The sequence below is a fragment of the Passer montanus genome, unplaced genomic scaffold, assembly GCF_014805655.1.
Source record: "Passer montanus isolate IOZ18808 unplaced genomic scaffold, ASM1480565v1 scaffold43, whole genome shotgun sequence".
In the NCBI taxonomy this organism is placed as follows: domain Eukaryota; kingdom Metazoa; phylum Chordata; class Aves; order Passeriformes; family Passeridae; genus Passer; species Passer montanus.
In genome coordinates this window covers 2,661,290-2,732,144 of record NW_024369151.1, presented here as the reverse complement: position 1 = coordinate 2,732,144, position 70,855 = coordinate 2,661,290, and the positions used below count along the sequence as shown (strand labels likewise).

Below are 70,855 nucleotides of genomic sequence, written 5' to 3'. Positions count from 1 at the left end.
ATATTTCTTTAATTTCTGGTTTTGGAAGGAAATTTGGCAGCTGAGTTCAGACCTGAGTGGCAGCTCTGGGGCTCTCAAGGACCAAAGGCCCTCGGTGTGTGTGTGACAGGCACAGCCAGGAGCAGAGCCCAGAGCTCTGTCACGGAGCCCAGGAGGGGATGTCACCCAGCTGCCACTTGTCACAGCAGCACAGGCTGGGCCAGTCCTCTGGCTGCTGTTTACAGGGCACTGAACTGGCAGGAGAGAGTTAAAATTAGCTACAGGGACTTCAGGGAGTGGCTGCTGAGAAATAAATGATGCAAATTCTGCTAACTCTGGCTTGCTGACAGAGGTGTGTGACATCACCTTGCCTAATTCCATAAGCACTTAAATCTTCGGGGGTTACAGAGGAATCAAAACCTGTTTATTGCCTGCCTTTACTTCTTTACCTTGTATAGGGGTTTTGCCCTGCTCCTGTGCCTGCTCACAGTCAGCCCCCAACCAGAGGTGAAGCCACCCCCATGGCAGTGGAATGTCACCAGGGATGGCTGGGAGCAGGACAAGCCTCAGGAGCCCCACTTGAGGGGCTTTCCACGTCTGGGTAGCAGCACCTTCCATGCTGACAGAGCCACTTTCAGCTCGTGGTTTCAGTGCCCTTTGCTGGTGCTCCTCTCTGACCCATCTCAGAGGTGGGGAAACTGAGGCAGCCAGCAGAAAGAACTTTCCCCAGCACGGTCACACCCTCTTGGACCTGTCTGGCAGCAGCCCATGTGTCCCCATGTCCCTGAGCCCTTGGCTTCCTCCTGGCTGGACATGGTGTTGCTGTGTTTTGATGCTCTGAGAGAACATCAGGGGTTCATTTTGCATCTCAGGATGAAATTATGAGGGCTCAGTGAAACTGCAGCTTCTCTGAGACGTGTTTCCCAGTCCCCTTTTGGCTCCGTGGGGAAAAGCTGCATGGAGCTCCTAGAAACAGCCAGGCTCTTTTCCTTGGGGCTGCACCCTCTGGATGCCCATCCTACCATAAAAAGGGTCCAAAAGACAAAAATAAGTGATCTCCTGATATCTTCTTGAGGGTTCCCCCTGAGACCCCTGCCTTACCCAGCAGATTTCCCTGAAGCAGATCTGCAGTGTCTGTGTCTCACAGCACACAGTGAGACCAGTGTGTTCTCCTTGGTCCTCAGCTCCAAATGCAGCTTTTTCTTTCCTCCTCCTCGCAGCATTTTTAAGCTCATCTAATCCCATTGATTGCAGAGGGATTTCCTCTGATTTACACCATGACTCGTGCAAAGCCAATTAGGCCATGTGAGCACGTCCATCGATCAGTCCTACAGGTAATTTCAGCCTCTCTTGGCTTGAGCTGAAATGTTTCAGATAAAAGAATTAACTTGAGAAATAAAAGTAGAAAACAGTTATAAGCTGCTTCAGCAGAGTGAGGACCAGACCTGTCTCTCTAAACAAATTTTTTTCCATAATTTCCCTTCTGACTAATGCAGCTGATGTCACCGAATTTAAACGCAGGCACGCGAAACTTGCTGACAGCAGTAAATGTTAAATACAGCTCTGGAAATGCACAGTGCAGCCATGTCAGAGAGGGGAGATCTGTAGAGAATCCATGGACACCCTGAGCAGCTCAGGCCCAGCCAGGTCAGGGCAGCTCTGGGCACTTTCTGGGCAGGCTCAGCACTGGGCTTGGCGCAGCTTGCAGGGCTGCAGCCTCCAGGGCTGTTGGTGCAGCAGGGGATTTTCAGCCTTTGGAGGGTAAACCCCCTAAATGCCACTGAGTTTCTGTAAATAATCTCCCCCTTCCTGCAGACACAGGAGTGTGAGTGGGCTCGGGGTGCTGACTGTGTTACCTGACTTATCACCACAGCTGAAATAAGGGCCAGAAGGGTTTTCGCCCATCCTAAGCCATATCTCCACATCTCTGCAGTGCCTGTGCCCTCACTAAAACACCAGATTGACATGACTAACACCAGGAAAGCAGGTTTTGGTTTTTCTTTGGGGATTTCCAGAATGGTGAAGGGACTTAGGTACATAACTTACTCATTCTTGGAGAGCAGTGAGCTTCTGCTCACAACAAAAGTCTTTAAACTACTGAAATCAGATAAATATTGCAAATTTTTTTCAAGATATCCACAGTTTCTGTCTCCAGTGGAGAGTGCAAAGGGTGCAATACACATCACACCAACCCCCTCCAGACAGGGGAACTTGGGTGTGGGACCAGCTTCTCCCTGATTTGTCCATCCTTGTTATCAGAACTCCCTCAGAAATCAGGTCATGTAGATGCAGCAAGGGTCTGGAGCTTTGAATCTCTTATCATTACCCCAGTTTCAGGAATCTTATGAAATTTAAGATCCTTATCCCACTCTGCATATAAATAGAGCTCTTGTTAGAATCATTGAAGTTGGACACTCTCTCACACCTTTAGATCTTTCTTTCATTGTGACTCTCAAAAGTGCCCCTAGGGATTGAGGTGAGGCCCCACCAGCACAGAGCAGAGTGGGACATGTGAGGATCATGACACACAACATCTGATGTCAGGCTTTAGTAGGGCTTAGTTTTGTGCATTAACTGGCCCTTCAGAGACCCTTGTAGGGTTGGAGACGTGATATCAGTTTTATAAACTGAGTCACAGGAAAACTTCAGAGTTTTGTGTACCCTGGGAGAGGGAGTATAACTTGAAAAAGCTTTACTGAAACATCTTCCTGCTTTATTCTTGGTGTTCAGCTGTGGAATGGAACACCAAAAATTCCCATTTTGCCATCTGAGCTCCTGTGCACTTCCACAGCCACAGATGGGCCAGGAGATATAATGGAGAGCAAATGCAAGGAGAAATAACCATTCACCTGTCAGGCTGCAGCACTGGGATATGCACTGTTTTCCTGGATGGACACACCTTGTCTGTGTGTTCATCCACCTGTGGACCTAGGGGAAAATTCTGTGTCATGCAGAATAAAGACAGAATAATCACAGAATCATTGACTGAATTGTAGAATGGTTTGGGTTTGAAAAGACCTTAAATGTCATTTCATCCCACCCTGTGCCATGGGCAGGACACCTTCCACTGTCCCAGGCTGCTCCAAGCCCCATCCAGCCTTGCCTTGGACACTGCCAGGAATGGATAATCAGTGCCATTAACTGAACAACCAGTATGGTGAGAGGAGGAAGACTTACAGAGAGGAGATGGAAGGCAGGAATATGGACAGAAAGGAGATGAACTGCAAAGGGGAGAAGTGGGGAGCAGGGTCTGGGATGCAGGATCTGGATCACAGGGACGCGGTGCCGGGATGCAGGGGATGGGGACCGGGATGCAGGGATGGCATAGTGGGATGTGGGGATGAGACACCGGGATGCGGTGCCGGGATGCGGGGATGGACTCGGCTCCTCGGAGCGCTGCCGCCTCCTGCAGTGCCGGGCACGGCCGTGGGATGGAGCCGTCCCCGCGGCCGTGGGATGGAGCAATTCCTGTGGCCGTGGGATGGAGCACTCCGCGAGGCAGTGGGAGGGAACAATACCTGCATCCCGTGAGATGGAACCATCCCAGCGTGGGATGGAGCAGTTCCCGCATCCCGTGGGAGGGAGCAGATCCCGCGGCCGTGGGATGGAGCAGTTCCCGTATCCCGTGGGATGGAGCAGTCCCCATGGGATGGAGCAGTTCCCTAGGGATGAAACATTTCTCGAGTCCCGAGGGATGGAGCAGTTCCCGTGGGATGGAGCCGTCCCTCCGCGGGACAGTGCCGGCGCTTCCCCGTCCCGGCGCTTTGGATTTGGGGCATTCCCGGGGCTCGGCTCCTGCCCTGGGCTCGGAACCGCGGGGGGAGCGGGGCCGGCTCGGCCCCTCCAGCAGCAGCTTTCGGATCCCTGGTGTCCAGAGCAGCTGTGGCTGCCCCTGGATCCCTGGCAGTGCCCAAGGCCAGGCTGGACAGGGCTGGGAGCAGCCTGGGACAGTGGAAGGTGTCCCTCCCACAGCATGAGCTTTAAGGTCCCTTCCAACCCCAACCACTCTAGGATTATATGAACAACCTAAAGGCCTGGTGAAATCCACATTTTAACTGTGAGGGAACAGAGCAATATTCCAAAAGCACCCAAAGAACCATTTTCAGAACGATGTCCCACTTAAATATTTAAAAGCTTTCTGTAATTGCACCACGAAAACAACTTGGTTAAATTAAGCATACCTGCACATAATTTCTGTTTCATAGAATCAGAGAATCCCAAACTGGTTTGAGTTGGAAGGGACCTTCAAGCTTATCTCATTCCACCCCTGCCATGGCAGGGACACCTCCCACTGTCCCAGGCTGCTCCCAGCCCTGTCCAGCCTGGCCTTGGGCACTGCCAGGGATCCAGGGGCAGCCACAGCTGCTCTGGGCACCCTGTGCCAGGGCCTGCCCACCCTCACTGTAATTCCTCCTTGTATGTATTCCAAATGCACCCTCTTTTAATTTAAAACCATCACTCTTATTTTTAAGAAGCGGGATAAGGAATTTAATTTTTCATGGCTGAGAGCTGCAATCTGTCAGAGCTTTAGGTTGTTATAGATTTACCAGTTGAGTGACACTGCTCTGAATTCCCTGGGCAGATCAAATATTCCCAGCCAAGGAGTAAGAACCATGCTGGAAGTGGGGTACCAAGTGTTGGCTGCATTTTGCAGTACCAAAAAATTTAAAAAATAAAGTTCAGGAGTAATGAGTTAATCTATTGTTTTCTTCAGGTAACACCTTGGAAGACTATTTGAGGATTTTACAGAGAGTCCCAGGCAAGAGAGCTGTTGCCTACATGAGAGGTCAGTGGGGAGGAAAAGGGTTGGGAAAGGGAAATTTCAGAGCTGTCTGAAAAGCTGCTGCTGTCACTCACACTGGGTTGAGTGGCAAATAGCCTTTTTGTCCAAATGGGCATTTTATAGGAAAAAAAATTTCTTAGCTGTCCTGAAATGTGACGGCAAATCCCTATCTGATACTAGAAACTTTGTTTTTAACTTGATAAACACAAAAGGAAATAAAGATTTACCTTCTGCAGCTGCACAGAGGAATGTACACCTCCATGAGCTATACAATCTCCATGAATATGGAGAGTAGATGAATGTACATCTCTGTGAATTACCTTCAAATGCCAAGTGGGAAAATAATGAACACTCCTGCATTTCACTGTCCCGGGTTTCCTGAGGGCTGAGTAAATCCTTGGAATTTTTAGTGACCCACCTTCATGTGCGAGCTCCCAGCTGTCTTTCCAGGAGTTTTCCTGGGGTTTCCTGCAGGAAACCACTGAGCAGACGTCACCTTTTAGCAGGAAACACTGCTTGAAGTGTCCTAAGGCTGGAGGGAGCCCAGTGGAGCTTGGAGCTAACAGCCCTTTGCTTTCCCTGCAGTGTCCAGCACAGTGAACAGTTCCAGGCTGAGCCTGGTGGAGAAGGAGTCCTGTGAGGCCATCAAGTGCCAGAGCCAGGAGCTGGTGATCAGGGAACAAGGCCTCTACTTGATCTTCTGCAACTTGAACTTTCACTTTCCCAACTGCTCCAAGAGCCCCATCGACCTCAAGATTGAGCTCCTGGTGAACGACAGGGTGGACAGGCAGACGTTGTCCACGTTGTGTGCGTCGGAAACGTGCCAAGACAAGACTTTTAAGACCTTGCTCCATCTGCACTTGACACACCTGAAGGAGAATGACAGAATATCAGTAACACTGAACCATCCTGAATTCCTGAATGACATTTCTCTTCCCAATGAAAATGTTCTCGGGGTCTTGAGGTACAGCAATGAAACAGCAGCTCCCTGACCCCCCACTGCTGCCCAAACCCCTTCTCTGAACACCAGCAGCCTGCTTTTACTAGGCACCACCTTGGTTTAAATTTCACACCTCACCTCATCCCTAGGGTGAACAAGGAACTTTGTGAGTGTCCCAGAAAAAAACACTGCAAAAGCCAGAGCTACCGGGTTCCCTGGCCTGGCTCCAGGTGGGATTGTTGGACTATCCAGCACATAGCCCACCCAGTATTCCTCAAAATAATCTGTGCAAACACAGACTAAAACCCAGCCAGATCATGGCAAGAATCCACAATACAGAGAATTTTAGGGTCATAAACTGCTGGCACAGTGTCTGTGTTCAGACATGGGGAAATATGTTTAACTCTATTTTATGGAGTAGTGTATTAACCCAGTCTTTCCAAAAACCCAACAGTCAAAGCTTGTAGTCAAAGTTTTTCTTTACCATGGGCACTCAATGACAGCTCCGGAGTAGATTCATTGTACAACAGCAAAAATGATGAAATTATTGACTCTCGGGCTGGTAGCTGAAACTCTGGGGCAGGACATAGGAGATTTGGGATTTACAGGATATTTCTGTGCTGCATTCTGCTATGGACTTTATGTTGTTTCTTTCAAGTGTCTTCCTTGTCACTATTTATCCATCTTTTCTATTTAAATATAAAGCTCTTTGGGACAGACTTTGTCTAAGCAGAGTGCTCAGCCTCTGTTTTCCCCTGAGGTTCTCAGATCTTTTCACATTAAACATTAAAACAGCAATGGAGTTTCCAATCTGGCAAATAGCAAAGTCCATTAGGATGCATTTTCCTTGAGTGCTGCCCTGCCAGTTTGGCAGTCCCTGTGTGACACAGACCACGCTGGGCTGGGAATCTTCCTCCAACAGCAGCACTTCCTGGAAAGCCAGGACTTCCCCAAAGTCCACACTTTCCCAAACAGTTTCAGACTGGCCCTCAGCTGAGAGCTGAGATGTTTGAGCAGGCCAGAGGATGGGTGATATTTGAGCTTCTTTGGATGCCTGGAAAGTTCAAAGAATTCAGGATAAAAGAAGAATCTCAGGCCCTCTTATTCCATGAATTGCAGTAACCCAGACATTTACTTGCAATTTCATCCTTACAGTGTGGGGAGACAAGGGACCAAAATGTTCCCAGATCTGGTCCCAGTTCAGTCCTTCCCCTTTCCCTTCATCTCTGGGAATCCAGAAAGGCCTATTCTCACCATTATTGGAGTTTTTCTCCTTGCACAACTGACATTTTTCTCTGACTGCAGCTTGGCAAACTCTCTGCAGCAAACATTTAGTCATATATTAAGTTTCTGGCTGCAGAAACCTGGTGGTTTATCATCCAAGCTCAGTGGATGCTGGTGACTGATGTAGCTCAGTCTGTGTGAGCACACTCCAAATATTCCTCAGAGCAGTAATTTGTTTCTTGTTTTACATCACCAGAAACTGATGGTGCATATCAATGAGGTTTTGTCTCATCCACCAGGTGACTTCAAATTACACCAGACACTTTCTAAAGGTCAGGAACAACTGATATGATTCACTGCTAGAGATAGCCACTTTCTGTTTTGATGAATGTTGATGCAAACAAAAATTCCTTTTGCTGTTAATGACTCAGGAAAAAAAAAAAAGAAAACTAAATCAAAAAGAAGAAAAAACAAAAAACATGGATTTAGTTTTCTCTTTTTTCTTTTTCTCTTAGCAAAGAGAAATTTATTTTTATAAGAGTCAGCTGACCCTTCCTATGACTTTGGAACCTCCTCTGGGATCTCCTCACCCCTCTGGGCCCTATAAATCCCCCATGTCTCTGAACAGGGTTTTTATCTTCTATTTGCCTCCTCTTTGATCCACACAACCAGTTTCCAGAGAAGTTAAAGCAAGCCTGGCAGAGATGGATCATAGCTCCTGAATATAGAAGCAGTCAGTGAATGAAAATATGCATCTCCTCACACATCCCACCAGCCCTCCTCTCCCTCGAGGCTTTGAACTGAAGGAGAAAGGGCATTCTTTTAAAAATAAAGCAGCTCTCCCTGCACAGGGTGATTTTATTCTATTATTTTGCCAGATGGAGAAAATCCTGACAAAGCAATGCTAAGCTGCTCAGCCCCAGGCATTTTAATACCTTTGGATAAAGAAATCTGGCCTCTACCCCATTGCCTCTGAGAAATAAGAATAAATTATAGCCAGAAAGAAAGACCATTAATAGTGGACAATTTCCCCATCAGTTACAAAAATGTTAAATAGCTTTAACTGAAGCAAGGCCCTGAGGCAGGCACACTCCAAGCCACTTCATTCTTTCATCCCTTTTCCTTCATTTATTTTTTCTCCTAAGTTTTTGAAGTGGGTCATTTTGACAACAAACCAGTATTTTAAAAAAAAACCTAGGCTGGTCCTTCCCACAAGGATATGTCTGTCCCGCAGCACCAGCAGCAATTCCCTGTGGGGAACAGCCCCGTTTGCAGCTGGAGGTTCCATCCCCTGAGGAGCCACTCCTTGCTCTGGTTCCCCAGCACAGGGCCCAGCCCAGGAGAGGGGAGCAATCCTACATGCACTGAAGTTGGTGCCCTTTGGGGCTACCTAAAAACAGAGGCCAGGCAAAATTAAGGCAATAAAAAGCAGGTATATTTATTGAAGGGCCTTCAGGTACATTTCAGGCAGGCAAAGCCCCCCAGGGCCTACACCCAAAATGAACGATGGGTTTCACACTTTTATAAGTTTGGTCCATTTGCATATTGGAGGTTAATCTGCCAATTACAGCTTCAGCTAATGAAGTAATTTATCCCAAGTTTGCTCCCCCCACCTCACTTTTGTTTCCATCTCTGGGGCCTGAGGCAGTGAGGTGTCCTTGATTGCCAGGCCTGGAGAGGAATTGTTGTGTCTGCCCAAAATGGGGAAGCAGCAGCTCCCACTGTGTGTGGAGTGTGGAGTTATCCACTAAAGAACTGCTTTTTAAAATATATGAAAAATATAAAAGCTAAAATCCTAAGGCATCAAAGTCATGGAAAAATTGTGCAAATTCCTCCCCTGGCCCTCAGATGGGGCAAATGTGGGTTCTTCTGTGCCTGTGTGTGACTGCCAGCTCCACCAGACACAGGGAGCAGCAACAATCCCACAGCTCTGCTCTGTCAAGGGGTTTGGGCCCTCCCCAATCACTGAGAAAGCTGCACTCTTAATCTGATATCTGCTTGGCCATGGGGCATCTATAGGATTTATCCATAATCTTGGTTGATAGAGAAAAAGAATTCCTATTATTGGCTTAATTCTGTCTGTTGTTAATTGCTGTAGAAATCTTTAACAGGGATTTCAATAGCAGTCAAGCTGATGTAACACATTTCCATCCCAGCTCACCCGGGGGCAGCAAACCAAAATCTGATCAGGTTTAAGATCAGAGATCACAGAGCTGGATCTGAGCTCTGCTGGAGCCGTGGAGACTTTGAAACCACGAGAGCAATCAGATTTCACAAGGCTCGGTGACACCTCCCATGAAATTGGCCCCCACCCAAACTCCTCAAAGCTCAGCTGTGAAAATTAAGCCATGGCTTATGTGACACAGATTCGTTATCCACAAGGGACTTTCACATTCACTTCTGGGTTTGTTTCAGTTTTTGTTCAGCACAAGCAGAAAACATCAGAGTCGCTTAGAGAGAAATCCCTTCCTGTGCCAAGGGCCAACCAGGGGCTGTTGGCAACCTAAAAATGCACAGCAATCCCTATTTAAATATCCCACCAGGATCAATAGGGCTCTGACCTTCTGTGCAGCCACTGCCTGACTTTGCATTGCTCTGAGCCACACAGATGCCTTGGGAGAACAAACAGCACTGTGCAAAATTCCTGGCTAATTGCTCATGCTCTTAAATAATTATTATTAGTAGTAGTATTATTATTCATAATGTTACTAGATAGAAAAGTTCAAAGCAGCTCCACTGTTTTCAAGCACCCTGTCCTAAGGATAAAATAAGAAAGGGACTACTCAACACAAATAACCAACCCAGAAAGCAAAATAAATAAGAAACTTTTATATTTGGGACCTTACAATGGGTCTTTAGAAAGTGGAAGTGATACAACTTGTGTTTGGTGCAAACAGCAAGAGAAAACCTCAGAGCAAAGGCAGCTTCTGGAGGGAGAATGACTGAAAGAAATGCAAATTCTGATGAGCAACACTTGGGGCAGCAGGAGCTGCACATAGTGACCTCAAAACCTCCTCCAGCCCCAGCTTTTAATGGTTTAAATTTGCTGAGTTTCAATGAATGTGAGGACACAGGGTCTTGGAAGAGCACATTCTGCAATCAGACCTGGAACCCCCCACCCCAGCACCCGTGGTTTAAATTCCCAGTTTTTCTTTTCTCTGCTGATCCCAGGAGCTTGAATGTTTGGGCTGGAGAAGGGTGGATCCCCAAGGACAGCATGGTACCATCTGAAATTCAGCCTCCAGGAGAAATTCAGGTGCTTCCAAGAAGTGCGAAGGTTTTGAAACCCCAGAGCTGGACATTTCCATGGGGGCAGAGCCTTCTCCATGCTCAGCATTCCCTGGGATTGCAGCAGCCTCCATTGCTCTGGTGTAAGTCAGGGATGCTGCACCCCAGCACTGAAGCCATCAGCTGCCATTTCCTGCAGTCCTGACATTCCATTTCCCTTCATGTCAACAGCTTCTAAATTTAGGCTCCTAAATCCTTCTTAAAGCCAATGTGAAACAGGAAGCTCCAGGTGAGTCAGAGCACCCAAAATAGCTGCCTAGAAAAGCCAGGCTTAGCTGCTGAGTGAGTCTTTACTCTGTCCAGCCACCTCACACTCAACAGCCTCATGCAGTTTCAGATAAAGTAAAGATTATTTAATATGTGGATTGATAATTTATGACCACTTATCAGGGGTAATTTATGGACTGAGGCCTCCAAGCAGAAGACATTTCTGAGGTAAAACACAATGACAAGTGAGCAAGTTGGTAGATTTACGGCCACACAAGAATAAGATTTACCTGTTTAGGTCATTTTTATTCCACTTATTCCTTGGTCTTGTCCAGACCTGACAAGAAAAGCCACATTTTGGAATTAAGCACCATTTCAGAACTGAAGCTACTTTTCTCATGTAAAACAGTGTAGTAAATATATGACAATTTTTTCATTCTTTCAGTTTTCAAATTCTTAATTTCCTTGGGTTTTTGTTATTCTGCTTCTCCCTCTCTTTGCTTCTGTTTTTGTGTCTCTATATTTGTATGAAAATGGATGGAAAAGGAAATCAAACATAAGGTAAAGGGGGAAAAGGAAGGAAAGCAGAGTGTGAGGAATTGGGAAAAAATACCCCAGTGGTTTGAACAGTTAAATAAGCTTTAAGAAGCTCTGACTCCGAGGATTTGAGAGAATGTGGCTCCAAAGCCAGGCTGGACAGGGCTTGGAACAACCTGGGATAGTGGGAGGTGTCCCTGCCAATGGAATGGGGGGAAGATGAGCTTTAAGGTCCCTTCCAGCCCAAACCAGTCTGGGGTCCTTTGATTCCAATATTCACATCACTCACAATTTGACACCAGCAATTTCTACATTTTATTCTATAGAGGAAAAAGAAGTTTTATGGTGAAAAATGCTAATTTTATGCAATTTTAAAACACTTTATATGGATGTAACTCCAGGGGCTTCAACCAAGTTTCTCAACATGGACAGTGGTGGGAGAGCAGGACTTTTGCCTCTGGCAGGCAGAATTATGAGCAGTATTGCAGAGCCTTGATATTTAAAGGGTTTTTTTCATGTGTAAACCCAACTGTGTTGTGAGTATTCACTGGGGGCTTTAGCAATGACACCTATGAAATGAAAAAACAATTTTCCCACATAAAATGAAATTGTGTTGTGCTAATTATTGCAGTTTAAATATTGGGGGCACAGATGTTTTCCTGAATAAACACACCTGGTTCAGAGCATGGTGGTGAGAGTGCCTTTAACCAGCTTCAGAAAAATCACAGAGCAGCTTTTAGGGTGGAGCCAGGCACAGGCTGGTCCTGCAGGCCAATAAACACAAATATTCCTTATGGGAAAGGAATTCCTGGTGCTGGAGCACAAAGCCCTTTGGACAACTGCTTCGGCTGAGGGCTGCAGGGGGGTACTGCCCTTCTCCCATAAAGCTGGGAAAGAATCACAGAATCCCATAGTGGTTTTGGTTGGAAGGGGCCTTCAAGCTCATCTCATTCTCCCCATTCCATGGGCAGGGACACCTCCCACTGTCCCAGGTTGCTCCAAGCCCTGTCCAACCTGGCCTTGAGAATTCCAGGGATGGGGCAGCCACAGCTGCTCTGGGCACCCTGTGCCAGGGCCTGCCCACCTCATGGGGAAGAATTTCTTCCTAACATCCAACCTAAATTTCCTGTCAGCCATTAAAGCTTAAAGCCATTCCCCTGTCCTGTCACCACATGCTCAGGTTGAACTTGATGATCTCAGAGGTCTTTTCCAACTTAATTGGCTCTGTCATTCCCTGTGGTTTTCTGATTCATTTCAGAGCTGCAGAGACATTTGCAGGATCTCCCAGTGCATGGCAGGTTTTTGGCTTTCTCTCACAAGGGTGAAATGTCCGTGTGAAGTTTTATACAGACATTGGACAACTAACTGCAATGTGCACATGGAGCAGAGCTGATCCCAGGGAGAGACCCCGTGAGCGCTCGTGCATTTTGGGACCATTTTGGTTCATCTTGGGTGCAGCCCTGGCTGGGCTCTTGTGCTGCCCAAGGTGGATCCATTGAGGCCTTTTAACAAATCCCTGCTTTATTCTTTAGCTCTGTCCAGTCTCTGTTCTAGGGCAGCCTGCACAAGGCATCACAAGAGTGCTCACTCTGCCTCACTGATTTTCCAGCTCTGCCTCACTGTCTTGGTGCCATCAGGCTCTTACTCCTCCCTTAAAAACAAGGGAATCCCTGGAAAATATGTGCTAGGCCTTTTCTTTGGTATTTCCTCTCACCACAGAGAAAAGCAGGAAGTGCAAAGTGTTGGCCAGTTCTTCCTCTTTCCGTTTCCTCGAGACCTTTTCTCTCCTACGCTGATTGTTCTATGTTCCAGATTTAAACAGCTTACCTGGTTGCTAGTCCAAGTTTTGGAATTCAGGCCTGGAAAGGGCCCGTGCTTGTGCTCTGACGCAAAGGAACACTTCAGTGCAGACCTCGCTACCAGCAGGTGTTTAATAGCAACCAAGAGGCTCTGAAAACACTCAACCACTTCAGCTCTGGAGTGGTTTTAAGCAGGAACAGTCACAGCGCAGGAGTTCAGGTGCTGCAGCAGCTCGGGGTCACGGCATTGTATCAACAGTTGAGTAAGATACCTTTGTTTAGTGCCAGTGTTTTTAATGAGTCACTTGGTCTTTCCCTCCAGCTTTGATCATGGAATCACTGAACTTTTTGGGTTGGAAAAGACCTTAAAGGTCATCTAATTCCACTGCATTCCGTGGAAAGGTATTGCTGTGCCGGGAAGGCCCTGATGAAGGAGGAATGATGAGGAGGACTCCACTGATATCAGAAGGCTAATTAATGACTTTATTATACTCTACTGTATACATTTCATCTAAACTGAATATGCCAAGCGCTCACTCTGCACACAACTATCCTCATCCCGTGACTCTCAGCAGACAGTCCTGACACACACTCACTCTTGGCCCTGAGAGGCCAAGGGAACAAAACATCCTCACTCTGGGTAAACAATCTCCATATTGCATTCTACTCTGGCACAACACAGGCACAGCAAGTGAGATAAGAATTGTGGTTTTCCATTCTCTGAGGTTCAGAGAATGTGAATCTCAGAAATCCTTGGGAAGAATTGTGCCTTGCTTTTCTCTGTGAAGAGAAATGTGGCAACAGAAAGAGACACCTTCCACTATCCCAGGCTGCTCCAATCTGGCCTGGAACACTTCCAGGGATGGGGCAGCCACAGCTGCTCTGGGCACCCTGTACTGACCTTTCACTACAAAACACATTGGGGGGTGTTTTAAGGTCCAAATAACTTTAATTTAAAGGGTGTAAAGCTCACTAAGGTAAATTTAAAAGGTCTAAGACTCACTAAGCAACAAGGACTTCAGTGTGCATTTTGTTTAGGTGTTACATAAATTTACTCAAAGGATAACAGGACAGGAGAAAAAAATTCTTAAGCTGACTTGTGTCAAAAAAAAATTAAAAAAAAACTGAAAAGAAAACTACAGTAACTATTCAGAAGAAAACACAACAAACCTGACTCATTCCATAAGTCTCTTATGTTAAATTCCATTAAGATTAGACAAAATAACTTCCTTCTTGTAAAAGATAAAGAAAGTAGAAAATAACTAATTACCTGTCCCATGAGGTACATGCCATGTACAATTCCAAATATTTAATTTTTTTTTTTAATTTCCAGTCAGAGATTTGCTTTCATGAAGGAAGGAAGGATGTGATTTAAGGAAGGAGATTCATTAGGATGTTACTGTCAGCAGCAGCACTGCCAGCTGAAGGCTGAGCCTATGGGAATAAATCACAGACTCCATTTTCTTCATGATGGAAAAATCCCACTCTTTATTCACATAACTCCTTTTTATACAGTTTTACAGACCTCGTGTGGGACTCCCATTGGTCAGGAGATTTCTTGCCAATTACTTTATTGGTCAGTAACAAGTTGTTATTCTGTATTAATTGGTCACTCAAACTCTCGGTGTGTACGTGCAGGAAAAGTTGTTTGCACAGATAGTTTCATTTTTTTATCTAACGGTGGAAAAGCAGTTTATACAGGTGCAAGTTGTTTTTTTACCCAGGAATAGATTATTATGCTAATGAACTGCTCACACAATAATTGCTTTCACACGGGAACTTGCACAGTTTCAGCTTGACTTAGAAGAAGTGACAGGGCAGCCAGAGCAGGCCTGACTTTATATGGCTTTTCTTTGTAATTTTTCTACCTTACTGCAATATGAGCCATTAACATTGAAGTAAAGCTAGTTTAAACACTGCAGGGGAAAACAAAACCTGCTGGTCATGAGTCAAAACCAGGAGTACCTAGCAGGTAAAAGGGCAAGGCCTGTCCCATGCCCCATCCCATCCCACCAGGAGATCCCCTGAGATGTCTCAGCTCTTCTGGACATGATTTATCAAAAGAGATCACATTAAAATCTCACCACTCCAGCCTCCTGAGGTGCAACAAGCACAGATTAATTTATAATTAAATATAAAATTTAAACAAATAATTAATTTGTTCACCAATATGAAGCAGAGAATTACTCCTCTGGGTTGTTTTGAATTAATCACCTTTCAGTCAGGGTGAGCCACCACAGCTTGGCTTTCCTCACCATGTCCCCCAAACAGAAATGACTCATGGCCCTCACTCAGGGTGACAGCACTGATTTTGTTCAGTTTTGCAAGTTTTCCATCCAAAAAAAACAAGTGCAAATGCATAAATCCAGGGATCTGTAAGCAAACCACCCAGAGAGGAAGCTAATGGATAAAAGAGAAAACAATGAAACTCACAGTGAAAAGCAGCCCAGTCACAGAGTCCCCTGCATAACTGGGAGATAACTCAGCTAATCTGTTTCATATATCTTAAAGGGTTCCTAGAAACTGTCTATTTTTACCATTCTTCCCAAATCCTATCAAAATGAGGCAAAATGAGTGCGTTGAACAGCAGTCACTGCAACACGTAATCCAGGAAAAAAATCCACTCCCATCCCTTAGCAGGAATCCCAGCTCCTAACAGGAAGGAAATTTTTCCCCTGATGATTTTTCCAAGTTTATAGGCTGCAGTTGGTTTACATTCCAGGGCTGTAAAATAGTCTGAGCCTACTCAGAGAAAATAACCTGATTTTCCCCTGTTTAATGGGGACCTGTATTACTGAATACGTAAACTCTTATTCCTGATTTTTTTTCCAGGAAGATCAGAGTCCAGAGGGGAAAAAAGAGGTTTGTTTCTCCACTCTTCACTAGCAATTGCCACTAGAGAATGAAAATGAAGTTTATGTAGAAAACAAAAGGAAGTATCACAGAGAAGAAACTGAACCCAAAAGTTTTGTTTGTTTGTTTTTCCCAAAGCTTTCAGGGCTCACCCCATGAGGAAAACCAATGTCTCAGAAAGTGCAAACCATGGACTTTTCCACCAAGCCATGATATTTTCTCACTTTTTCTGGAAAGCACCAGTTTCACTGGAGCTGGTGTCAACAGGGGTTGCTAAGAGCACTGCTGGGATTTCTCATCAAAACCACAGAAAAACCAAGGCATTAACATAAAATATCCAGGGCATCTGGCTCTTCATAGAGCCAGGAGGGGCTGCAGAGCTTTACACCAGGCCCAGCCCTGCTCAAATTCCTGATAACACAGGGGTGGAGCTGGGGTTAAGAAGATCCTGGTGGGGTGTCCTTCTCCTTGACTGCAGCATTGGTGCTTCCTTGCTAAGAACAGATTTTTAAAAGTCCCAAATATGCTAAGGAGGAGCCTCAGTGCTGAAAACTGAATCTGAGAGCTGCTGCTGGGGATGGTCCAGTAAAACTCCTCTACTGGAAGGGTTGGTGGTCCAAAAATGCCTGATTTCCCCTGGGGAACCAGAATGCCTTATCTCTGTGTTGGAGATCTAATAAATGAGTGTCAATTATTTGTTCTGGGGGTTTGAGAGAGCTCAGAATTTACAGTCCATAGTTGTTGGAGCCTTCTGAAAATGTCCCTTACTCCCCAGAGGAGGTTGTGCCATCCTTCCATATTGTTCCAAACACACCCTTGGAGCAGCACCTGGAACAGCACTGGGCAGCCAAGTGATGCCTCATGTTTTAGCATTTCTATTTTTCAGGTCAGGAAGTGCAAAGTGTTGGCCAGTTCTTCCTCTTTCCATTTCCTCGAGTTCTTCTCTCTCCTACGCTGATTTTCTGTGTTCCAGCTGCACTCTGTGACCTTCCCTCCGGCACCTTGGGGAGGGTCACGTCACTGGGAGGTGTCCTGCAAACTCAGTCAGACACAAACTCTGGAGTGGAAGGGCACTGGGACACCACTGCCTGCTTCCTCTTCTCACAAGAAACTCTGTGGGAGTTGGAGAAAGAAGAAGATTGTTTTGCAAGTTGCAGAGAATTATCTGTCATCTTGCCAGAGCTCGGAGTGGATTTTGCCTGGGGTTTTCCAAGGAGTCTGAAAGCGTGAACATACAGCTTGCTTAGAAACCCACTGAGATTTGGACAGCAGACACTTGAAATGACAGCATTTCTGATCATTCCCAGCTCTGCCACAGCCCAGCATGGCTGTGCCCACAGCAGCCTGAGGACAGAATTTGTCTCAGGTGTTGGCATGGGGCAGTCCCAGTGTGGGACGCTGGTGGCTTGGCTGTGACAAACCCCACACCAGCACGAGGCTGGGACCATCCAGGAATGATCCTGAGAGCAGTGGTGCTGCTCCAGGGCACACAGAGAGGCTGGCCTGGTTCACCTGCAGGCAGGTGCTCTCCTGGCCCCCATGAGGGTCACTTTTCCCTCACACACCTTATCAATCTCCCACCATGTCCTGCTGCCTGCTCCTGCCATTCCAGTCCCTGCACTGACAGCACGGGGCAGCAAAGGGACAGCAAAGGGACAGAAAAGGGACAGTAAAGGTGGGCTCAGGATCTTTTGCAAGCTCTGGCAAGTCAAGGACAATGACTCTGAGACTCATTCTAGCCCTGCTGGAGGTGTATCCCTGCTCTCACCACCTTCCAAAGGCACTTGCACCAAATGATCCAAGAAAATATCTGCCCATATTCTGTCTGAGGTTTGCTTCCTGATCCACAATAAAACACACCTGAAACACACACATAACACTATTCCAACTCCCCATCATAAATGAGTGCTCAAAAGCTGGGGATTAATGTTCTCAGAGAAGCTGCAAACACTGGCAGGTGCATTTGTAGAAAGCCCAGAAGCTTTCACAGATGACTTTTCACTATTGCATATGGATGAATTATCCCTATGGGACACAGCCCTGGGACAAAGGGATCCAAGGCAGCTCCCTGAGTGCTCCTGATCAGCATCCAAATGCCATGGAAGCACAATCAATTCAGCATGGAAGCATAGACTCAAATTAATTTGGAGGTATTTCAACTCTACATCACATATTGGGTTATGTACTTCAAGCACAGAGGTGCCTTCCAAAGAAAAAGTTTAATTCTGCTACGCTCTTTAGTTTTCTGAAAGTGAAACTTCAGTGCATTCCTCTGTTCAAAATGTTGCTGCTTAATCATGATTTCTGATTTTCAGAATATTTCAGTTTACTTGAAATAATTTGTTCTTAACATGTGGAGTATTAGAGTTTAGGACTCATATTGAGATAGAAGGAATGGTCAAAAATAAGTAAGTTTATGGTGGAAAATAATTGTCTCATATAATGGGAAGTCCAATCCTTTTATAATGATTTTCTAGAAAATACTAAGAAAAATTAATCACAGGTCATAAGCAATCATAGCCTCTTCTCAACTTCCCTTGGAAGTGCTGGATGCTGGATTTCACTTTGGAGATTATATTTAGGCACTTATTCATCTGCATTGCTCTCATTACTTTCATTTTTAGGATGAAAATGGACAAGTTCCCCTCCTTTCACTACTCCCAGATATGGAGCAGAGTTGCCCAGAAGAACCATTCTGAGTTCCACGCTCCCTCAGCCTCCCCGATCTGTGCCCTGGCAAGGAGCTGCCACATTCCCTGTGGAGCCATCCCAACCCAGCCCCCATCCAGGCTGGCAGAGCAGCATTCCCAGCCCATCCCGGGCTGAGGCACAAACCCAGCACGTTTTGTTTGGAGCAAAATTCATGGAGTCATACAGGCTGATTTTCATAAAGCCAGGCCTAGGCGGCCCATGGCCATGGTGAGCCAGGGAAAACCCCTGGAACTGCACTTTTCCCTTCCTTCTTTCCCTGTGAATTCTCTTTCCCAGAGAATTCTTTTGGGACCTCTGGCACTTCTCCTGCTGTTGTGGCTCAAGGAAAGAGCTTTTAGCACTCTGCCCCTTTCCCACCAGCAGGAGCAGAGTGACAAATAAAGGTGCAAGGTTAAGAGGCAAATCTTTATCTAACCAAAGACATCCTGCAGATTTCTGAATAAATGAGCAAAACCCACATGCTCTGATTCATCCAGCAACTCATTTTGGTTGGGAATGGGAGGAAATCACTCAAGGCAGAGCAAAGAGCAGTGATTTGACAGATCTTTTGTCAAGCATTGAGGCAGTCAGCACCTATCACATTTCAACAGCAAGGCTTTGCTGGCAACTTTCTCAGCATGCAGGAGAGGCCACGATGAATCTGAGCAGAATATGGGATCATCTCAGCCATGGAAAGAGGCCCACACACGAGTCTTGTGCAAGTGGAAGATGTGGTTGATCACAGGCAATGCAAACATATGATGTTACCAGATACTCTCCTGCTAAAAGCAAAAGTGACCTGAGATTGAGTGCTGTAGACAGGAGCCAGCAAGTGCTGTTCAGGCTGATAATTAGTTGATTAAATGTGTTCACTGCTAGGCTTTATCCTGGAACAGCACAGACAGTGATCCCATCTTTGCCACTTTCTCCTGAAACTGTGCAAGGAGCTCTATTAAGGACGGGGGGAGGAGAGTGAGAAGTGCCAGGGCGAAAACCACAAGCCCAGGAGCTAAACCAATTTGCCTCCTGTTTTTCATGCTCCCCTTTCACGCCTGGCCTCTTGCTGAGGATCAAACAAAACAAGTTACATAAGCTGCTGAGGGCACAGTGACGTCCTTGCGGGCTGCTCCCGCTCATCCCCAGCTCACATGTGTTCAGACATGCCCGTGAGCTACAGCATCCAACTTCTGCTCCTTCCACCGCAGCCACAGTGCCCTGAAACTGCCTCTCCCCTACTTAAAGAGCCTTAAATATTAAATGGACATCAATTTCACTTTAATCAAAGGCACAATAACCAACTGCCCATCGGTCACTGTTTTACGTTATTATTTTCATTAACGTCAGTGCAAGACCTCAAGGGCCTATTACATTTCCCATCCTAATTTCTTTCATTTGTGCCTAACTCTGCACTGTGCATGTTAAGGAGCCCTGCACATGTTTTCTGCTGCTCTTGGCCTTCTTCTGAAGCACACAGCTAAGGGGTTCTTTAACCAGGAAAATGACACGTAACCAGGCTTACCAGACATTGCAAAATCAGTGGGATCTTGCTAGGGATCTGAATGGCTCCAGGACTTGGGCCAATCCAGTAAACAATTAGCCTGCTCTTGGCAGGAAGACTGGTTTTTGGGAGAAAAACTTTTAGAAAAGAAAAGCTGAACAGAGTTAAATAAATTACTCATCACAGGCCTTGACTACAGCTTGGAATGTTCTCCCATTGCAGAAAAGGAGACAGGGAAAAGCAAAATGATATTTCAGTTCTGGAGACTTGGTTTTTCTGCTTTGTATGACGCCAGTGCCTTGCTGAGCTTCCAAAAACTGGTCAGCCTTTTCCACACTTCCTTTGCTGTTGACTTGTGGGCAACCACAGACCTGGAAGTGCTGTGGGAAGGACTGGGCTTCCCCTGCCCCAGAAAATATCCCTCTCCTACAACTCCTCTGTGCCCTCAATAACAAACCATTCCCACACACTTCCTGGGATTCCTCCAGGTCCTCCCTCTCCTTCCTGGGCTGCCAGCCATCTGTAGCACCTGGCCTCCCATGGCAGGAAGTCCAGTGGCCACTACAGAGCCAGGTGAAGCTTCCTGCCCTCCTGGACCTGCACATGCCCAGGGAAGGCTGAGTGTGCTCCACACCTGCTCAGGATCCACGAGGTGAACATGTCCTCTGACCCAGAGGAGGCAAAAAGGAGAGTGAGGTCCCCTCTGCCATGCCAGAAGCTCTGCCCCACACACATCCCCAAAGGCACAGAAACCTTGGCTGTGTCCTGGCCATGTTCCCTGCCAGGGAAGGTCTGCCAGGCAGCTGTACAGGCAGGGCTCCACAAACCCCTGGCCCTGCTGACTCACAGCAGTTTCTTTAGTCTTCCTTCTGCTTTTTCCACCTCTCCTCGTGGTCATTGCAGTCATCATCTCACAATTAGGAAAATAAAACAATGACGTAGATAGAAATCCGCAGTGCTGCCAGCCCTGCTGGCCAGTGTTGCCTCATCCTAATCCCTGCCCCTCTCAGGGGCACGTGGCCATCTCTCCCTTTGCAGGGAGCAATTGTTACCTCCAAAGGCATCCAAGCATTTCCCCAGAAAAATCTCAGAAAAAGCGACTTCTCTGCTATGTAAACTTTTGTGCAGTGAAAACTGAACCCATCCCAAACCAGAGTTTTGTGTTGGAAAAGTGTCTTGCCAGTGACTCTCCCAGTTAAGCAAAGCTGGAGGAAGTTAGCTCAGGAAATAGCAGGAATTTGGCTGCATAATCAATGGTTGTTTCACTTTGCACAATATCTGAGACATGAGGAACTTGACACTTCAAGGGTGCTATTTATATGATTATTAATAACATCATCAGCTTTAATTAATCAAAGTCTTTGGCTGAAAGAGTTACATGTGTATATAAATATGTATTTTGGCTGGACCAGATTCTGGGGATCTGTAGCCTGGCCTCCTGCTCAAAGTAAGACTGGCACTGGCACAAGATCAGTTTGGTCATGGCTTTCTCTGGCCAAGCCTTGACATCTCACCAGGGAAGGGTTTCAGACACTTCTCTGAGGGCCTGTTCCTGAGCTCTATCACCCTCTGAGTGAAAAAGGTTATCCCAGCTTCTATCATCCATCTCCTAAAAGGCAGTGGTGGCACCCTGGGTGCATTAGCTGGCACTGCCAGGATGTTTTGGCTCCCTTTTGCCCAAAAAAAACCAAAAAAACCCCAAAGCTGCCTCAGCATGTCACAGGTTGTGCTGGACAGCACCCTGAGCATCTCTAGGAAGCGGAGAGGCTTGTGCTGATCTCTGCTCCCTGGGAATGGTGCAAAGCTGCATCAGGGCAGGTTTCAACTCCACACTGGAAATAATTTCTTCACAGGGAGTGTGGTCAAAGGCTGGAGCAGAATTCCTGGAAAGAAATGGCCTGGCTGTGTTTAAGAGGCTTTTGGACAATGCCCTTCAGAATCTGCTTTAACATTGGACCAGCCCTGCAGGGGTCTGGCAGTTGGATGAGACAATCCTTGTAGGTATTTTCCAACTGAGACTATTCTATTCTATTCTATTCTATTCTATTCTATTCTATTCTATTCTATTCTATTCTATTCTATTCTATTCTATCCCATCCCATCCCATCCCATCCCATCCCATCCCATCCTATCCCAGTCTCCTGATCCAGAAATGGACATTACATTCCCAACACAGTCTCACTTTCACCAGCTGGAAAGCCCTAACTTTGCCCCTTGGTTTTCTAGCCTCTCTTCTCCTGAATTTTAACAAGATAAAAAGAAAACACCTGGTTTTGCCATCACTTTGGTGCAATGAGGCCTGCCCCAAATCTTTACCAAAAGCTATATAACTCCTTCCACCAATTTCACTGGATTGGGAAGAAGCAGTCCCAGTTTTCCCAGCACTGCCACAAACCCAACAGCACTGCCAGCTGCACACAGAGCACGCAGAGCTGGAATTCCTCCTCCCTGGATTTTGGTGTTTTCCCCTCCCTGGGCCAAAACGAGCAGTGTCACCCAGCCACAATTCTGGTGACTCTCACTGCATTCCTTTCCAGCACAAGTACTTGGAGGGAAAAAAAAAAATAGTTTGTTTTCAATCCCTTTTTCCTCTGTCAGGTCCGGGTTTCCCTGGAGCTGTCCCGCCCACGCCGTTCCTCGGTGCCTCCCTCGTCAAGGAGCTGCAGAGCAGTTTCTCTGCATGGGGGTGGCCTTCTCAGCCACCCCCATTCGCAGTGCAGGAGAGGAAACACTTGGCAGAGGGTGTGTTGAGGCAAGCAATGGGATTTTCAGCCCCTGTGGTCACATGCGTGGGATCCAGAACTTTACTTTTTTTTTTTTTCTTTTTTTTCCATCAGCATCTTTATGTAAATCACGTTCAGAGATAGAAGCAGGTATTTTTCACTGGAAATGTGAATAATAGTGTGAGAATATCAAGCTTTGCAATATTTCTGGAACTTTTCTCTCATCCTTGGGAATTTTCCCATCATGGCTGAAGAGCTTCTTGAATTAAACAGGGCTGATCTGCTTGACCAGCAAAGTGAGAAAAATCAATCTTGTCTTTCAACCAAAAAAAAAAATTGAAAATTTTCTTAAATATTTTCCAACTTAATCCTCTGATCTGTTTTAATCATGGACCACATCCTCACCAGGGGCCACATGGACTCTTTGCAGGCTGTGCTCGTCAGCTTTGCACCCAGAACATTCCTCCCAGGAAATGTGCAATGGGTGGCTGTCACAAAGTGTCTTTCCTGTAAAGTGTTCAAAGTGACCACAGGAAGGTTTGTGATGCACAAAAGCTTCTGATTCATGATTTTCCACCTCTCACATGTGCAGGATGGTGGGGAAAGAGAGTTGGTGGGAACTTGGAGGAGATGTGATGCTGCCATGAAGCACCACAAAAAAAGCCTCAAATGGCCTCCAAGCTGTAGTGACCAGATTTGTTGGCATTTGTTGCAACACAAGACAGTGACTACAGTGACTAAGAGATACTGAAAATCCTGGGCTTCCTTAGGAGCTGCCAGCTGGGAAAGAAGAGAGACAACCCCAACAGAAGCAGAAAATAACAGTTTGTTCTGTTAATCACAGTCAGACAGAATGGCTTGGATTGGAAAAGACTTTAAAGATTATCAAGTTCCACTCCCAGGCTGCTCCAAGCCCTGTCCAGCCTGGCCTTGGGCACTGCCAGGGATCCAGGGGCAGCCACAGCTGCTCTGGGCACCCTGTGCCAGGGCCTGCCCACCCTCACAGGGAACAATTCCTTTCTAATCTCCAGTCTAAACCCACTCTCAGAGTGAAGCCATTCCCTCTTGTCCTGGCACTCCAGGCCCTTGGAAATTGTCTCTCTCCATCTTGTTGGCTCCTCCATGCTCTGCAAGGCCACACTGAGGTCACCCCAAAGCTTCTCCTCTCCAATCCCAGCTGTGCCAGCCTCTCCTCCCAGCAGAGCTGCTCCATCCTCTGATCCCCCTGGTGCCTCCTCTGGATCTCTGCAGCAGCTCCAGCTCCTCCCTGTGCTGGGCCAGGGCTGGGGCAGCTCTGCAGGTGGGGTCTCACCTGAGCACTGTCAGACCACACAACACCAGTGGCTCCCAGCAGACACAGGCACAGCTCTGTGTGGCTCTGAGGGCAGAGCTGGGCTCAGGAGTTTGTCCCCAGCTCCTCTGGAGGAGCCTTTGTGCTCCTGTAGCTTGTCAAGGAGAACTTGACATGGTACAGGGGAAGTATCAAAAGGTAAAACAATCCATCAACCCAGCTGGGTGAAATCTAACGTGTGTCAGGCCTAAGCCTGACCTCAGACCCAAATGTTGGTGTTTCTGCATTTAGTCACTCCCAAAAAAAAAAGTGAGGAAGGTCAGCTGAGAAGTGATGAGGATCAGAGGAGTCAGAGAACCTCCAGTGAACTCCTGGAAACCTCAAGCTACATTTGTCTAGGAGCTAATAATAGGAACTGTGACAAACACAGACTGAGATCCTTGGAGTAACACCACAGCAATGTAGACATGACTGTGCTGTTGGGTTCATCTCACAAACACACTGATTGCACCATTTTATCGTGAAACAGCTCCAAATTCTGCTTATTCTCCTTCTAATTTTTAGCACATCCTTTTTCCAAGTGAAAAAAATAGATAAATAAAGACTCAGTGGAGGGAAATATTGCAACAGTTTTTTTCCAACCAGTGAAATCAGAATATGAACAGCTCTAGACATGTGCTTGTCCATATTCTGTGAAAAAAACTGTTTGGATTGCTGAAAAATTCCACTTTTCTCACTGCAACTGTCTCATGGTGTGACAGCCACAGGTTTGGTCTTGCCACTGCTAACCAGAGATGATACTTGAAATTTCCTTTCTCTGGGCCATGTTCAGATGTTTCACTTCATTTTCTTTCAGTACAGAATGAAAAGCTGAAAATAATTCCCTGAATGTAATCCAGGGATTATTTGATTTGTCTAATATTGAACCTCAGTAGAGTCATTATGGTTTGGGTTTTTTTAATTTTTACCAAAATGGAGAAAAGAGGGATTATTTTGAAATTAAGTCAAACTAAGTTGAAACAGGACAATCAAATATCACTGAGATGAAAACTGTTGATGTTTCCTCTTGACAGCATCATTCCTCCAAGTTTTCACTTCATTCAAGCTAATTTTCTTTCCAGAGGAAAAATATTTTTATCAGAAAGATTCTCTTAACTCTGACACGGCTCAGTGTGAGGTGCCAAGGGGTGGATGAACCATGGGATTGAGGTTTTGCATCTCACCCTCTCTGCACATCAAGTTCTGCTGCTCTTCTTCTCAGACATTATTTTAAACAGCAGAGCTTTTGTGTTATGCAATCTGGGAAGATTTTGAAAGTATTTTCATACTAGATCTGCAATCTTAAAGAGCAGAGACTGATCTAAACACTGATATTACAGGTGAAACTATTATTAGCATTTAAGAAATATCTGCCATTGAAGAAATTTACTTAATAATAATAACAACAATAACAATACCAGTAGTAATATTAGGAATAGCAATATTAATAATAACAATTTCTCATTAAATCAAGTGCTTCACAAAGTTTGGGCTCAATGAGCTTGGAAGTCCATTCCAATATCAATGGTTATGTGAAATAAGCAGCACAGAATTCCAGCCTGCATTTTCCTGTTGTAAATTCAAAGCCCAGAGAAGAAGAGAACTGGCCAGTGCAGAACACACAAAGCCTTTTTCAGGCACAATTTTAAGGTGTTGATCAGTTCTGTATTCTTTTTGTCCGCTCACAGACATTTTATATAGGAGGTCTCAAAAAAGCCCTGTAATCTTCTTTTAGCCAAACACTTCATGTGTTTGTGCCTTCTGCTTCCTGCATTCCCCACACCCTGGGTAATCCTCACTGGGCTTTCCTGTGTTTCCTTCATTTGGACATGCTGCTACAGAGGTACCAGAGACAAACAAACTTCTAACCTGAAAGGGAGGGGAAATTAGGTTCAATGTGCAGAAGGAATTGTTCCCTGGGAGGGTGGGCAGGCCCTGGCACAGGGTGCCCAGAGCAGCTGTGGCTGCCCCTGGATCCCTGGCAGTGCCCAAGGCCAGGCTGGACAGGGCTTGGAGCAGCCTCAGATAGTGGGAGGTGTCCCTGCCCATGGCTGGGGTGGGATGGGGTGAGATTTAAGGTCCCTTCCAACTAAAACCACTCTGAGATTCTGTGACAGCTCCTTCATTTATTACTGTCTCTCATTCACTAGTGTCTCGTGTGTCTCCCATGGAATGTCAATAAAAATCCCTTGGTGCCAAGCACTGCAAAGCCCCGACACCCCCAGAGCTCTCCAGCCATTCCCACAGACAGTGATCCCCTGGATGACCAGAGCCCAGCACGGAGGGCACCAGGACACCCCCAGATCACAAGCCAGCACTGTCTGGCTGGGGACCCAGGGCCACCCCAGGGTGGCAGGGCTGTGTGTGCCCCAGCCTGGCTGCACAGCCATCCCCTGACACTGGAGCCACAGGTAGCTCCTGGCACATCACCACGGGCCGTGCGTGCCAGGGATTGTGCAAGGGGTGCTGGTGATTTCCAGGAGATTTCCCTGCCAGGAGAGCAGCCACCACACCGAGAGCTGCTCACCCTGCTCGTGTTTGCTGCCTGCTGGCAGCTGCCAGGCACGGCTGCAGCCGTGACCAAGGGCTGGCACTGATGGCTTGGCACACACAGGAAGGACTCTGCAGGGTGGGGACGTGCAGGGAGTGGAGGCACAGCAGAGGTGCTGCAGCCTCCTGGATCAAACCCAGTTTGAGAAAGGCATGGTGGAAAATAAAAAAAATATTCTAGATCTAGATAAAAGAGCCTTCTCTTCTCTTCTCTTCTCTTCTCTTCTCTTCTCTTCTCTTCTCTTCTCTTCTCTCCTCTCCTCTCCTCTCCTCTTCCTTTTCATTCTGTACTGAAGGCAAACAAAGTGAAACATCTGAACATCGCCCAGAGAAAGTAAATTTCAAGTATCATCTCTAGTTAGCAGTGGTAAGATCAAACCTGTGGCTGTCATACTGTGAGACAGTTCCAGTGAGAAAAGAACAATTTTTTGGTAATACAATTCTCTTCCAATCTTCTCGGAAGATTAAATTGTGTTTAATTAAATTGTATTGGATTAAAATTAAATTGTGCTTAATTTCCATTAAACACAACATTACTGATAGCACATGACCCCAAATGCCCTTACATTCCTCATTCCAAACACCAGTCCTAGGTGATTCAGTGAGGCTGATTTTCCCCATGGATGCCCAAGACTTGAGGTAGCACCCTCAAAATCCAGAGGGCTCAGGGGTGAGACATCCCACTGGGAATTTGGAAGAATATTCATCGTCGTAAAAATGTGTTATTGGAATGACCCAGAGAACAAGAGGGGAGAGGAACTTGAGAACATGAAGGAAATTGTGTCTCCACAAAATGATGGGAAAACAAACCAGAGGAGTCTCTAAATTACGTGGGGAGGCAGGAACAGTTTCATGATTTGAACTTCTTTTCCTCCCATGAGGTGGGGAAGGCTGCTCTGCTGAAGGCTCAGCAGAACAGGCTAAAGGAAGCACAGGGGCATCTTTCATCCAGTGTCTGCTCCAAATGAACACACAGAGATGAATCATTTGTCTTTATTTATCAAGACTGTTTTGTTGAAAGCTGCAGAAGTCACTGTGATGATCCTCCTGTGGTTTTTCTACAGCTTCATGTTCTCAAGACCATTGCTTATTCAAGGAAATGAGATGTTTTAGGATGCTTTCCCTTCTTGCTATTCATCACAGTTTCAGATAATACGCAAAGTTCCTGGGAATGACATGGCAGCCTGCATAGCATTTCTGCAAATGGCAGAGTTTTATTACTCAGCACAGACAGATGTTAAAGCTTTCCACAATAACTCATCTTCCAGCAGCAGGAGAGGAGAGTTTAATCAATACTAATTACAAAGAAACAGGCACTAGTCCTTCAGCTGTAGCTGATACCATCTTGTACCTGACAAAGAGATGAGAACACAGTACAAAATTATTCCGCAGATTTAGAAATCATGCTGTTCTTGTTTGATCCACCTATGACAGCAGCAGGGAGGGAGAACAGGGTGTGATTTGTGTCCCTTCTTTCATTGTTCAGTGAGTCTTACACCACAAAGCCTTTCCCAGTACTCCAAATTGGTCCCCTAAGCTGTGTTGCTCAGACTCCCCAGGTGTTTCTGAACGTCCTGCTCCACATCCTTCACCTTGGTAGTAATGACACTGCAAGACAGAAGAGAAGTGGATGAGGAAAAGAGGCTCAAATCCATCTGCATTTTGTTTCATTTACTATGGCAGCATTCCAGCACTTCCCTCCAGCCCTCCCTGTCCCCTTCCCACCTGTAGAGCTGGGTGTAACAGGGAATGGATTGGCATTAGGAATTCACTGAGTGCCTGGGGGAGCAGCACAGCTTTGGGGCTGGAGTGGCTCTGTGGGGCCACATCACTGCCATAATCTGCCCAGAACTGGAAGTGTTGCTGTGTGAGCTACAGGACAGGTGTGTGTAGCAAGGGGGAATTAGGTAAGGAACATCCAGTATTTCTGTAGTGTTATTTCCCCAGAATATCCTCAGGATATTTGGTCTAATGGAGTTATTATCTCCCCAGCCTAAATTCTCGTGTTCCTTCTGTTCTTAGACTACCAAGACCAGATTTTTACTGATCAGTGTAAAACCAGAAGTGATTTGCCTTAAATAATTGAATGGGGAAGAGTACAAGGGAACAACCTTTCTCCACAAGAGACCTCCAGTTATCCATGAGATTCCTGCATCCCCTGTTCTAAAAGATTCAAAAATATGAACATTCTTCCCATTGTCAGTGGCAGTGTGTTAATTTATAGGGTTCAAATCCCACCAGATCAGCTGATAGAACATTCCGGAGGCAGAACAGTTTGCCAGGCATTATGTCCTGACAGCTGTGTGTAAGTAACAATTAGTTTAGATGGCATTACAGAAACAAGCTGATGTTTAACCTGGGAAATGACAAGCACTTGCAGATAAAACTTGCAGGTGTAATTAGGTATAGGATTAGGTATAATTTTGTGATAAAGCACAGACTGAGCCATTAAGCTGAGCATCTGCTTTTCAGCATTTTCCCCATGTAACATCTTTCACTTCAACCACTGTCCTTTTATTGGGCTATACCAGAGAGGCTGCAAGAGGGGACAAAATACAAAGCTTTTAGAGAATTTTGCTTTTCAATTAATTCTTTGATTCCAGTTAAAAAGAAAGGAAAAAAAATAAATAAAATTTTACTGCTTGATTTATCAGTAAGTTATCCTATAACTTCTGTTCTGCCTACTGCAGCCCAGAGTTCAGCTCCACAAAAGTCATGAGCATTAATCAGCAGCAATCAGCCTTATCATGTAGTCAAAATATATTTGGATGGAGGCAGAGTCACATCCTGTGTCAACAGATCCACGAGCTACTGCTGTACTCTAGCAATACTCCATTATTTCACCCACCGGAAATCTCAGCCTGGATGCTCGGTGCAAAACATTTCTGCTCTTCCCCAGAGTTTCCTGACTCACTGGCTTTGCCCAAATAGCAGAGCTGAGGGCTGTTACATCACTTTTCCAGGCTTGTGGACATGCTGGAGAACATGACGTCTCTATTTCCTCGTTTGCATGTCCACGCTGGCACACCCCTGCCATGTCCTGCAGTGTGGTCATGGGCTGGGTGAGGGCTCACCCACAAAGCCAGTGCGTAATGCTCAGGGCTGGCTCCTCATCCCACAGCTGAGACTGTGCCAGGAGATCCCACGGGAAAAGATGAAGGAGCACAGCCCTGTTGAAAAGTTTCAGGAATTGACTAATTAACTTCCTCGGTGTGTGAGAAAGGCCCAATTAAGAAGCAGCAAACTCCTGACCTCAGAAGGCAGCCAGGAAGAGGAGCCTGCACAGACTCCTACCCAGATCCTGCATCCCAGGCCGGGCTGTCCCAACAAGTCTCCTTCCTCCCCCACTCAGGATGTCACTGCCCCCATGGAGCTGACAGAGCAATAATGCCTGACAGGATTGCCTCACAGCCACACCTGCCAGCTCCTCTCAGCACCATCCTCACGTGGCTTCAAACCTGCAAATCCATCCTAATTCCACCATGGCTTTTATCAAATCATGGTGGTATCAGAGCAGACTTCACCCAGGTGCATTCAAGCTGCTGCCAGCACCTTCCTTGGATGTGACAGTCCCATTTTCCCTCCTCAGCCCCTCTAAGTGTAAAACCAGTTCCAAACCTCCAGCAGGTCCTTCTGCACAGGCTGACCACGACATTTGGCCATCATTTCTTCCCCGGACCTGCTCTTCTCATGCTGCTCTCTCATCCTGCAGCCACATCCACCCCCAAAGCCAGGTGTGTTCCTAGTTCAAGCCTGTCTCCTGCCTGTCATAGTTGAGATGGTCACAATACAAAGCAACACTCCACTTTCAGAAGGCTTCAAACGGGTTTTATTATAGCATGCATGCTTTTTATATATTCTTACAAACTCATCAGTTTACACTTTACTCATTGGTCACAGAAACAAAGTGCTCATTGGAACAGGCAGTTGCAGGTTTCTCTTATTTCTCCTTCTTTCTTTCTTGGTTTCTGTGTCAATGACGTTGGTAGAAAATTCTTTCAGGGGTGATCGTGGATCCTCTTATCAAACTTCTCTCTGGCTCACAGAAGTAAAACCTCTTCCACACCTTCCCACTTTGACCACGCTCCTCCAGGGATTGGAACCTCCCTGAGAAGCTCGTGGCAGCAGCTGGGTCATGGAGCCCCTCTACACAATGACCTGGGGGTCAGGCACTTCCCTGGAGAGGTTCCATCTTATTGCTACCCATTTTTGTGGTCTGCACTGATGTTTGGTGCAGTTATTTTCTCCCTGGTCAGTGTTTTGTGGGATGAAACTCTGCAAGTGCATCTCTCTGTTGTCCCAGGTCAGTAGTTAGGCATTGTAAGACAAAGGCACATTCTTATATATTCACTTGATTAACTCTTCCAACCAATCCCAGTTCTTGAAACAGCTCTAATTATGAGCCCCAAATCAAAATCAAATTATGAATTCTAAAGAAATTCCTTTGGAAGACATGAATGCAAGCACATTTTGTCCTGGTAGGAGACTTCCTGCATCTCAAATGTCACCTCAAATAACCAGGAGGAGCCTCCCAGCTTTTCTCCTGTCCAAATGGTGCACCTCAGGAATGCACTGGATTTTCCTTTGGGGAAGCTACAGTTTTCTTCAACTTCTTTTGGGCATCAGCTCAAGAAAAATAGGCCTGATCTGCCCAAGAAAATCAGTTGTCAGGAATGGTTCCTGTAATAGCTGCATTTCATAGAGCCATAGACTTCTTTGGGTTGGAAGGGACCTTGAAGATAATCCAGTTCTATTCCCCTGCCATGGGCAGGGACAGCTTCCACCATCCCAGGGTGCTCCAAGCCCCATCCAACCTGGGCTTGGACACTTCCAGTGATCCAGGGGCAGCCACAGCTTCTCTGGACAATAATGTCCCAGGTGTTGAGATCATTTTGCCCCAGTACTTCACAGGGAGAAGCCACACAGACAATGTAACTGCTGCCTAGAGCTAATGAGGTTCTTCTGTACTTCTGTATAACTGAGAGGGTTCTGCACTTCTGTACAGCTTCCACAGGTGTTTTTATCATCCCTGAATCTATTCCGTATGAAAAACCACAAAGCTTGAGGGAAGTGAAGGCTGGAACCTGTGCCTCTTCATTCACACATGTCACTTCTGCATTCAAAGGCATCAAAACACATTGTGTGCCTGACAATAATTTCCTCTGCCCCTTTGCAATTTCCGTGCCCTCATCTTTCATGCCAGCAGACTGTGGTTTTCACAACCCAGGAGGTTGTGGTTTTCTTTGCTCACCATGAGTAGAATTTGCCCACTCAACTCATGAGATTTCACAGAATGTTGACAGTGTCTCTTTTATAATTGCATGGGCTATGTTCTGGGCTGAACCAGCCTCCCAAATCCCAGTGAACATAATCAGACATTGTCTGACACACACATTGCAACTTCCAGGGATGAAACTCAAAGTCAGCACTTTGTGGATGGATGGATGGATGGATGGATGGATGGATGGATGGATGGATGGATGGAAAAAGCCTTAATGCTGCCTGACACCTGCATTCAAGTCATACACCAGGTCATAGAGGCTCAATTTAAAGCTGGTTTAGCTAAAGAGAAACATAATCCTTCATAATGTAAATATATAGTGAAAAGCCTGCAAATATATATGCACATACCTGGCAAAAGGCTGGCCCTGAGAGGTCTCTGTCCCTCCAGAGCTGAGCATCTCCTGCAAGCCTGGAAACATTTCCAGTTACCCACTGGTCTCCAGGAAAAGGAGGGGGGAGAGACAGAAAGTCTTGAAACACAAAGACATTTATTGTGCTTTGTTGTCCACCCAACAATCTGGTGTTTCCCATCTCTGCAAAGATTTGGGCTCCACTTCCATGAAAGATTTGCTTTCATTAACAAATGAGGATACTTTGTGCAGGAGGAGGATCAATAAACAATAAGCCATTATCCCACTGCAAGGTGAAATTTAGGAGCTCTACCCTGGCTGGGATTAGTGCATGTTTCTTGTCAGGGTCACAATAGCAAAGTGCGGTTGTTTATCTGTACTTCACGTTCCACAAAAAAGTACCTGTGATGGGTTTATAATCTCAGTGTCAACAGAAGTAAAATCCCCCTGAAATAATGAAAAGACCCAAAATGACACAGTTGCATCCAGAGCTGCTGAGAGAGAGAGGCTGAAACAATAAGATCAGCCTGAGAAAAATTTCATTAACAAACCATGTCTTTCCCAGCCTGCTTTGTTTCTGATTTGCTTCTGAGATCTAGAAATTCCAGACTAGTCTTGGAGTACTTTCCTGTGGCATTTCCACCTGGATCACTGAAATTCTTGTGATACATTCCATTTCTGAGAACAGCGGTTTGAAGCTCAGCTCCTGAAGAACTGTACATTCAGCAGGCTGACTCTCCAGCCTCTGCTAAGTGCATTTATTTCTTAATCCCTCATTTCAGTATGAGTTTTGTGTGGGCAAGTAGCTTCTTCAGAACTGCAGCCAACAGAAAGGGTGTGTTGGAGGGAGGGGAAGGGCGATACAAGCGAGGAGTCTCCCACGCCGGGCGCACGGGACGGCGGCCACAGCCCAGAGGGGATGCTCTGCCCCATCCCACTGGGAAACCCAAGGGATCAGGTTTCTGCAGAGGACATGAAGTGGGCTGAAAGGCTTTGAGCAGGAAATGTGTAATTATTACACAGAGAAGGGCCTGGAGGAGAAGCTGGTTCAGCTGGAGCAGAGTGAGGGCAGAGCTCCCCGGGGCTGCAGCCCCGCCCGTGGGACAGCTCCCATCTCTGCTCTGGGACAGGGACAGGAGCCAGGGCACGGCTGGGGCTGGGCCAGGGCAGCTCAGGCTGGAGCTCAGGGCAAGGCTCTTCCCCCAGAGGGTGCTGGCACTGCCCAGGCTCCCCAGGGAATGGGCACGGCCCCGAGGCTGCCAGAGCTCCAGGAGCCTTTGGACAGCGCTGCCAGGGATGCCCAGGGTGGGGTTGGTGGGGTGTCCAGGGGCTGGACATGGTGATCCTGGTGGGTTCCTTCCAGCTCAGGATATTCCATGATTGTCATTTAAAGTCCTGACACATGGTGATCCTGGTGGGTCCCTTCCAGCTCAGGATATTCCATGACTGTCATTTAAAGTCCTGATCAAGAGGGCAGAAGGCTGAGCGTGGCCACCCCATCCTCTGTGGGCACAGGCTGCCCCCACTCCACACTTCAGCCTCCAGACCCAGCAGAAACCATCCATCTCCTCCCACTGGAGCCATGACAAGCTGCCAATATCAGGGAGCAATTTCCAGAAATGTCTCAGCACTGCCTGTTGTCTGCTACCTGCAGCTGGACATCTCCAACAGGGGCTTTTCCACAGGTCCCAAATCTTCCCAGCTCCAGTGCAGCTGTGGATACACTGGGAAAACCAAAACATTGCCTAGGCTTCCAGAAATCCCATGTTCAAGAACTTTCCTGAGACACACAAATCCTGAGTATTTCCTCCCCCACAAAGAGCTCTTCTATAAACATTTCCAGTATGTGCTTGAAGCTGTGAAAATTTGCAGCATCCCACAAAACACTACAGAAAGGAATTCTACAGCTTTAATGGGGAGGGGGAATACTGGGGGGTGTTACCCATAGGTAAGGCTTTATAAAGCCTTACCTATTGGTAGCAGGGGGGTTTTACCCACTCTCTTGCTGGTTTAAATTTTTATTAAGTACTAGAACCCATCCTAGCATTAATTCCATAAATCCTGGCAATAATTTCATTTATTTAATGCATTATTTTTATGAAGAAATTCTTAACTATGAGGGTGATGCCTCAGCTTTTAGCTTTTCTATTTTTCAGATTCTGTGCTGCTTTAGTGTGTGGGTCTGGGCTTCATATCAGGGGATGGTGAGCTCTCTGCACAGGGCAGGGAGACAAAACAATTCCTGCTCTAGCTGGGGACCAAGGACAAATGATCCAAATCTCAGGCCCAAGAGCACAAACAATGTGGGCTGAAGAGAGAAAAACAAGCAGGATGGGACTGCATGGGCTAAAGCTGGAACTGGCCAATGAACTTCAATCTGCAAATGGAGCAGAGCTGATCCCAGGGAGAGACCCCGGGAGCGCTCGTGCATTTTGGGACCATTTTGGTTCATCTTGGGTGCAGCCCTGGCTGGGCTCTTGTGCTGCCCAAGGTGGATCCATGGAGGCTTTTAATCAATCCCTTCTTTATTCTTTAACTCTGTTCAGTCTCTGTTCTAGGGCAGCCTGCACAAGGCATCACTGGAATGGGCTCCTAGAAAAGCTGAGGATGTCCCATCACAGGGAGTGTGGGACGGGTCTTGGAGCAATCTGAGATTGTCGAAGTTGTCCCTGGCCATGGCGGGGGGAGGAATTTGATGATATGTTAGGTCCCTCAAACAAAACGAGTCTGGAATTCTTTGATTGGATTAATTTAATTGTTTCATGTGATGGTGGCCATAAACACCTGGCAGTGAAGGCTGATCATAAAATTTCTGTGTGAGTTCCTCTCATGTTCACTCAGTGTGAACCAAGCCGTAACATCAGCTGTAAAATCCTGGTCTGCTCAGGGCTGGGCATCCTGCCCAGAACCAGAGAGAGCAGGAGGACACTGTGTTTCTTCCTGTGCAGTTATTAATTACAATCAAATAATTGCAATTAACTGAATTATTAATTGCATTCTCCCCACTCAAACAAGGGCTTTCTTGGTGTCACCACTCCCACAAACAACTTTTGTAGACATATCAGGACATCACAAGATTCACGAGAGGTCACATGCTTCTCCTGGGTGAGCTGTTGGGAAGGAGAGCTCTGAAATTTATTCCGGTGGAGGTCACTGGCTCTGTCTTTGTTTATTTACCTGATAGGAAATGATCCATAAAGCCTCTGACAAAGCAAGCCATAAAGATATTACAGAAGGGCACAAAAGGGTGCCTTACGTGACAGAAGAAGTATTCTAGGGATGGCTGAAAGAGGACTAAACCCGTGATATTGCTCATTTCAAGGGAAAAACATGGCCAGATCAGTGCCAGGAAATCACTGGCACATTGGAAGTCATTAATCACACCCAGATGTGAAAACCAAAGTTCGCTGTCTTCTCACATGCACAGAAGGACGGCGAGGTACTGATGAAATTTGTGCTGATTTCTCTTTCCTGACTCTGTCCTTGGCCAGACCTGGAGTGGGGCCAGGTGTGATCAGAGTGACTGATGCAGTGGGAGCCTTCCTTTTCACCACAGACAGTTAAGAGTTCCCCAGAGCACAAGCATTCAGAGTCTGGATTTCACAGTACGTGCGCTTCGTCAGAGGGCTCTGTTTTAGCAGAGTCATTCCCTCCGTGCCTCCAGAGCCACCTCTCTGCTTCCTGAGACAAGCCTGACATGTCAACCTTTTCCTTTGTGAGTGGGTTTTTTAACACACCGGACAAAGGCTGCAGCTAAATCAGAAACACAGTGGAAAAGCTTCGGATCTGACACAAACCTTCCATAATGAACTTGAGAACGTCAATAAATCTCCATTTCATCACACAAACATTCCTTTCTCATTGAACTGGGAGGAACCATCTGGGGTTTGCTTCTGAATTTTGGCCTCCTGTGAAAAGGTTCCTGCAGGATTTGGTGATGCCCTGTGGTTTTGGGGAGCAGGAACAGAGCAATGGCACCCTGGTTTGATGTCCTGTGGTTTTGGGGAGCAGGAGCACAGGAATGGCACTCTGGATCAATGTTCTGTGGTTTTGGGGAGCAGGAGCACAGGAATGGCACTCTGGATCAATGTTCTGTGGTTTTGGGGAGCAGGAGCACAGGAATGGCACTCTGGATCAATGTTCTGTGGTTTTGGGGAGCAGGAGCACAGGAATGGCACTCTGGATCAATGTTCTGTGGTTTTGGGGAGCAGGAGCACAGGAATGGCACTCTGGATCAATGTTCTGTGGTTTTGGGGAGCAGGAACAGAAGAATGGCGCCCTGGCCATGCTCAGCTCAGGCTCCTTTGCCCAGCTGGCACATTGCTGTTCCACTTGGCACTCCAGCCATGCCTGGGGGTGTTTTGGCAGACTTGGTGCCTATGGGAGCAGCAGGCTTTTTCTGGAGGCGCATGGGGCATCCCTTCAGGGAAAGAACACAGTTCCCTCCCCCTACGTTTTAGCAGCATTCACTTCACGTGGCAGCAGCAGCCTAAAACTTGAAGGTCTGTGCTAAAAGGGAAACAAAGCTTTTGCAGACTGAGCTCAAGAGCTGAAGTGTTTCAGAGCACTGCAGGCTGTGACCATGAGCTCAGACTATGTCACCACTTCTCTGCTCAGAAAATTCAGAGTCTGGAGCCAGCAAGCTGCAAGATCCCAGCAAGCTCGGGAAGCAGCTCTGGGCTGCATCACTCCCAAAGAAGGGAAAGGGAAAGTCCAGCTGTGCCCAGCTGTGACGTGTGCAAGGAAAGCAGTGAAGTCCTTCCTCCACGCCATAAAATCCCTTCTACGGAATCACCAGTCACTGCATTGTACAACCAGATTTTCTGCCCCTGCCTTTGTCACGTAGAACCACGTCTCCTTTGTGCTGTTCTGTGTCTCCTCAGCAACCCCTCCATGTCCACACAACAGCAGTCATCTGTGGTTTGCTGTGATGGACACCCAGGCACGTAGAGCAGGGAGGTTGGGGCAAAGTCAAGGCTCCGCCTTGTTTGCTGGGGACAACCAGGAGGGGAACAGAGCCCTGGCCCATGGAGGGAGCACTTACAGAGCCAACTTCCCGGCGTGAGCTGGAATGGATGGGGAAATGTCCAACCAAGCTGTGCCTGACAGCACAAAACTCCCTTGCAAAGCTCCAGCAAAAGCGGTGTCCAGTGCACCACTCCAAACACTGGAATTCCAGGCTGACCATGTCATTCTCTCTTCCCACAGCACAGGCGAGGGGACAGTCAGGAGTGACCCTGCAAGGCTGTCCTGGAGTCCCTGGAATGGCTCAACTGCCATCCCACAGCCCCTGCCTCCTCCGCAGCCACGGGCTGGAGCAGCATCCCTTTGGGCCATGACATTCCTGCCAGCTCTGCCACCCCGGCAGCGCCCAGCCCAGCCCGGGGCTCACTCGGCTGCGTGGGAGGGAAGAGTGGTGGCAGGAGGAGCTGTGCAGCAGCTCGGAGCTGGGAGGTCACAGGAGGGACAGACGGTGAGGTGGGGAACTTTCCTACACTTCCCACACCTCCCACTCCTTCCCGTCTTCTGTGGATGGCATAAGATGGCACATGGGGTGACATCCCGTAGCCAGAGGTGTTTGGGGAGCTGGTCCCCATCTCCTGCCTGCTGGCAAACCCAGTTTGACGGGCTGATGTTTCCACACAGCAGCAGGGTTTGCCCTACTTCTGCTCGCTGGGGGTCAGGAGTTGTGCAAGGGCACGGAGTCACCTGGAAAGCCCCTCAGGACACAGCCCCTCACCTGCCCATGAGAGAACCCACAAGGAAACCCTTCCACAGACATCCCAAGAGCTGATCCTGCCCAGAGGAGCCCTCCCATCCCTCTGCCTCCCCTCCAGTCCTGCTGCACCTCTGAGACAGAAAGCCTCTGGTGGGAGACTCTGGTGCTCCAACCAAGCAGGAAGGAGTCCAGGGTGACTCGGTGATGCTCGTATCTCCATTTCTCTGTTTAGCCCAAAATTAAGGTTTGCACCTTTAAGGCTAATTCTAAGAGTGAAAGGGACGGAAGAAAAGTTCATTTTCAGACACTGCACTCACTCCTCCACGTTCTGGCTCCCGGACTGTGTTCTCTGTGGGCAGACAGACAGCAGGACAGAGCTCTGCTTTGCTTTTAGTTAGTTTTAGCTGGCTGAGGCAGAGAAGTTCCCTGGAATGTGTTTTTTCTTTTTCTTTAGACCTATTTACAGCAAGGTCTTTTTCTTTAGACCTATTTACATCTGCCCTGGGCTGAACATGAGAAGAACACCGACAGCTCTCACCTGTGGCCCACCGGGCCAGGCCGAGGCCTCGGCATTTCCAGAGCCAGAGGGACTGATAAGAGACTGATAAGAGACTGATAAGAGACTGAGTGAGCCGAGCCACAGCCCATGGAGGGGACTTTCTGAATTTGTCATCTCTTTTGAAGTGGCAAGAGGTTTTATTGTTGAATGTGGTTTGGTTTTTGTACTAGTAAATGCTTCACCTGTTAAATAAACAGGTTTTTTTCCACTTTTCTCCAAAGAAATCTTTCCCTCTAACAAGTAAAGGGAAGGGGCGCTTAAATTTGCTTTCTAAAAGAAACCCCTTTAGAGGTTTTCTTCCAAATTTACCCTAAACCAGGACAGAAGGAAATGATGAGATCAAAGGGAGCAAACTCACACCCTGATTTCCCCTCTCCTCCCAGCTGAGGGATCCCCTGTGCTTTGTCTTTCTGTGGGGCAGTGTCTCAGAATTCAGCAGAAATGGTGGTGCAAATAAAACATTAAGCATTCCCACACAGTGAACAAAAATCACTTTGAAAACTCTTAGAAAATCTGTGAAAGGGGCTTGGAGTGCTCAAGTATTTTTTCTCCACGCTCAGTGCAAGATTCAAAACTTGAAACACAGACATAGAATCATCCAACTATAAAACTGTTTATCTTGGAGAAGACCTCCAAGGTCATCCAGTCCAACCATTCCCCCAGCACTGCCAAGGCCACCACTGGGCTGTGTCCCCAGGTGCCACATCCACATGGCTTTTAAATCCCTCCAGAGATGGTGACACCACCACAGCCCTCAGAAGTCTGTGCCAGGGCTTCATAAACTTTTTAGTGAACAAATTCCTCTTTATAGCCAACCCGAGCCTGCCCTGGCACAGCTTAGGGCTGTTTCCTCTTCTTCTGTCATTTATTACCGAGGGAGCAGAGCCTGACCCCCCCCGGCTGTCCCCTCCTGTCAGGAGCTGTGCAGAGCCACAAGGCCCCTCTGAGCCTCCTTTTCTCCAGGCTGAGCCCCTTCCCAGCTCCCTCACCCTCTCCTGGGGCTCCAGACCCTTCCCCAGCTCCTTTTCTTCCCTGAACATGCTCCAATGTCCTTCTTGTCATGATGAGCCTAAAAACTGAGCACAGCCAGCACCTGATATACACAAGGAATTAATAAATATTCAATACAATGAGAACTTTCCATGCTAAAGACAGGAACAGCTGTCAGACCATCCCTGTGCACTTCTCTCTCCTCACGCTAGATGTGATCCAGCTTGTCCTCAGACAGAATGCCCTCAGACACATCAGGCACAAACACGCAGGGAGAACAAAAAGCACTTCAGGCAGCAGCGAAAGCTCAGCAGCACAGCAGTGACTTGCCCCCGTGCCAAACTCTTTTCTTTGGATCCCTAATTCCTTTCATACTTTTTCAGCTCTTCCAAAACACCTCTGAGCCCCACAGTAACTCCCCAGCAGAACATCTGCCCCCTCCAAAGCTCGTTGAGCTGCAGCAGCAGTTTACTACCCCTGCAGATTTCTCTAATCAGTAGAAACTACTCAAGGATCACAGGCTGGGACATGTTTGACAAGAGCGGGAGAATTTGCACAACAGTCTGGGCTGAGAGAGGAGCTGGGGACAAACAGGGAGCAGCAGGAGACATGCAAAGGGCAGCATGATGTGACATGATGTGACATGATGTGACATGACTGACAGCCGAGCAGGACCATCCCTGACTGCCCTGATCAGGATCCCTTCACAGGAAAGATGAAACCATGGGGGTTCTCCAGGGTGCCCATCCCCTGTCATGCAGCCAGGGATGGCTGGAGAACGTCCCAGTGTATCCCAGTGCATCCCATTTCATCCCAGTACATCCCAGGGCATCCCAGAGCATCTCAGTGTATCCAGGAGCATCCCAGTGCACCCCAGTGCACCCCATTGGATCCCAGGGCATCCCAGAGCATCCCAGAGCACCTCAGTACATCCCAGAGCATCCCAGTGTATCCCATTGCATCCCATTGCATCCCAGTGCATCCCAGTTCTGGGTTTCTCCTGGCAGCTCCAGAGAGAGTTTCATTTTGGAAAGGTGAGACAGGAGGCACCAAACCAAGCAGGTTTGTTTGGCCTGGAAATCCCTTTATGGTGCAGGGAGGTCCTGAGGTCCTGCTTTGAACATTAAATGGTGACTGTGCCATGCATTTGACAGTTCACTGATCACTCTTTGCCCTTTATTGTTACATACAGCCCAGTTTGGGGGGGGGAAAAATGGGAGTAAAGCTCTCCCAGTGCTCCTCTCTTTTTTGTCCCCCCCAATAAATCCATGCCTGGGCATGTTCTTTTTCTGTGTTTTCTTTCTTTTGCTGAGTCCCCTCCTGGCAAGTACCAGGCTCCTCTCTGCCAGGAAAAAAGAAATTTCTCCTCCCTCTTTTGGGATCTTTAAGAGCAAATTCTACGCTCAGCCTCAGTGCCAGGGGCACAGCCTGGCCTGTTCCCAGCTCATCTGAAGAGGTTCCAGCTGCTCATCCTCTTCCAGCCAAAGATCTGCTGGGCACTGCTGCAAGAAGGCTGAGGCAAATAAAAGTTCTTACAAGCTGTTGTAACTCAGAGCTGGCTCCCCTGGAAATCCTTGGCAAATAAAATAAAAATAAATTCCTGGTGTTCCCTGGATATATCTGTGTCCGTCTGCTGGCAAGGCTCATGCCTTGAATATATTTTCAGCTTTTTGTAGCACTCACAGTGAAGAAAAAATTAACTTTGACACTCGTGGTCAAAATATTAGTATTGGGTTTTTTAGTATTTTTCCGTAGAATATGTAACTGGGACCTTAGAAGGAAAAAAAAAAGTAAAATATTCACTTGTCTACCCAGCACTTCACAAATACAAGTTTCCTTTGAGGATAAATGGAGCCCCACCTACTCTGAAATGAGATCTGGGCTCTGTAAAAGCAGAGAGCAGTCTTTGTCCCCAAGGTTTTACAGTCTAAATGAAAACCAACAGTGAATTAAGGAAGGAAACAGAGCCAGTCACTTGTCTAAGGTCTGACAGCAGCGGTGTGGTTTGGCTGGGAGGGGAGCACGCAGCCTTTGGTGCTTTACAAAGCTGTGCTGGGTGAGGAGCTGGGCAGGAGCCAGCCCAGAAAGCCCCCTGAGCCCTGGGCTGAGCCCAGCGTGGGCAGCAGGGCAGGGGGGATTGTGCCCCTGTGCCCTGGGCTCAGGTGAGACCCCACCTGCAGAGCTGCCCCAGCCCTGGCCCAGCACAGGGAGGAGCTGGAGCTGCTGCAGAGATCCAGAGGAGGCACCAGGGGATCAGGGGATGGAGCAGCTCTGCTGGGAGGAGAGGCTGGCACAGCTGGGATTGTTCACCTGGAGAGGAGAAGCTTTGGGGGGACCTCAGTGTGGCCTTGCAGGGCCTGAAGAGGCCACAGGAAAGATGGAGAGAGACTGTCCGAGGGCATGGAGTGCCAGAACAAGAGGGAATGGCTTCAGACTCAGAGAGAGAAGGTTTAGATTGGACATTGGGAAGGAATTGTTCCCTGTGAGGTGGGCAGGCCCTGGCACAGGGTGCCCAGAGCAGCTGTGGCTGCCCCTGGATCCCTGGCAGTGCCCAAGGCCAGGCTGGAGCAGCCTGGGACAGTGGAAGGTGTCCCTGTCCATGGCAGGGTGTGGAACTAGGGGACATTTAAGATCCTTTCCAACCCAAACCTTTCCAGAATTCTCTTATCTCCCTAAACCTCCTGCTTTTCACTATTTCTTGCTTACTCTTTCATACTTTCTCTTTCCCTGGTCTCTTCCCTCTCTGCTCCACTGGCAAGGATCCTGTTCTTGCTGCTGGCAGCCTCAGCCCCTCTGACCAAACCACATGTTCTGCTCAGAGCATGACTTGGAGCTCTGCAGAACATCAAGAGCTGCATCCAACTATTGCAATAGGAAGGTATTTTTCTGTGTTATTGAAGTGATAAGAGCTGGCTGAATTTTTATCAGGGAAAGGGATGTTACAGACAGCCTGGGTCATGAGAAAATAGTTTTCTTTCTTTGATCTTATTTTTTAAAAGCCCAAATCTGAAAAGCTTTTCATGGGGAGGTGAGTGGAACCAAATCTCTCTCACTAAAAAAAAGTATTGAAGTTTCCAGCCTGTTTCTCTACCCAGGGAAAAAGGAGAAGTTCCTGGTCATCACTGTGTGTGCACATACACCTCAAAGAAAGTTTCTGTTTTAATGAGAACTTTCCTGGGGACAAAAAAAAATCCAACCTCAACAGTCTGGGCAAGTCTAAATGGCAATATCTGCATGCCAAGCACTTCCTAAATGAGATGATTTCCCTGGGAAGCGTGGGCTGCTGCAGAGTGGCAGGGAGCAAGGAAGGAAGGTCCTGTGATACAGGAACCCCTTCCAGATGGACATCAGCTGCCAGCAGAGCTTGTTCCTCCCAGCTGTGCTGCTGATCAGTGATGCTGCTGAGTCAGGGACGGAAAGAAAGACTCTAGGTGGATCAGAAGGTAAAATAGAATAATTCTTTATCAGCAAGAAGTTATGAGTTTTACAGTCTCACTCGCTAAGCTGGGACCTGATTGGTCTCCAAGTAGAAGCATCTCACATTATTAATCATTATGATTAGCACACTGTGGAGAACCATAACTATAAACAATGGTTACAGAAAGAGAAATAATAATTGTTTTAAATCTTTTCAAATTACCAGGCTCAGCCTGAGAAAAAAATATCTCTGTTCTTTCTTCAACTGAGTTAAGAATATTCTCAGATCAGCTCCAGAGGATGCCCACAGGCTGCAGCCCCTCTCTGTCAGGGATAGCAGCTGCAGCCAAGTAACACTGACATCATTTTTGCCCCAAGTACAGTAAAATCACACTTGTCTTGGTTTATGATAAAAGCATCATACAGTCAACCCAGGACATTTGTCCAAGCAGCAATAACAGACCCCTGTGACAGCACAACAATCTGTTAAGATTTTCAATTAAGATGATTTGGGAGAAGGTGAGCCCCAGAGCAGACAAACATCCGATTTTGGGCCTAAGCCCCAACGGTTTGGTGCAAAAGGTGCACATTGAGCAACGGGAAGCCTCTTGTGAATTCTGCTAAAATGTGGGGATGAAGCAACACTTCAGAGAAGCGGACTCTTCTTTGGGGTCACTTGCTTCCTGCCATCTCACCTTCCCCAAAAGCCTCTTCCCCTTTCTCTGGGAAAGAAGAAACTGCCAGGCTGCCTTTCGCTCTGCCTCTCGCTCTGCCCCTGCTTCTCACTTTCACTCCCATCGGTTTCACCTTCCCCTTGCCAGGCGGAAAATCTTGCGGCGCTCCAGCCCAGCAGCACCAGCAGCGCCAGCAGCGGCGGGGCTGATCCTGGTTCCACCCACCGGGACTTTCCTGGCTTCCTCCAGCAGGGAGCGGGGGGAGAGGAGCGCTGGGAGGCAGGAGCAGCCCGGCAGCGCGGGGAGCGCGGCTCCTGCCGGGTTTCTACTGTAGGCGGTGCATTCCTCGGGAGGGAGGGAGGCACCGCGTGTGCGCCGGTGCCTTCCCACACTCGGCACAGCTCTTATTTAATGGGGGTCTCCATGCAGGGCAGGAGCCACAGGAGGTCTGGCGGTGCCCGGCTCCCTCGCAGGACGAGCCCGGCGCTGCTGCCATGGAGAGCGCGGTGGAGATGGGCGCGGAGGCTGCGGGCAGCGGGCACGGAGCCGGGATGCTGCTCCGCCAGGACCTGCGGAGGATCCGCTGCGCGCTGCTGCTCTGCCTGCTGGCCGTGCTGCTGCTGATGCTGCCCACCGCCTACCTGCTGCTGGGGAACCTGCGGGCCAACAGCTCCTGCGGCCAGGTAAGGCAGGGGCGCACCTGGGCGCCGCCCGCGCCTCCCCGCGGAGCGCTTTCCACGCTCCGCGCGAATTTCTCGCGTTCCAGGGCACGCGTGAGACTGGCTGGTGCATTCCTTCTTCCTCAGCGCAAGGATAAATCTGATTATTGCGCGGTATTTTTTTTGGGTTTTTTTTTTTCCGACTAACGGTTCCGTGCTTTGGCTGAGGTCACGAGCAGAGTAGATGGCTTTGAAACTTTCATTGCTGTGCTTCAGGGAATGCTAAAAAAAAAGAAAAAAAATCACTGATTTCTGCCAGATTTTTGGCACTATGGCTCATTTTCCTCCCTTCTTTTTGGGTGAAATCTGTGGATTCCTCTTTCAGTGTCTAATTTCAGGAGTGCATGACTTTAAAACTTTTATTGTTGTGCCGCAGGGAATGCTTAAATTCTTCCTCAGCGCAAGGATAAATCTGATTGTTGCGCGTTTTTGTTTTTTTGTTGTTTTTTTTTTTCCGACTAACGGTTCCGTGCTTTGGCTGAGGTCACGAGCAGAGTAGATGGCTTTGAAACTTTCATTGCTGTGCTTCAGGGAATGCTAAAAAAAAAGAAAAGAAATCACTGATTTCTGCCAGATTTTTGGCACTATGGCTCATTTTCCTCCCTTCTTTTTGGGTGAAATCTGTGGATTCCTCTTTCAGTGTCTAATTTCAGGAGTGCATGACTTTAAAACTTTTATTGTTGTGCCGCAGGGAATGCTTAAAAAATTCAGTGATTTCTGCCAGATTTTTGACACTATGGCTCATTTTTGTCCTTGCTTTTGGGTGAAATCTGTGGCTTCTCCTCGCAGTATCTGATTTCAGGAGTACATTAAAACTTTTATTGCTGTCCCACAGGGAATGCTTTAAAAATCACTGATTGGTGGAAATCACTGTCTGTGCACTGATTTCTGCCAGATTTTTGATGCTATGGCTCATTTTCCTCCCTTCTTTTGGATTAAATTTGCATCTTCCCCTCCCAGTGTCTGGTATCAGGAGTACATGGCTTTAAAACTTTTATTGCTGTGCCACAGGGAATGCTTTAAAAATCATTGATTTCTGCCAGATTTTTGATGCTATGGGTCATTTTCCTCCCTTCTTTTGGGTTAAATCTGCAGCTTCCCCTTGCAGTGTCTGATTTCAGGAAGATCTGCTGATGTCAGTGGGTCAGTCACCCATCACTGGGCTGACAGCTACGGCTCTGGTGAATAATTAATTATTATTAATGCGAACTTCTGCAGAGATCTGATTTGAGACAGTTTAGGGAGTCTGACCCTAAACTCTGCATCCTGTTTTTAACTCTCCATTAAAACTTTCTCTCAGTCCAAGGCTCTTCTCAGCTCTTCTCCTTTGCCAGATTTTGCTGCCAGCCATACAAATTCTGCTCTGCTGCTCCATCCCTCCTGCCAGTGCCAGCTCCCACGGGAGGCTCTGAGCCCAGCAGGAATTGAGCTTTGAATTTTAGCTTCAGGTCCGAAATTCCCCAGTTAATCAGCAGGGAGCCAGACAGGGGGGTTGGTGTTGAAGGCAGGTTTGTCACCTGGCTCGCGTTTAGCCCGGGGATGTTCAGGGAGGGCAGAGCCGCGGCCGCGCCTCCGCTGGCCCCGCTGTGACCCCGAGGCTGCTCTGCCCCAGTGATGCCGAGCTCAGCGTGCAGCATCCTCCGCCTCACCTGCTTCTAACCTGGTGCGGCCCCTCGGGCTGTTAAATCTGGCAATTCCTTGAGTGTGTGAGCTGTGATGCTGCTCTGACCTTGTCACTGCCCTCGGTTCCAGCTGGAGAAACCCAGGCTGCCCTAGCTGCCAGAGCACAGCTTTCTTCAGTGGCTGGGCACGATCTGAGAGCATTTGGGGTCCTTCAGTTGTGGAAATGTGGAATTACAGCAGAGCAGAGGCTGAACGTGGAGGAGCTTGAAAAGCTGGGGGCCACTCAAAGTTGGGATGGTAAAATTCACAAGGTGCTTTGGGCACTTCTGCTGCTGCTCTGGGTTTGTTTGTGTCCCACGAGAGCAGAACAGTCCAGTCTTGAAACAATCTTGGAGCAGAAGAATGATCAAATGTTAACTTGTTTAATCAATCCAGTGTGTTCCTGGACCCTATTGGCAGAGTTAGCAGAGAAAAGTTTTTTTATGAGTGGGTTTGGTTTCTTAAGAGGAAAAGCACAACGTAAATGGTTGGAATTTCAAGGCTGGTGTGCATTCCCATGCACCTGCTCCTAATTAGCAACACGTAATGTTTCCACACTGATGGTACGAGGTGATCAGAGGAGTTACAACCTCTGCACTCAGAGGAGTTACAACCTCTGCGAGTCCCAGGGAGGAAGAAGAAAGTCATCAGGGCTGGCAGGGTGCCCAGTGTGCTGCGGGAGGAGCTGCACCTCAGCTGGGCCCTGCCTGATTTTCATTCATTTTTCTGCTCTCTGTGCTCACCATTCACTCTGATGCTCTCTGTGCTCATTATTCACTCTCTTTATTCACTCTGCTGCTCCCTGTGCCCATCGGTGTGGTCCAGCAGGACAGCACAGAGGGGTGGATGTCTCTGCCTGTGTGGCTGCCTCTGAATGCCCCAAGGAGCCATATCCCCCAGGAGCCTGCAGGTTCAGAGAGGTTCAGTCCCTGGGAATATTTCTAGGCATAAAAGTTCTCAGGAAAATGTCTTTTTGTATTTCTTTCTGCGTTCAAAGTTTGCTGAGTGGCTCTGTCCTCATGTGCCCCACTCACAGCTCGGATCAGGACTTTTGGGACCAGCCAGGTGTGGCAGAGCTCACTGGGGCACTGGTTTAGGGGTGTGGGTGCCCTGGGGATGAGTGGGCAGCCCCGAGCTTGCCCCAGATGAGTATTGGCCTCCTGACCCTTGCAGCCCACGGGAGGAGCCCTCTGGTTGCTCCACAGAGCTCTGCCCACACATTCGAGTGAATTGTCACCTTCGAGTGCTCCAGGGACAGTCCTGGGGGGAGGGAGGGACTCGGCAGGCGAGGAGCAGATGGAGTAAATTCCTGAGTCCTTCCTGGAGCAAGGAGGAGAAGGGAAGCCTGGGCAGGTTTGTGCAACAGGGGAGTGTCCCTGGGCACACTGCCCACAGGGCGAGGCGCGTTGGTCATCCCTGCCTCACCTGGGTGCACGTGGTGTCACCTGGTGCCTCTGGAGGGATGCAAACTCATCTCTTTCACTGGAAATGTCCCTTTCAGGAAAAAGCAGGGCAAGTTATGTCATTACCGTGACATGTGTGGGCTACCAGTGTTCTCTGTGTGTCACGGTGCGATGCATCTTGGATGAATAGTTCCAGTTTGGTGATGGTTTTCCTTGGACACCTTCCAGGCTCCCTCCATGCTCCTTGAGGACAGAGAAACCACTTTCTTTTGTGCTTCAGTCCAGAGGGAGAAGAGGAAAAAGGGTTTTTCAAGCCAGAACACGTGGCTTGTGTTACTAGCAGGAAATCTATATTAAGGCCACAGTGGTGATGCCCTGATGGAGGAAGGGCAATCCTTCCTCAAAGGGAAACCACATTTCAGCCTGAGTTCCCAAAACTATCGATGGAATGGCACAGGAGAGCAGCTCTGGCTGCCTCAGCATCCCATTCAGCAGAACATCAAGTCCTGTGGCCTGCAGAAGTTGGTATTTGGGTTTATTTTTCATGGCATCCTTGGCACGTCAGGGCCCCAAGCAGCATAAATAGGAATTCCAAACCCTGTGCCAAGGGTTGGACATGCAGCTGTGTGCCAGGTCTGTGCCATGTCAGCTGGCAGTGGAGAAGGGACCTGCTGCAGAGCAGGAGGAACTGGAAAATCCCAGAGGCTCCACCTGGATCCTGCTGGAAAGCTGGCAACAAACCCCAGGAGAGATCTGCCCTCATGGCCTGCCCACAAAGGGAGGAGAACCTCAAAAGGCTTCCTGATCTTTGGGGAAGGAGAAATGCCTGGGGAGGAGCAAGCACACCTGGATGGGCCCAGGTGCTGGGATTCCCCTTCCAAAGCCAGCACCAGTTAAATCCCTGCCTGGCCACTGCTGCTGGATGCAGATGTTCCTTGTGGGCACGTGCCTTGGGTACATCCTTCCACTGGGCAGCAAAATGTTCTGATTGAAGGCAGTTTTTACTGGCACAGACCAGTTCCTGCCAAAAATTCACAGTCCAGGCCATGCAGCATCTCTGGAGTTAGAAAAAAAAAATTTTTATGTACTGCACATCACCTGCAGAGACCCTCCCTGTGAAACAGGGCTGGAGATGGAGTGGATGGAGGAGCTGGGGGTATTCATTCTGCTCATCAGCCCCTCTGCCTGCAGAGCCAGCTCTCTTGCCATGCCATTGGAGATCAGCCCTTCTTTTCCCTGTGAAACAGGGCTGGAGATGGAGTGGATGGAGGAGCTGGGGGTATTCATTCTGCTCATCAGCCCTCTCTTGCCATGCCATTGGATATCAGCCCTTCCTTCTGGGTTTAGCAATACCTGGATACAAATGCACTGGGGCTCTTTGGACCTTTGTGGCACCAGAACTGTTCTGCACCCAGCAATCCCCAGGGCCATTAGAGCTGCCTGTCCAAATATCTGTGAGTCAGCTCAAGGAGGGGTTTTCAACATCACTCAGTGGTTGGGCTCTCCACAGTAACCAAAGGGAAAATTGAAGCTGTGAACTTTTCAGAACCACAGCTGAGCAAGAAAGGGAAAAGAGAGGAAAGCACTGATTGTGTGAATGTTCTCTCCATTGTCTCCTGCTGCTCAGCTCTCCCTCCCCACCAATGCACAACAGCTGTGCCTATTCAGGACAAGTATTTCTGACACCTGGTCATTATGCAGCACTGTTTGCTGCTAAAACATCTCCTGTAGATTTGTATTTATATTTACACCTTTATGAGATAGCACAATTAGGAAAAAACAGAACAGCCATACCTTTGCCAAGCAACAGAATAATTTCACACCTTGTTCTATCCCCCTGCTCTATCTGCTCTGTCCCTCAATGCAGCTCCTGCACCTGGAGTTTCCAGCTGGATTTCTTAGGAAACAAGTAAATTTAGGTTTAAACAAAACCTTTTTGTTATCTTTTGTAAAGAAGCAGAATTCTTCTTGCTCTCTTTCCCATTTTCCTACCACCTCTGTTTGGATTGCAACATCCAAGTTTATACAAGGAACTTCAGCAGAAGTTAAGCTTCAAGTATGTAAACAGTTCCACAGAAGTTACATTATTAAGTATAGGTTTGGGATTGATTTTTTCCCTGGCTGCAGAATCCTTAGAGAGTGGGATCACTAATGAGAATTACTCACTTGGGCAATAGGTAGGAAATGCCACACAAGGAATGTGTAAATATACCCTTAGGTGAATACACCTGGCTCAAAGCCAGGGGAGAATGAGGGAAAAATCCTTAATTCTGACCTTGTGCTTCCCACCAGGGCAGGGACAAAGTCACAGGCTGTGACTGAGTCACATCAGCAGGGCTCTCATGGTTAGTCACCATAGAAAGCAGGACTTTGAAACTCCTCACACATAATGAAAGGCTCAGAAATCTGGACAGCACTGCACCAATTTTCCCTCAGCCCCACACTGGAAGTTCACAGCAGTCTCTGCCTGGAGGCTGCTGGGGCTGGGGTTAGGCCACACATTTGTGTACAGGTGGGCAAGGGAATACAAAAAAAAAACCAAAGGAGAATTTTCCCTACTGTTTCCTTCTCCATTTTTCCCACCACGCTGGAGCAGCTATTTCAGAAATGACTGTTTGCTGCAGGAGCACACGGATGTTTACTTCCAGTAAAACATTAAACTATCTTAGGCTTTCCTGGAGCAGCCAGCAGCCCCCAACCCCAGGCAGGCTGCTGTCCTTCCACAAACATTCCCCTTCCCCAGCCAATATGAATTCTCTATTTTCTCCTTCTCCTGCAGTGTTTGAAGCTGTGTGAGACACAGCCAGCAGGAACCAGCTTCAGCATCTAGATATTAATATTGTTTCAGTTTTTATCGGGCAAAGTGCCTCCAATACTTTGGTACCAGCTGACCAGGGGTGGTTTATTCAGTTTATTCAGTGTATTTTTGGTGTCTGCCCATAAAACACACTGTGCCAGCCCTGTGTGTTCCTGAAAGATGTTCTGGGATGGGGGTTCCTGACAGCTCTGAGAGTCAGCCCTGAGGGTCAATCCTGAAGTTTAGTCCTGAGGGTCAATCCTATGGGTCAGTCCCAAGGGTCAGCACAACCCAGGCTGTTCCAAGGGCTGCTCCTCACAGCCCTCGAGGCCAGATGTGAGGCAGCATCCCCAGCATCCCAAAGCATCCCGCAACCTCCCCCACCATCCCACAGCATCCCCATCATTTCCCTGCACGCCCCTCCATCCCCCTCCATCCCCCTCCATCCCCACCATCCCCAGAATCCCCCAGCACTCCCAGCATCCAACCAGCATAGTCCTGAGGGTCAATCCTATGGGTCAGTCCCAAGGGTCAGCACAACCCAGGCTGTTCCAAGGGCTGCTCCTCACAGCCCTGCAAGGCCAGATGTGAGGCAGCATCCCAAAGCATCCCGCAACCTCTCCCACCATCCCCCAGCATCCCCATCATTCCCCTGCATCCCCCTCCACCAGGACAAAAGGCAGGTGGGGCTGATCCATCTCAGTGTTGTTGGAACCGCATCTCCCAGCACCCCACATCATCCCCCAGCATCCCCCAACACCCCAGCACCCCCAGCATCCCGCAGCATCCCCCCTGCTCCCCGCGGAGCTGCCCCAGCGCTGGGCGCGCAGCCCCGGCCGTGCCGTGCCCGGGGGGCTCGGGGGGCACAGCAGGTGACTCAGGACACCGAGTGTGTGACAGGCACAGCGCCGAGGGACTGCTGAGCTGGGCGGCACAGGGCAGGGCCACGTCCTGCCGAGGGCAAAGGGAGTGTCCGGCTGCAGGAGAGAATTGCAGAGCAGGGGATGGATGAGCTTTCCCCAGTGCGGGCTCCCAGCAGCAGACCTCACCCTGCAGCTGCCCCCTCGGGTCTGCTCGGCTCCTGCCTCACAGGAGGTCACCCAAAATTCCAGCCAGACCTAAGGAACAGGCTTAGTCTGGCTGCAGGACAAAAGGCAGGTGGGGCTGATCCATCTCAGTGTTGTTGGAACCTTTGCTCCTGTGGAGGCTCAGGCCTGGCTGCCTTGAGGGGATTCTCTCACTTTGCTCTGCTTGCTGTGCCTGGGCTGAGGGCAGGAGAGGCTGCAAGCAGCAGAGTTGCTCCAGCAGGGCTGGGCACTCACCACCCATGGCTGGGTCACACTGGCCACTCTGCTGCTCTCCCAGCCATGCCAAGGCTTGTGCAGCTCAGAATCCAACAAACCTCCCCCAGGTCCTGGAACCCTTCAGAGATGAAGGCTGTTCTAAACCAACAGCAGAAATGTCCTGCAGTGAACAAAGACTTGTCAGGGCTCACCTCTTAGCCAAAATGCTCCATCTGAATTCACTGATGTTACTGCAGCTGTTCCATGTCTGGGATAATTCACACAAAACCCTCGGAGCTGACTGCTGTCCCTGTCCCCTGCAGGTCACAGAGGAGGGGGGCTCTCACTTTCTGAAGCAACGAGCAGTGGCTGCTGGTGAGTTTGCCTCCCTTTCCCCTTTCCCTCTGATGTTGCAATCCCAGCACACCTCTGCCCTCAGCTCCCCAATCCCTGCCCAGACAAGCCAGCCAGGGCACACTGGGGGAGAGGATGCAGGGAGATAACAGTGGGCAGAGTGAAATGGGAGCATTTCTAACCCTGGGCTGGCAAAGCTGGGCAGGCACAGGCTTCCCCACAGCAGGGTCAGTGGGTCTCCCTGAACAAGCAGGGATTTAGGAGCCTGTGCTCCTCACCCTTTCCCTCTGTTTGCCTCCAGCAGTTCAGGACACAGCCACAATGTGCCCTGCTGGTGAGTTTGCCTCCCTTTCCCCTTTCCCTCTGATGTTGCAATCCCAGCACACCTCTGCCCTCAGCACCCCAATCCCTGCCCAGACAAGCCAGCCAGGGCACACTGGGGGAGAGGATGCAGGGAGATAACAGTGGGCAGAGTGAAATGGGAGCATTTCTAACCCTGGGCTGGCAAAGCTGGGCAGGCACAGGCTTCCCCACAGCTCTGCAGGGTCACTGGGAATCCCTGAACAAGCAGGGATTTAGGAGCCTGTGCTCCTCACCCTTTCCCTCTGTTTGCCTCCAGCAGTTCAGGACGCAGCCACAATGTGCCCTGCTGGTGCCCTGCTGACAAACTCTCCTGTCTGCATTTGTCATCTCAGGGCTGTCAGTAAGAGATCACAGCAAATCAGCCCCGACTCAGCCCTCTGCAGAAAGAGCCTGCACATTTCCTCATGGGCATCAGTCACCACTCATATTTTGCTGGCAGTGCCCAGGCTCCCCAGGGAATGGGCACGGCCCCGAGGCTGCCAGAGCTCCAGGAGCCTTTGGCCAGCGCTGCCAGGGATGCCCAGGGTGGGGTTGCTGGGGGGTCTGGGCAGGGACAGGGGCAGGATTGATGATCCTTGGGGTCCCTTCCAGCTCAGGATATTCTGTAATTTTATTATTGAACAGCAGCAAACATCCTCACACTGTTTTTTTCCCTTTTCTCTCAGTTACAGACACACTTTCCAGTGCAGAGAAGCCACGAGCTCACCTGACAGGTAATTCTTGTTCACAACTAAAGCCTTTTTACAGCCAATGTTGTCGTTCAGTAACCTTGGTCTGTGTGGATCTGGTAGGAGCAGGTGTTGCAGGAAACATGGGGAGCAGAATAATCAGCTTTGCCTTGTTGAGCAGGCCAGGCTGAGTGCTGTGTGTCTGCAGGAAAGGAGGGACAGCTGACAGAAATGTCACTTTTCTGAGATGTTTCTTTCATTTAATGACCAGCTTTTGTAACTGAACTGAAACAGTCACCTAATGTCTCAGTGATCTGCTGAATCCTCCAGAAAAGGCAGGGAAGGAGCTCACGTGAGCCCTCGCGGATCAGTGAATTGGCAAGAATTACAAGTTTTGGAGCAAAATCAGGTCAAATCAGGCTAGTTTTATTTATTCCCATAAATTCTCCACCCTGTTTTCACTGAGATAACCTCTGACATATTTCAGAGCAAGCAGGGAAAGGGTAATGCCAAGCTGAACCCTCCAAGCTTTTTTGTTGTGGTAGGAAGGTGCCATCACAAAGTCCTGTCACAGGGTGGGCTTCCAGGCCTTTCTAAAGACTTATGCCTTTCCAAGAGGTTTCCATGCCTTAAGGGTAATGCCAAGCTGAGCCCTCCAAGCTTTTTTGTTGTGGTAGGAAGGTGCCATCACAAAGTCCTGTCACAGGGTGGGCTGCCAGGCCTTTCCAAAGAGCTTCCAGGCCTTTCTAAAGACTTATCATGACTTTCCAAGAGGTTTCCATGCCTCTTCAGAGTTATCATGCCTTTCCAAGGGTCTTCTATGCTTTTCCAAAGAATTATCATGCCTTTCCAAGAAGCTTCCATGCCTTCCATGGAAAGGGAGTTACCATCTCTTTCCAAGAAGCTTCCATGCCTTTTCAAAGGGTTATCATGCCTTTCCAAGAGGTTTCCATGCCTTTCCAAAGAGTTACCACGCCTTTCCAAGAGGTTTCCATGCCTTTCCAGAGTTACCATGCCTTTCCAAGGGTCTTCCATGCCTTTCCAAGGGGCTGCCAGCATCTCCAAGGTCCCCATGTCACCACCTCAGCCATGAAGCTGCCTCCACACCAAGGACCTTGCCTGAGACATCCCCCACCCTCACCAGCTCCACCCCCGTGAAAAATTTAGGTATTCCCAGAGAAAAGTTCCTGCTTGGCCCCGGTGTGGATGGAGTGAGTGCCAGAGGGTTTTCCAGCTGGCCTGAGGCCATTTATCCCTCTCCAAAGTACAGCTCACTGCAGAGGCTTCCCCAGCAGCCCAGTGCTGCCCCGGGGTGCACTTTGTAACCTGAGAAGTGCAGGAAGTGCTGGGATGCTTCTCTCAAACTCTGCTCCTGGAGAGATCCAAATCCACCCCCAGGGCTCAGTCACTCTGCAGCTCAGGGCTGATGCATTTCCCAGCAGAGTTTCCTTTCCTTGAACCACCAGCTCCTTCCTGATGCCCATCCTTGGTGCCTTTCCGTCTGGCACGGGGGTTTCTGGAGCTCCCAACCTGGCCTTGGGCACAGTCACAGCTTTGTTCAGGTGCCAGTTTTAAGGAGCAAGAGGATCATGTCTGCTATTGTAAGGTTTTGGTTTTTTAAATCCCCCGTGGCAGAGAGGCTCCAGTGACTCAGAGGAGCAGCCAAAGCTCTGCTCTGCTGTTGGGAACTTCCCTGGGTTGCACAAAAGCCCAGCTGCCACAGGGAAACACCCAGCAGTTTTCTCCAAATCTCTTCAGCCCCCATATTTACAGAAATTCCTTTGCCATCATTCCCAGGCAGCCTCCCTGGGACTGTGTCCATCCTCTCTGGCATTCCACTGAGGGCCAGTCACTGCTGGCCATAGAGAGGTGCAAGAAAAAGGGAAACTTAAGGGAATTTTCTCTCTCCTTTCTGTGCTGTGCTATGTAGTCATCAAGGAACCAATAATCTATGGATTATCTCTGACATTTTTTAAGCCTGAACACATTCCTGGTGCTTCTCCCTGTGGCAATAACTTTCCCAGCTTAACAGCACTTTGCAGGCAGAAAATATTTCCTGTTATTTTCAACTCTGTGCATAATAATTTCTGGGGCTCCACCCTGTTTTTCCTCTTCTAAGAAACCATGACTTGTGCATAGAAAGTGTAAAAGGAATAATTATTCCCTGATCTTTGTTACATTCCCCCACCTCAGGTGCCTTATTCAATGTGAAGGTGGCAGACTACAAATCCTAAATTGCAGGAAATCTCTTCCACACCTTTTTTCTGTCTTTTTCTAGTTTTAAACACATCTATTGTGAAGGTGAGAACAGAGGAGTAAGAGGAATGAGAACTAGATGGAGTTCTTTGGGAATGCACTCATTAATTGGCAGTAGCAGAACAGCTCCATGTTTGGTGTCTGTTCCTTTATGATAAACCTTCCAGCTGCTCTTGGCCTTTTTAACTCACACTGAGAATTTTTCTTCACCCAGGCTGGAATCGAGATCTCCCCTCCCTGATGACTTTACCTACTGAGATGTGCCAAAACCCAGCTCAGAGCTCCCTCCAAACCCACTTCCCCCTGTGCATTAATGTTTATTTGGGGCTTCTCCTTGCCTTGCCATCATCCCCTCCCCTCTCACTAGGTTGGATTTGGGGTCAGGATCCAGGGCAGTGCCTGTTCCTTTTTGTCACCAGCCTGTGGCACAGGGCATGACCAAAGCTGCAGGACCTGGCTCCTGCTCCTTGTGCTGCAGTGGTCCCAAAGCCACCTCTAAATGTGGCCAGAGCCTCATTTCTGCTTCCAAATTCCCTTTATTAAATGCTCAGGGCATGAACTGGAGCACCAGAGGACACAGAGGATACAGGACCTTGCACCACAAGGGCTTCACCACAGGCTGAGACTCAGAGTTCAGGATGAGGCTCTCTCATGGGTGCTGAGAACTGCAGAAACCCCACAACTTCAGCACAAAACAGATCCCAAATCTGTCAGGCAACAGGGGTTCTCCAGCAAGGGACTGAACCAAAAGGGATTTGGGGACAGGAGAATTAAGGGATGCCAGAAGTTTATAGTGTGTGAGAAAACAGAAAGAACTGTGGTAATGAATCTCTTATTAAAACAGATTTTAATTCCTTTAAGAATGAGCATCATAGGTATATTTGCAGGAAGTAGAGCTCCAGAATTTAGGAAATAAATAAATGAATGACAAGTACAAAGTACAGCTGCTGCTAGAAAAGGAGCTGTGCTGTATTAAAAAGCACTTGAACATTCATTTTATTCTCCTCTTACTGAAAGCATGGGAAAAAGTAATTAACTTGAAAATAGAGAGCATCAATAGAGGGACATTCATCCTAAAAGGAAGGTTAAAGTTGTGAAACCTGACTAATTCTAGAAGTTAGGAAGTCATGTAGTTCATTTGAGATCTTATCATATTCTATAACTAATAAAATCTATTTTATAACTAATATAAAAATTCATTGTGGAATTCAGTGTCATTTACATTTTAAATGCATCATTCTGCAAGAAAAGAATATTTCACAGGCAGCTTCTCTTAAAATTCCCCCCAAAATTCCAGAGATGGAATAGAGCCCAAGACATTTTCTGGAACTATTCTGATCTTTCCTCACCCTTCCCACCTCAAACAAGATTTCCTCTGCTCTGAGATGAATTGCTCTGAGCTCTTGCAAAGCTTAGAGTGATCCAAAGCTAGCTGAGCTTTTCCCAGCATTCAGACAGTCCCTGAACTGAGAGGTGGATGCAGATGAAGGCAGACCAGGAGCACTTTCACTTGTTTTATTCCCCTCTCTGTGTCAAAGCTCCATTGTCTCTAACCTTTATAATATTTCTATAATTTAGCTTTCCTTGCTGCCACAATCCCTGTCTGTCTTCCCCTTCCCTGAAATACTTTCCCCATCCACTTTGCCTCCTGAGAAAAGATCAGAAGGATTTGATACTTCAGAAGCACTAAAAAAAAGGCCATTATTTTGTTGTGCTACTCAGAGAATATAAAAGGAATTGCACTCCTAACAGCTTCCTGTCTCCTCATGGATTATTTATTGTTGGGAAAGAGGGAAACAGATGCCACTGGGACATGACCACATTCCTTTTTTTGAGTCTGATTTCACCCAGGATGGACCTAATGGTTATTGCCAAGGGAATTCCAAAGCCCTCCCTCACCTGCATTCCATTTGCCACCCTTCCCATGCACACACGCCCTTCCCCAAATACTGAATAAAAATCAACTTTAAACATGAACACAAGCTTATTAAAGAGGTCTCAGTTCCTGGAACTCTGTTCCCTCAATCTTTTCTAAGCATTCATCATTCATTTTCCAGGTTCATTTTAATACCTGAGATAATCTTCATGGGTTTTATCCTTTTCTTCCCACTGCTGCTGCTTTAGCACAACAATTCTATGTGGCAGTCAGTAAAGAGCAAAGACAACTCTTGCTTCCCTGCAGAAAAGCATGCAAGGGCTGAGGTTTATTGTCCTCTCTGTTGTGTGTGAGAAATCAGAGAGGTGATGGCAAAAGGGCAGCAATTCCCTAATTTTTCCCTTGCAGGCTAGGAAGCATCCTCAGCTTGGATAAGGCTGACACTGGGGTCAGGACTGGAACTCTGCTTGTAATCAGCTTACCACAAGATTAGGGGAAAAAAAGTCTGGAGGAATGTTGAGGCTGACTCCAAGTGTAGTATTTTGTTCCAGAAAAGCATTAAAGAAAGAAAAAAGGGGAAGAGAGGGATAAAAATGGTTTAAAATATAATGTGTTGCTTTGGAATTGGAGCTCTTGAAGCACAGTGGGGTCTTTGGGGTTTTTGCTAAAATCCAGTGACCTTGGTAGACCAACAGAAATTCTACAAAAGATGTCCTTGAGAGCACTCAGGAGGAGAAGGGCTGAGGAGCCCAGCCCCCTGAAGAAGAGGCAGGAAGAGAAGTCCAAGTGTCTCAGTGCTTGCTGACACATCCTGGTGACCAGTGTGGACATTCTGCAAGCTCAGCAGTGTCTTTCTAAGAAACAGAATTGCAATCCACCCCTTCTGAAGGAAAAAATAGTTTAGAATTTTCCTCTTCCTGTCCCCAACCCTTAGGTACAAGCATGGTACAACTGTCCCAGTGCTGGTGTCACCTGAGGACAAGGTTTTCACTCTGGAAATGGGTGAGATGGGAAGGTAATGCCATCTCCATTGCTTCCAGTGCCAGCAGACTAAGCCTTGAGGATGGACAGCTCATCCTTTGGGGTCTGACCCACCAAGTACAGCTTACACTGCCAGGATCTTCCTAGAGCACCCTTGGCTTTCAGCCTGGCAGCTCAGACCTGCACACCCTGTGGGCACCCTGGAGAATACCACTGGACAGTTGTCCTGTGTGGGAAATGGACTCGTAGACAGTTTTTAGGGTTTCTTTCTATCAAACCCTAAGAACTCTCTACAAATCCATTTCCCACAGTCCTGCAGCCCATTCAGCTCAGTTATCAAGCTGTGAAATAACATTTCTGCCCCAGCTTTTTGCTCACAAATCCATTTCCCACAGTCCTGCAGCCCATTCATCTCAGTTATCAAGCCATGAAATAATAACATTTGTGTCCCAGCTTTTTGCTTAAACCGTTTAAATCCCTCCCTGTCCAGAGCAGAGATTCCATGTTCCCTCCACACCGTGACAACCTCACCCACGCCCCTCTCCCTCTCTCTCCCTGCTGCAGTGAAGAAGCAGGACCTGGCCAGCGCCGTGGGGAGCCACCTGCCCATCCTGCAGTGGGAAGACAAGCGAGGCCTGGCCTTCACCAAGAACAACCTGAGCTACTCCAGCAACGCCCTGGTGATTCCCGTGTCCGGGGACTACTACGTGTACGCTCAGGTCACCTTCCGCGGGCCCGTGGAGAGCAGCCACAAGGCCAACTCTGTCACTGAGGTCATCACCAAGGTCACTGACAGCTACCCCGAGCCCACCCAGCTGCTGACGGGCACCAAGACCCTCAGTGAGAACGGCAATGGTTGGTTCCAGCCCATCTACCTGGGCGCTGTTGTCTCCTTGGAGGTGGGAGACAAGCTGATGGTCAACGTGAGTGACATCAAGCTGGTGGATTACACCAAGGAGCACAAAACTTTCTTTGGGGCCTTCCTGCTGTAGGGCTCTGGCCTATGGCAGCTGGTGGGGGATCCCTCCAGGGTCATCGGGGGGATCTTGTTGGATTTTGGCTTTGTGGGCGCGTCTTGGGGTGAGATGTCTGCTGTTTGCCTCTTCCTCCTCCTCCTCCTTCTTCTTCTTCTTATTCCTCTGTGCCATCACTCCCCTGCAGCTCACTAGAGCCTTAATTTAATGGGTAGGGAAAGGTGAAGCTGCAGGTTGGAGTGAAATAACCCCCCCAAAAAAACACAAGAAAAAACCAACCAAAAACTAACTAAAAAAAAAACCCAAAAACAAAAAACCACGCAAACCCCAAAACAACATAAAACAACCCCCCCAAAAAAACACAAGAAAAAACCAACCAAAAACTAACTAAAAAAAAAAAAACCCACGCAAACCCCAAAACAACATAAGAACCACCAAAACAACAAAGCAAAGAAAAAACCAAAAACAACACTCAAAAAACCCCAAAACAACAAAACAAACCAAAAAAACCACCAAAACAACATTAAAAAAACCCACAAAACAAACAAAGAAAAGCCAAACCAGAAAAATGAAAGTCATATTGGAGGGGGGGGAAAATGTATTTTTGAAAGCAAAAGTTGAAAGTTCTTCAAAACTTTGTAAGCTAGGGAGGAACATTTGATACCTGTGAGTAGAAAGTTTCCTCTTGAATATTGAGCTAGGTTATGTTCCTAATTCCACCTTCAATGTACAATTTCCTCAACTCCAAAACAAAAAAAAAGGGGTTTTGAGCTTTCTCCAGCACTTCCAGTATAGTTTTGCATGACCCTTCTTCAGATTCTCCTTTCCAAAAGGTAATTACTTCTCATAATTTCCTTATGAATACATTTACTCAGTACTTTGCACTAACATAAAGCTCAGGTTAATTATTAACTGCTTAATTAATCCCTTCCAACTTCCCTGTAAAGTAGATTAAAATTATATCTTGTACTTTGCAGCAGCTACTTGAGATTTTTGGTTTTTCCAAAAAATTGTTTACAGTTCTCTAAGTCCATATACAGCCTCAAAATATTATTTTGGAAAAGATCTAGGGAACACACAAAATGCTTTCTGTTTCAGCATGAAAGTAGAATGCCCCCTCCAGGTCCTAACTTTAGGATAACAGGAAAATAAAAAGAAAAAAAAAAAGAAAAAAAAAGACAAAACAAGGTAGAGAGAGACACAGAGCAAAACTTTGGACACTTTTAAATCAGCCACCAAAATTTTGGGAGAAAACCTCTGCAATGTTTTGCTTTCCATTATACTTAATGCAAGGCAAATGCAACTGAAGAAATCACTGCTTGGGCTCCAGCCACAGCTGATGGTGGCCCCTGGCCCCAAGGGACTCCCAGCCTTGCCCTGGGTGAAGGTTGGCCACCAGTTGTCCCCACATGAGGTGAAAAGATCCAAAAAAGGCACGACGCTGATGGAGATCAGGGCTGTTTAACTTCCCACCTTGCACTTACTCATTTCCACAGACCTTTCTGCCTCTCAGGGAAATTCCCATTTTCCCCTCCCCTCCTGCAGCAAACACATCTCCAGCAGTGGCTCAGGACCCTCCTGGGTTTGGACTTTACACCCTGAACAGCCCCAAGGTCTCAGAGCCCAGCACCCACCCCCAACACCAGGCTCCCTCTCTGCAGCTCTCCCCTGCCTCACCTCCTTGGATCTCCTCCATTTCTCCACTTCTTGCCCAGAAATGGCAGCAAGACTTTGTTGCCTGAGCTGATGTTTCCACTCAAAGCCCTGTGGAGCCCCAAGTCCCCCCATGGGTGTTGGGGAATTGCAGCACTGGGGGTGAGGGGCTGTGTCTGCAGAACTGAACTGGGCACAGGCTTTGCGGTGGGGACAATTCCATGTGAGATCCTGCAGCTCTGTCCATGGCAAGCCCCTTCCCACCAGGAGACCTTTTATTGCTCTGGAAGATCTGCTTGAGCTGACAGGGAGAGTCAGTGGAGCAGCTGGAGCTGGGAGAGAGGCCAAGGAGATTGGGAAGGGAGGAGAGGAGCAGAGCAGGAGGAGGGAAGGTCCAGGCAGCACCAGGATCTCTTCATGTCTTGGTGTGAGGACCTTCCTGCTGACAGGAAAACTGGCAGGTCTTCTGTGGTAAATCATCTCAAAGTGGAGGCTTTGTGCCCATTCCTCCCTATCCTGAAATTCCTGGATCCCACAGTCTGTCCTTCCCTGTTTTAGGCACATCACAACAGCCGGGACTTTGCCACCCTGCCCTGCCCTCTTTTCCTGCTTCCAGATTTTCCTTGAGCCTCATCACTGAGTATTGCCTCCTGGCACAACTCTGACTATTTGGGGAGCTTGACAAATTCCCTGCATCAAAACCTCATCCCAATTTGGCTTCCCATCCTTTCCTTGATTCATCCTTCACCTTCTCCACATCCACATCTCAGCTGTCCTCTTGACCCCTTCCTGCCCTCCTGGCCCTGTCCATTAGGTGCAAGGACACTTCTTTGTCCAAATGCCATTTTTTACACTCAGTTTCTCCAGCCCACAAAGAAAACTGACATCTCAAAATAGGTTTGGATTGGAGAAAGGAAATTTCATTATCCTGCAGGCAGATGGAAACACTCAGAGTCAAGGGATCCTCTTAGGTCTTTATGATCCAGATCACTTCCATCTTTGAGTCATTATTCCTGTTTTATCTCCACCTGCCCAGCCTAGTTTTTTAAGCTGGGTCTGGAGCAATTATTCCCTAATTATCCATTCAGTGCTTAGCACACATGACATCAGCCTTGTTCTGGTGATCCAGCTCCTTCTCAGGGCTCTTCCTCCTGCTCAGAGACCCCCTCCACCAGGGTAAAACCTGGTGAAATCCCCCACTCTTGGCACTTCTATGCAAAATTACTGCCAGTGAAACCCTGAGACTTTCCATATCTCAAATTTTGTGAAGTGTTTCCTCAACACCTCACGTTGAGTCTTTGATCACTTGGTTGTGTGCCCAAAACAGGATCTGAACTCATGAAAACACAAAATCTGCAGCTTTTGGAACATGCAAAGCACTTTAGGTGACCAGCATAAAAAACAACGTGGTCAGTCTCATAAAGGAAGATTTGAAATCATTTTTCCAAGACAGGTGATCCCCAGCAATTAGGCAGGAGAGCTTCTGCAAAGGGCAAAATAGTGTGAAATTGGTTTATCCTTGGAGGAAATTGGAAGGGAAATTCTCTCTATTCTGGGATAATTACAGCAATTCAGAAAGCTTCTCTTTTCTACAAATGAGCTGATCATTCTGAGGGCACAAGGCAATCCTGACAGGCTGGGACAGCAGATTTACAGGGAAACTGTATCCCAAGGCATCATCACTCAATCCTGGTGTGCTGAACGATGGGAATTGTGAGGGCTGGGGCAGAGGAGTGGGGAATGCACCATGTGGCATACAAAGAGCCTTCTGTGGGATATACACACACCTTTTTTTTTTTTTTTTTGGTGGACATTCCATAAAAGTTCCCAGGAGTTCCATTGGCAATAATGAGCCTTTTCTAGCACATAATTTGTGTCCACTGCACACTAAAGATTAATTTCAGCAGCAAAACGTTGCCTGCTGCAGCTCCATTCCAGGTGTGATTCTCCTGATCCATAAAAATATTTATTTTAGTCCAGTTCAAGCTTTTGCACCCCATTACCCACACCAGCTTTGAGCACATTTAGCACACATTTTATAGGACATAAAACAATATATGTGGCATTACTTGTTTTAAAGTGGTGCAGGCATATTGATCCCCACACGCATCCTCATGGAAATTCTCTATATTCCCTTTTTTCCCCCTTTTCAGTGCTAATAACGTTACTGTAACAGTGACCAGCACATAAAATAAGTGTTCAGGGGCTGATTCTGCCCCTGTTTTATATTAGATATTCCTCCACAGAAGTCAAAGGTATGAAGTCAGAGCAAAGCCACTTTGGTAAGACCAAAGTCAAGCTTAAATGGAAATATCTCCAACACACTGAACCTAAACTGTGGATTCTCAGATTTTTGATTTTTTTTTAAGTTACATAAGAACACCTTCTTATGTAACTTAAAAAAGCCTTCTTAGAAACTTGTGTTCGTTGAGCTAGAAAATATAAAGCATTTCTGGAGATGTGAAAATGCCCAGGCATCAGCATTTTCATTTAAATGAGAAGCTGACAAGATCTGCTCAGGGGAAGTAGTGACTTTAAAGTCTGTGGTCAAGCTGAACATGTGCTTTGTTTTGGGAGGGGCTGCGAAACTAAAATTATTATCAGGGAAAAAAATGGAATTTGGAGGAAAAAAGGAGGAAATAAGCAGTTTGGGCTAAATTAAGTTAAACATATGATTTTAGGTTTTGACCCTTCCATTTCTTAGGAAAAAGAACACAAAAGCACTTTTCAGAACAAAACCACTGAAAGAAGAAGTATCAAATTATTATTATTATTATTATTATTATTTAACTGCTCAAAAGATGCTCGATCTTAGGAGTTGGCTTCTTCCCTAATCTCTTTCATCCCCCAAAAAAACTAACACTAAGCACAACCCAAATTCATCAAAGTTCATTACCTACCACTTCCTTTCCCCTTAAAACTAAATATTGTTAAATAAGCATTAACTTTCTCTCCATGGACATGCAGAAGTAAATTTAGTAAATTTTAATCAAGGTATAAAGAAAGCAGCTCCAATCCTGCCAACATTTATTTGTGCTGAGCATGTGACTTTACTCATGGTAAAAACCAGTTCCTGTCTGGTAGATGGGAGGAGTAAAACCTGCAGGCCTCAAATTAAAAGTCACAGAAACTTTTAATTGTGTTTATCCTCAGCTCCATCATGGTTTGGAGCAAACTTCCAAATCAAGGAGTGACTGCAGGGACTGCCCAGCACAGGGGTGTTGGCAGGATCAGAGTCCAAAGGGTGTCAAACAGCACCCAAAAAGATGCTGCTGAGATGATTTTCTGGCAGGGGTGTGATGAGCAAACCTCTCTACAAAGGGGTCCCAACCAAGCCCAACAGATTTAGGAATTCGCTTGAAAATTCCAACACAATATTCCAGAATTTTGAAGGAATCTTGGTTTTTTCACCCCTCTATGGCACAACTGACCACCCTGTCCTTTGCTTTATTTATCTTGTGAGTGGCCCATCATTTCAGGTGAGAAATGAGGAGAGAATTCATTCTTTAGAAGAATCAGAAAATGTCAAGGATCTTTGCCCCGATGTGGGTGTTACACACCAGTAATAGCATTTTGCTATTGTAAGGGATTTTCCAGAAGGGATTGTCTTTTGTCTTGTGCCTCAGCACTGAGATGTATCTTTACCACAAGAACTGACTTAACTTCTTTATATTTTCCCAAGTTTTATGATAATAAAAATGCAACTTAACGAATGTGACCATTTTTGATCCCAGTCCCTTCCCAAAACACTAATCACAATTAAGAGTGACCAGCTAATGCAGCCAGGCAGTGCTGATGTATAAGGAACCTGTTTGGTTGTGGTAAAAGTGTGAATAATCATTCTTTTATGCAGTTAGAGGTCCCTCAGCAGAGTGAAGTGGGGTCCAGACTTGCCCCTGGGAATTTAGAGACACTTGCACTTCCTAAGGCAAAACCCATACACAAAAACACCTCAGCATTTTGGGAACTCTGTGTTCCCAACTGCTCAGCTCCTGGCTGACAGGCACAACCCAGCCAGGAAATTCTGGCCAAATGAGAGTCAAAGTGAAGGCAGCAGAGCTCTGGGCATCCCCAACCCTGCTCCAGCTCCAGCTTGGCCATCCTTACCCTCCCAGCAGAGCAGCAGCATCCCCTGGGTATTCATTCCTCATCCTGGCTGCTGTTAGCTGCCAAGAATGCAAATTCCTTTCTTTCCACCAGCAGAACTGAGAGACATTCTCCCATTTGCCATATTATTTCTTAGTCTCAAAATTTGTTTTGTTTTCCTGGCTTGAACTCGGAGCATCACGTGTAAATTGCTTCAGAAGAGGTTTCTGGGGAAGGGCTCTGTGCTCTGCCTCCAGGAAGGTTTTCACTGGAATACTCTGATGGAGGACATTTGTTTCCCCTGCTTTCTACCCACTTGCAACCCCTGAGAGGTTTTGCTAACAGCCTCTGTAGATCAGCCAGGAGTTGATTAGACAGTGGGAATCAGGCTGCTTTCCCCTGTGACATCAAAAAGATGTTACTTGCTGTTATGTTGGGGTTTTTTTTCTTTTTTAATCCAGTAACTACCTCACATTTAGCAAAAGCAAAACAGAATTTTATTGTTATTATTTTCTATTTTAACTTGAGCAGAGCAGAATTCAATTTCACTGCCATTCTGCTCCGTGCTTTGCACATTTAGAGTAATAACTTGAGATTCTTTGTGGTCTAAACAAACTGAGTGTGAGCATTGTGCTGCATTTTGGCTTCCTTGAATCATATCAAAGGTGTCTGCTCTCAATGAATCCAGGCTCCCTTGAGAGAGTGGAGGGGGAGAGAGGCACATCCCTGGAAGGCTGCACATCCTAGGGAAGGTGGGGAAAACTGAGGTGCTTCTCTGCCAGGCTGGAGAGGGATTTTTGTGGTGTTTCTCTGGGTAAAGATGACCCAACAGCTGGTGAAAGGGAAAACCCCGCTGCTCTCACTGTGGGGTGGGTGCATAAATCTCTGTGAGGAAGTTCCTGCAGGGTTTAATGTTAAATAAGGACTTGGACACGAATCCTGACCTCACTCTGATCCTGGAAAGTCACTCCAGGAAATCCAGGCTGCAGAGCAGGACACTGCCCACAGGAGCTGGGCATTCCCAGCCCTCCCTGCTGGCTGTGACCAGCCGCAGCTGGACTGAGCCCTCTCAGCCTGTCCCCCTCTCCCAGCTGGGGACAGGATCCCAGGGGACACATCCAGCTCTCTCTGGCAAGGCTTCATCCCCATGGAGGATGCAGCACGAGCTGAGACAAACTGGAAATTATTTTCCATCCCAGGAAGGTCCAACCCCATAAAAATCCCAGCTGATGGGCAGGGATGTGTTTCCCATCCCCCTCAGCATCCAGACAGGTTCCCAAAAGAAACCAGAGCTCCAGTTCCATTTCTTGGTGAGTCCTGGTGCCAGCACTGGCTACAATCCTCTCCCCGAGTGTGAACTCTGCAGTGACACTTCCAAATTCCCATTTCCTGATTGTTAATTCCCTTGGAACAACATGAAAATCATTGCCTGGGAGATCATAACCCAGTTTATTAAGCAACATAAGTCAGCAGTGTTCAGTTTTTTTGCTGAATTATGAACTAAAATAGCTTTCCAGCTGCTCTCATTCTTGCCCAAATCTCCTTATGTTCTGCCATTGATTGTAGAGTTTTATATTAAAACGTCAAAAAAAAGGCACTGAAAAGGTTTGCTGCATATTTATTGGTACTGTACATAGAGATGTCTTAATTTTATGGAAGAGAAATTGTAATATTCATGGTATAAAGTTTAGATCTATTATACTTGATGCTATTTCTTTGGGAAATTAAGTTTATAGATAGTTCTTTAAAATGTTCTTTATGTCTTAAAGCAAAAAAAATAAAATTAATTGGATTCATATTTATTCCTGAGTGTTATTTTATTCCAATAAGCACCCACCAAATGCTCTATTCACAGCTGGGAAGGGCAGACATTTCCCCACGTCAAAGTTTATCATGTGTTATAAATGTGTAGGGTTGGGGTTTTTATATAAACTATGAATTGCATCCAGAATACACACAGAAAATGAGTAATCCTGACATTTCCAGAGCAGTGAAATTAAACCCTATTCATGCGAGGACAAGGGTCAGACCTTTCCCTGAACCTTTAAGGGCTTTAGAGAATTTTGTTCCAGTCTCATCTGATTGAGTAATTTTCAGTTCCACAGGTTCCTTTTTTAGTCTCTAGACACAACTGAATCTCACCTACATTTCTAAGGGTGCCCAAGTCTCATTTCTAAGTGTACCCCCTCAAAAAACCAAACAAACACCAAAAATAAGTACCCTGCTTTTGAATTAAAAACTCCCATTTAACTGCTTTTTAGTCAACAATAAGGAGATTATTTAGTAAAACCTTGCTGTGTTTTGGGATTTCTTTAGAATTTCAGAACACTGGAACAGACAAGGATTTATGTTTCACAAAAGAGGCCTTTGTGGGGATTAACCAAATTGCTAATTCTCACAATAGGCTCCACTGGTCCAAGACCATCAGTTGCTATTTCTGTAAACAGAAACAAAAAAATAACAACGGGAAAAATGAATTCTGTTTTCTGCAGTAGCAGATTTGGCTGGTGGGTGCCAGCTGAAGGAGCAGGGCTGGCTGCAAGCTGCAGTCTGGAATTTGGGTGTCAGCATGGCTTCTTCCAGAGCCTGCCAGCGATGGGCTGATCCACCAGGGACCATCTCCCTTCCTCAGCTGATAGCAGAGGTCTCAGAGGTTGGAATCCCACCCTGGCCCTCATTTCCAAGCTGAACCAGATCCTGCTGGGGAGGGAAGATGTTTGTAAGAGCATTTCCCAGAAGCAGAGCCTGAGCTGGGCTCCTACCCTCAGGGCTGACCCCTTTCAACACCTGGCACAAAACTGCCTCCCCTCCTGGCCATTTGATGAGAATAAACTCATTAATTCAGTGTTGGAGCGCTGCCAGGAAGGGAAGGGGCTCAGCACTCCGTGCTGGTGGCCCAGGCCCACAGGCACAGCACATCTCACCAGGGCTGGGATCATCTGCAGACAGGATGTGGAGGCACATTCCTGCCTGCAGGGGAAGGGATCCAGCACCAGGCAAACCTCTGCCAGGTGGGAAATCACAGCCCAGAGCTTCTTCCCTTCTCCCAGCAGTGAAATCCTCCCAGAGGGGCACTGCTCATGGCCCTTCAGCAAGATGACCTCACTGGGTGAAGAAAAGGAAGTGGGGCATCTGCATGGAAATCAGGGGAATCTCTAGAGCAAAACCAAGGAGATATGAAACAGCTTTTTGTTCTAGAAGTGGGGCTGTTCCTTTTGCTGCCAGATTATGTGGTGAGAAAGTAGGAAAGGTGTCACAGCATTGGCAAAATTCCAGTGTCTGTGTGCAGATCTGAAACCACAGTCCCTGGAGCTCTCACTGCCTCACACATGGTGGCAGCTCTTTGGTTTCCCTTCAGAATTTCTCCCTTCATAGCTCTTCAATAGAGGAGAGGGGCTAAGGAGTATGGATCCACCCATTGGCTGCAGCCAATTCTCTCATAAGTTAAAGTTTGGAGCCATCAGTGTGTCACACTTGGTCAGTCCTGTCCTGGCCTGCATCAAGAGCAGAGTGGCCAGCAGCACCAGGAGAGCCATTCCCCCTTCCTGGGCACTGCTGGGCCACCTCAGGTGCTGTGTCCAGTCCTGGGCCCTCCTGGCAAGGGGGATCCTGAGGGACTGGAGCCCCAGGAGAGGCTGAGGGAGCTGGGAAGGGGCTCAGCCTGGAGAAAAGGAGGTTCAGGGGGGCCCTTGTGGCTCTGCACAGCTCCTGACAGGAGGGGACAGCCGGCGGGGGTCAGGCTGTGCTCCAGGGAACAGGGACAGGAGGAGAGGCAATGGCTCAGGCTGGGCCAGGGAGGCTCAGGGTGGACACCAGGAGGAATTTCCCCATGGAAAGGGTGGTCAGGGATTGGAAGGGGCCGCCCAGGGCAGTGATGAAGTCACAATCCCTGGATGTATCTAAGGAATTCCCGGACTCAGAGCTGTGGTGACAAGGTGGAGATTTGTCACAGCTGGGACTCAATGATCTTGGAGGTCTTTTCCAACATGAACAGTTCTGGGATTACTGACCTTCCATGGCCAAAAAGCACAGTTCAATATTCATTCATTAGTCAGGTTCTGTTGAGCAAATCTGTTATTCCTTACCCAGTTTCTAATCCAAATCCCAGTTTCTAGAAGACATTTCCACACACACCCAAAGCCACGTGTGCAACCACAAACCATTTGTTTGGCAAGCACAGCTTAGTCTGGGATGATTTTCCTGCCTCAGCGTGATGCCACAGAGTCAAACTTTTGGGCTGGAACTGTAGCAATGACACCACAGTTTTTCAAAGAGGTCTGACTTTATTTGTGCCTGTGGCACATTCCCAAGATGTCGCTGAGCAAACCTTGCTATTTTGAGGAAAACTGAGGGCAAAGAAGAGCTGCTCTCACCCTTGAAACAGGGAATTTCCACGTCCCTCCTTCCCAGAGAGGTCTGACAGCATCACTGGGTGGATCTCCCGAGGCATGAGGCAGACTGTCCTGCCACACCAGCTCCTGCCCTGCTCATCCTGGAAAATCCCAGCGGAGACTCCGGGCTGAGCACGGCCGTGGCAGCAGGGCCAGCAGGGACTGCTCCAGCTGCTCCCCTCCTCCATCCCACAGCCCAGGGCACTCCTCTGCTCACCCACAGCCAAAGGAAGAAGACACAGGAAGGCTCCTGGGCTGAACTCAGCCTCCACTCAGGCAGTTCTGAGCTGAACTTCTCCTCTTGCCCTTTAAGCAGGTACAAGCTGCCCTTTAAGCTGGTCCTTGAGATTGGAGCTTTTCTATTTTCCAGATCCTGAAGTGCATTAGTGCACGACTCTGAACTCCACAGAGTGTCACTAAGCTCCCTTCACAGTTTGGTCAGACAACGCAATCCTTCTAAGCCTGAGATCCAAGGACATCCAACTGCCTCAGGTGCCAAAAAGTACAAACAAAAGTGAATTTAGGGGGAGCAAGCTGGAGGTAAATGTCTTCATTATCTGAAGTTATAATTGGAGGATTAACCCCTGATATGTAAATGGACCAAACTTATAATTGTCTGAAAAACTCGTGGCCATTGTCCATTTTGGGTGCAGCCCCTTGGGAGGCCTCATCTGCCCTTAATCTACCTGAAGGTCCTTCATTAAATATATCCACTTTTATCTTTTTACTTTTTCTGGCCTCTCTTTCTAGGTAGTCCTGCTCCAGGCATCAAAGCAAAGCTCCAAACGCTAAAGCTCAGTGTCTTGTTTCCATAATTAATAGGTTTATGCTCATCCTCTGGTAAGATAAGTCCAATAATTTCTGTGTTGGGACTGTGGCTCTCAAGATAATCTCTGCTCAGTTCTCCCTCTGCTATCCCTACAGAAGGAACTGCATCCCTCTGCTCCCTCACAGGACACCTTTCCATAGCAATAGATTATAAAAATTAGATTATTTTACCTTCATCTTACATTGGGGCCTGTCTGAAGTCAGAGTTGGTGGAAACTAATCTAGGCTCATTCATTGAGGTTGACTTTTACACAGCTTGGAAATCAGGAGAGAATTGACAACTTCAGCTGAAGCTTCACTAAACACACCCAGTCCTCTCTGAGAGCCCTCACCAGCCTCAGGAATCACCACCCAGCATCTGGGAATATTCCACCTCCAGTGGCTTCTCCCAGTTTGAAAGCAAGCAACTTTCTGCTACTCAGAGCCACCAAAACCTCCAGGAATATTTTAATCTACTACGAGTGCAGTCCTGGCAGTGGGGAGCACACTCAGCTCAGGGTTCTCCTCCAAAGACACCACCTGGGCAAAAACACAGGCTGGTGTGAGGAGAGAGCAGATTTAATGGATGAATTTTTCCTGGGATGTGTTTTTCTGCCCAAAACCAAGGTTTGTCTTCACCACCCTGAGAGAAGGATCCCACAGAGCTGGTTGCTGTGGCACGAGGGTGCCTGGGTGCCCTTTGGCAGGCAGCCCTGACGTGTCCCTGCTCCCCAGGCAGCCTGCTGGGACTGACACAAGGCACGCTGCCAGCCTGAGCATTCCCCCAGGGAATCAGGGACTGGAGACCCTTACAGACATGGGGAACATCCTCAAAGACCAGGCCAGGGGAGCACTGAGGCCAGGACTTGAACAGCAGTGGTGGGAGATGCTGTTTAAAGAGCCCAGGAGGGGCTGAGGGCTGCTTTCCTCCTTTCCTGCTGCCTCCACTCCCACCTCTGCCCCAGCACTGGTTCCAGATGTGCATCCACACCTATCCCCCAGTATTAAACCCAAATTAACAGCCTCAGCACTTTCTAACCAAGCTGGCATTATTTGTTCCCCCCGGTTTCCTGTAACAGATTCCTTAAATTCTTTGCCCATTGCATGAGAACACTCTCACCTGCTCCAACCTGAAGATGGGAAGAGCCCTGGAGCTGCAGCCCTCACCTGGGATCAGTGTGGGACAGG

The 70,855-nt window shown here is 47.7% G+C and overlaps 2 protein-coding genes across 2 annotated transcripts in view; both read left to right on the top strand.

Annotated features, from left to right (window-relative positions):
* TNFSF8 (TNF superfamily member 8) overlaps nucleotides 1-6,699 on the top strand; it is a 20,342-nt gene extending 13,643 nt beyond the window's left edge. The window contains exons 3-4 of the mRNA XM_039720178.1: nucleotides 4,694-4,765; nucleotides 5,348-6,699. Of these exons, the coding sequence (XP_039576112.1) occupies nucleotides 4,694-4,765; nucleotides 5,348-5,754 (479 nt within the window). The 3' untranslated portion in view covers nucleotides 5,755-6,699. The remainder of the gene's footprint in view (nucleotides 1-4,693; nucleotides 4,766-5,347) is intronic.
* Nucleotides 6,700-43,672: 36,973 nt separating this feature from the next.
* TNFSF15 (TNF superfamily member 15) lies at nucleotides 43,673-59,053 on the top strand. Its single transcript, XM_039720156.1, has 5 exons — nucleotides 43,673-43,724; nucleotides 43,824-44,077; nucleotides 51,582-51,633; nucleotides 52,641-52,688; nucleotides 58,321-59,053. Exons 2-5 carry the CDS (start codon nucleotides 43,889-43,891, stop codon nucleotides 58,746-58,748), a joined length of 717 nt encoding a protein of 238 aa, XP_039576090.1. The 5' UTR covers nucleotides 43,673-43,724; nucleotides 43,824-43,888; the 3' UTR covers nucleotides 58,749-59,053.
* Nucleotides 59,054-70,855: the final 11,802 nt, after the last annotated feature.

What these genes read in the sequence shown, in the direction of transcription:
- TNFSF15 (XM_039720156.1), top strand. Translation starts at nt 43,889, where the DNA reads ATGGAGAGCGCGGTGGAGATGGGCGCGGAGGCTGCGGGCAGCGGGCAC. An exon ending in GCAACGAGCAGTGGCTGCTG is followed by an intron (nt 51,634 to 52,640) that starts GTGAGTTTGCCT and finishes CTTTTCTCTCAG; the next exon opens with TTACAGACACACTTTCCAGT. An exon ending in GCCACGAGCTCACCTGACAG is followed by an intron (nt 52,689 to 58,320) that starts GTAATTCTTGTT and finishes TCCCTGCTGCAG; the next exon opens with TGAAGAAGCAGGACCTGGCC.